The sequence below is a fragment of the Pinus tabuliformis genome, chromosome 2_2 (genome assembly GCF_031772625.1).
Source record: "Pinus tabuliformis cultivar Carrire ecotype Pingquan chromosome 2_2, CPIR1, whole genome shotgun sequence".
NCBI lineage: Eukaryota > Viridiplantae > Streptophyta > Pinopsida > Pinales > Pinaceae > Pinus > Pinus tabuliformis.
In genome coordinates, this window is record NC_142300.1 from 275,667,261 (window position 1) to 275,739,349 (window position 72,089).

Consider the following 72,089-nt stretch of genomic DNA (forward strand, 5'->3'; position numbering starts at 1 on the left):
GGAGCAGTACTGACATAGGCCAGCGAGGGAGAATTGGATAATCCTATAGTGTTCACAAGTAGGAAGCTATCTAAAGCTGAGAAGAATTATTTAATGATAGAGTGAAAAGGTCTAGCTATGGTATACACACTCCAAAAGTTCAGGCACTACTTTCTAGGCAGACACTTTAAGATGTATACAGACCATTTTTCATTTAAGTACTTGATGAACAAGCTATGTTCGGGGGGAAAATATGCAGATGGTTGTTGCTATTTCAAGAATATGATTTTGAGGTTATTGTGAAACCAAGACGATTGAATGTCGGGTTAGATCATCTGTCGCGCATTGAAACAGGAGAGGAGCCTACCAATTTGGAGGAAGGACTACCTAACACACAACTCTTTGCGGTGCACATCACAGATAGTCACTTTGAAGATATTATACACTTCCTAACGATAGGAACAACTCCAGAAGGATATACTAGCCAAAAAAAAGAAGGAATTGGTGGTGCATGTGGTAGAGTTTTCTGTCATTGCAGGGAACTTGTATAAAATGGGATCATATGAAATATTATGACATTATGTGCCAGAATTTGAACGAAACAAAATCCTCGCTTAGGCTCATGGAGGAGTTGTGGGAGGACATTATGAGGGAAAAGCAACAACGTAGAATATTCTATGCACTGGGTTGTGGTGGCTGACACTACAAAAGAATTTAAAAGCGTATTGTAGGGCATGTGTTTCATGCCAAAGGATTGGCAGACCATCGGGGAGGGATGAGCTGCCTCTTAACCCACAAATATCATTACAACCATTCGAGAAGTGGGTGATTGAATTTGTAGGACCAATTCAGCCTCCAGGAAATAAGACGGGTGCATGGTACATCATCACCGTGACTGAGTATTTAACCAGATGGGCGGAGGCGCAGCCTCTGAAGGACTGTACAAGTGCAACAATAGAAAAATTCGTCTTTGAGTATGTGCTAACGAGGTTTGGTTGTCCGAAAATTCTGATGAGCGATCACGGTATGCATTTTCTTAATGAAACGATCAACACATTGATGGAGGAATTTTAGTTTTACCATCAAAAGAGTATGCTATATCACCTGCAAGCTAATGGAATGTGGAACCATTTAATAAGATATTGGATAGTGCGCTGACGAAGTTTTGCAATGCACAAAGAAATGATTGGGATATGCACGTACACACGGTGCTATGGGCTTACAGAACAACTTGTAAGAAGCTGACTGGACAAATGCCTTTCAGGCTGGTTTATGGCGTTGAAGCTGTGATGCCAATGGAATACATTGTACCTAGTCTACGCATAGTGACATTCACAGGAATGGCGGATCATGGAGCCCTGGAGGTAAGGCTCACACAGCTGACAGAACTGGAAGAAGATAGGTTTTTGGTTGGATTCCATCATCAATTTAAAAAGGAGAACAAAAAGGCATGGCACGATCGGCATTTCAAACTATGCACCTTCAAGGTAAATGATTTAGTGTTATTATATGACAACAAGTTTGATAAATTTCCAGGAAAATTTTGGATACATTAGCTAGGGCCCTATGTCATTAAGGAGATTACCAATGGTGGAGCAGTTCAGTTGGTGAAGTTGAATGGAGAGCCATTTCCAGGGAAGGTGAATGGTATCCGATTGAAGCCATACACCAAGGATCCAACCAGGTGACTATATGGTGGAAGCATAGTCTTAATGCTCCAGGCAGCTAAAAGGAGGTGTAAGACTATAAACTACACTGCCCAGGCTATAGAGTTGCGCGGTTGTGGAATTGCCCGAAATGGAGGATTGTCATACTGTGAGCAAAAGCATGAAGGGAGCTACGCTATTGAAAGAGAGACCATGCAGGGTAGCCAAAAAGTGATCGTTATGGTCACTATTCATGATTTGATAGTGGGAAAATTACTAAATGGAGCGGGGGGACAACAATTAAGTCGGAATTTAAGAGTAATATCTTTGAAAATCTACTACAACTTTAACATTTAGGAACAGATTTTGGGGGCAATGGTCAGATTTAAATTCAAAATTTCCTGTAAATTACAGATGGCTGCCCAACGAAAAACACTTGTCATTTTGAGAATTGAGGTGTTAATCTATCAGGCGCACATGAACCTTGACTATTTCGAGGCTTTAGTAGCGAGTTTAGTGTTTGAGAAATTGTCGAAGGAAACTCAGGAGCTCTTAACTGGAATCATGTCGGCACCCATGGAGACTGCAAGTGTTGCAAAAGTGATGGAAGCTTAGGGAGCTACCCTGGAGGTATCAAGTGTAGAGGTACCTATAGAAGTACCCAAATCATCGAGGTCACCCAGGCTGAGGCCTACGCCGACCAGAGAGGGTCCAAAACCAAATAAGGGTAAGAAGAAAGTGGCATAGCCGGTGTGCACATTGCCTAGAAAACACCCGCAAAAAGAAAAGCCCACTACATAGGAGAATGGCAAGGTAGTAAACCTAGAACCTAACGAGGACATAGAAGACGTTGATATGTGCATGGAAGATGTTGATATGGGGGAAGAAGACATTGATGTTGAGGGGGCAAATCCTATCTCCAAGCTGCCAGCATACGTCCCTCCATGTCGAGGCAAGGTGAAGGTCCCAAAGGACCTCGATGAGAGCGAAATCACACTTTTCACATTGTTGCTGCCAGACAAAATCACATTTGACGGTCCGTTCCTGGCGTACGTCCCCATTTAAAGCTGGAGGATTGGGATTTGGTAGATACAGAGTGCTTTCCCCACTTGGCGACCGATACATTCATGCACAACATCTTCTATAAAGACTCGAGTGTGACCGCGCTGGATCGAGGCAATGGATAAAAGGGGTGGACAAGGTAGGACTGTTGAACCTATTATGGGTGCCGCATTACAACCGCGTGCCCATAACTTTGATAGTGATCAAATAGTTGTTATGTTTGGTGCATGATGGGTGCCTGTGGTTAGGAGAACCAATACTGATCATTGACATGTTGATCCACAGGATCACTTTTCTCCCACATTCAGGCTTGAATCCAACCATGGCATTTGGCACAAAGATGAGTGAGCATGACCTCATCGAAAGAATGAAGGACAAGTTCAAGCTTGCCAAGAAACTGTGCAGCTACTCCATCTCCAACATAACTGACCCTGTGATTAAAGTATACACCCAGATCTTTGTAGGGAAAATAATGAGTAAGTGTCGTGCAGATGAAGTGTCGGCACCAGTTGTGTCTTTATCGGCCCAATGCGTAGAGGGCATACAATTTAACTGGGCATGCTACCTCTGCAGCGAGTTCCTCGTGAACTGCAGAGAAGCGCAAGACCAAAGTAAGTCTTTCCACTATGCATGGATGTTGTTGTCAATTGTACTGGTTGCATGGGATTTACCAGAGGATAGTCAGTTTCCTCCAATTGTAGCAGAGCTGCCAGAAGACACGAAGTTCACTTCGCTCTGGGCCACGAAGGACCCCAAAAGGGTCAAGGATAGTAAGATATTTTGGATCCTCATGGAATCAAACATCCATGCCACAATCAACCACAAGTCGTGTCTCTCAATGACTATCTTTGAGCAGTTGTTCGAATATATAGAGTTAAAGGCGAACTTTCACTGCGTTTCCATCAAAGTGCGGAAGGACCCTAGACAAAAATGGTATGATATTCCATACCTAGCGACAGATGATGCAATCACCATGGCCTTGGAGATTTGTCCAGTAGAGTGGCACATGGCCTCATACTTATCAACTGAGTCTAGTAAGTCTGTTGTGAAGCAAAAGAAGGAAGAAGATAGTTTAAAGATGGAGCAGTTGGCTGAAAGGAGGAAGGAAGCTGAGGACAAAGCCAAAGCAGAGCACACTGCAAAAAGGTAGGCAAAAGGGGAGGAGGAAGAGGAAGAGTGTGAATCCGATAGCAGTCAGAAGTCACCTTCTCCATAGACAGAGGAGGAGGATCAGTGCTCAAAACAGGGAGGATCAGACCTAGAGACTACTCCATTCCAAGTTAAGCACACAAGGGAGCAAGAGAAAGTTGGGCAGCGAAAGAAGTCCAAGGCTAGTAAATCATCCCTTGACCTAATCACCTTGACAGAGGGTGATTTGAATGACATCAGTGATACAATGAGGGACGCGACAAAGGAATTTCTATAACAGTTTGAGTAGGAGAAAAAACAGGCCTTGGTCACCATTCAAATGGGTTTGTGCGAGCTGCAGATCCAAGCCACTGAGGTATAGACTAGTGTAGGGTGGGGCAGCGTTACGTCAAGCAGTTTGGCGCCTAGAACTTCAGATGTAGCAGAGATGGTCCGCTCAATGGATCCCAGGCTGTTGCACTGCCATATGGAGCATTGACCGCAAAAATAGAGGCTAGCAGGGCCACTATCAGTGCTCTTAAGAAACTCGGGTTAAACTTGGTCACACTTCCAAGTGAAGCCCTTCACACCTTGCAAGATGGCGTGATCGCGGAACTACAAGCTTGGGAACAACACGCCTTGAATGTTATCAGCGAGCATAAGGTGAACAATGCCTAGATATTCGTAGAAAAGATGTTCGTGATTGATCTTCTTAAGAAGGTCATGGAAAAGAATGAGCGTACAACAACTATGGTGGCTAAGGCATACCAGACTGTTCCAGAGCTGAACATCCCAAAAGATGCACCAGCCGATGCAAGAATCTGGAAGCACATTGCAGGTGTGCATGACGCATGAACAAAGCTAGCTAAGGTTCAGTTTGAACTAAAACTTAAGATCACAGAACTTGAGTTGAGGGCCCAGCCTTTGACTCCACCGGAAGTCAGAGAGCAGCACGAGACCACTGTCAAAGATGTCATTGCTGTTGTCGATACTATAGTGAAGAATTTCATTGCACTCTTTGAACATTCACTCGAAGTAGTTACCAGTTTTTAAGAAGATCCCAACCTGCAAAGGATAGAAACTGAGGCATGAGATTTGTAGCAGAGGTACGACGAGGTTAAAGTGATGACGCACACTATCGCCATCACGCAGAGATTGTTGAAGCTACAGGAAGCAAAGGTACTCAAGGAACAGGTGGACACAACACAATGCAAGGAGGTAGTATTGAAGGCTAGGTTGGGGCCTTGGCTAGATGAAGCATATGTGTTCACGACCACCATTCAAGGAAAATTGGCTAGTCTGCATGGAACATAACAGAAACTACAAGCAAACAGTGCATGACTAGCAATAGAACAACTGATAGAGCAGATGAAGCAGGCGGCAATGCAGTGTACTGCCGAGGTTGAAGTCATACAAGTAGATATGGGAGGTCTTGGCGACAAGATCTCTGTGCCGTCCAAGTGACTCTGGGCAAGTCACTAGATTTGTGTTGGGGGCCTGTTCGGAACAGGTCCCCTAGGGTCAATTTTGGGGTTAAAAGCCCATGTTTTGGGGCTAAAGGCCCAAGTTTTGTACAAATAATGAAAAGTATTTGCATTTTTTGGTTGGGGAGTGCGAAGATGTAAAGAGTCAAAAAGGGTTTCCAACCTTAGTTTAGGTAACTTGTGTCGGCTTGATGAGATCGACCCTTGGTTCGCAGACCATGGGAATGTATAAAATGGAGAGACTTAGAAGATTCTAAGTAGTTCTTAGTAATTTTTTGGGAACTTGATTGATGTAATGGGTCTGTGAGAGCTAAGAGCGAAGATTCTTGGTGTAGGAAAGAGGCTCTACAACTGTGTGTGTAGAGGCCTAGGGTAGAAGTTTGTAGCTAAGTGTGAAAACCCCTGCAGCTATGTGCACATGGAAGTTAGAGTCTGTACTAAAGATCTAAAACATCAATAAAGAGAATTATTCTATAAATACATGTGTATGAGTTATTTTACTTATATTATGAATGTATGTAGTTATGTTATGTTGAATACTAGGTTTATGATTTAATGCTATATTGATGTGTGAATCTGTGTTTTACTTTGTCATATGAACGCAAGAAAGAATATTTGTTTACATGAAGATAATAATAATGCATGTTGAAGTTATCCAATAATTAAGCTAATTTGGATAGAGACTGAGGTAGGGGTAGTTACAGAGGTGCGTAAGTGTCTGAATTTCCTATTTAGGGTATGCGAAGGACGATCATAGACCTTCGCGAAGGTCTCAAAGCCAAATAAGAGAAGTATATCGATAAGCCCTAAAGGGATTATCATTCTATGTGAAGGAAGGGTTAAGGTATAAAACAACATCAGAACTATCTCACAGTGCAGAAACTTGGTTCCTGCGTTCCCCCATACTGCTTCAAGTGAGACTTTAGTCCGTTCTCCATAGATTGATGCCAAAAGGGCAAGTAGTGTAGGGATTTGCTTGGCTAATTAACATTGAACCTGGGTGAGGGCCCATCAAGCCAACACCTTTAGATTTTTATGTTATATGTATCATGCTAAATTGGATCAGCCTATGTAGATGATCATGGTTATGGCATTCAGGTATGAGTTAATATATTGTGATACTAATCTAGGCTGATGGTCCATATGTGATTGTTTTAGATGAATGAAAATTGTTTATGAGTTTATGATGTGAACATGTTAGCTAATTATTGTTATGGATATCATGACCTTATTAATGGTTGAGTTGATATGTTGTGAAGTTATATCGTAGCTTGATTGTGCTGAAAAGATAGCCCCTTGAGATACATTAAGGTATGAGTTTTCTTATGTCATATATTTGGTGCTTGACTATTTGATTATGTCGTCTATTTGGTGTTTGAGTGTTTGGTTTCTATTATGGCGTCTCATTAATTTATCTAACATTATACATTTATAGTTTGTTTGAATGTTTGATTAATTGCATGATATGAGTATGTGTTTGTAATATTGCATGAAGAAATGATGTTGTTTTAAGATGGTCATACTAACACATATGTCTTGAGATAGTTGATATGTACTTGAGTGTAAGTAGGTGATAGTTGTAGAATTATGTATTATGACTAATGGATGTGAATTGATTGTTGAGTATGATGTGGTTTTTAGGGTTGGTAAAGGTTGATTTCAAATTAATATACATGATGTCTTGATATTTGGAACGTGAGACTGACATGTGTGAGAAGTTGCAGGGAAACATGCTCGGTATTAGCGTGACTAGGTAACAGTTGATGTCTTTATTTAACTAATAGTTGGGTGATTTGATAGTACATAGTAAGCCTTGATTGCAACAAGGTAAAAAGGTAAAAGAAAGGAATTGGACAAGAATTCCTTTGGATATGTTTGGAAACCTTAATTCCAGATGAATGAGTGCTTTGCATACAGGAAGTCTCCTTAACCTTAATCTTGTCTAACATTATGTGGATATGTTCTAGATTCATGAACATGTACTTGATAGGTATATTAACTAGTCTCTAGTTACAGGCGGATCTGTCAAGGGAATTGGAGTCCCTTGAGAGATGTCATGAATGTGTTTCATTGCAAGCAACACGATTTGAACAACAAGGTAAGGTAACCAATGTAATTTTATGTTTATTTATGCACTAGAAGTTATGTGTTGATGGCTGTATGATGCAAGGGATTGAATGGAAAAGAGTCTGCCATGAAATCTCGAAGAAGGCTCAGGTTGAGATTTCCTTTGTAAGCACTAGGACCCATGGGGATTGAGTCATGGCATCTGTTGTTATTCTTTTCATTTTGGTATTTGTATGATTTGTTGTGCTTGATTGCAGTTTTGTTTGCGTCTTGTGCATGGCCATGCCACTTTGTTTGTGGTGTCATATTGTTGTTGGTTTTCCATGGTTTTTCTTCTTGTTCACTTCTCGATCTTGCCTTTTATTTCTTGAGGTTCTTAGAACTATCAGTTGGGAAAGGGGAAATTTAATGGAGCTCATGGAGAGCTGAATGAAATCCAACAGGGAATGTAAGACTTGAATGAAGTTGGTGCATGTGTAAGGGCAACTAAAGGTAAGAGTATGACATTCGGCTAAGTTGGTTGGGTCCATTGTTGTAAATGGATAGTGGAAGTACAATCATGAGAAAGTAATAAAGAAAGGTAAATTAAATAGATTTGAGGATTTAGATGCCTTAGCTATGTTGGGAATGATTGATCTCAATGTTATGCATGCTATGCATGGATAACGATAGTTCTCTTAACCTTGACCTTATGATATTTGGTAATTATGTTGTGATCATGTTTATGCTAATGTTTATATATATACATGTATATATGTATGTAATGGTATGTTGTTGTCTAACAGAATCATGATTGTTTTATGTTGATCTTTATATGTATATATATGTGTATGCATGCATACCATTGTATGACAACGTCATTAGGAATCATTCTTGTGGAGGAATGATTGCTTACGCAGGTGAATGGCATGAAGAGATTCTTGGCTTATGAGGAATCAAGTGGGAAGAGTAGTCATGAAAAATATACGAGGTCAACATCATGTGGATATGAATTTATATTGTATTATTGTATTATGCCTATGTTTATGTTATGATAGGTAATACTGAAGGATACATTAGAAAAATGAAAACAATGTGCTTTATGTCATGCTAAGATAAGCATGGATGGCAGAAAGACACTGGAAGCAAGTTTGCTTGGAAGAGACAGTGTGGTTTTGGATGTGTAGTGCTAATGTTGTATATGTTGTACATGTTTCATATGTGATGTTGTGCACATGTGGTGTTGTGTGCAAGTGGTGTTGTGTACATGTCATGTGTGTGCCACAATGTACGTGTGGTGTCATGTACATGTTGTGCATGTGGTGTTGTGTACGTGTGGTATTGTGTACACATTGTATAGGTGGTACAATGTACATGTAGCGTTGTGTACATGTTGTGCAAGTGGTGCTGTGTACATGTGATGTTGTGTACACGTTGTGCATGTGGTGTTGTGTATAGGTGGTATTGTGTACATGTTGTACGTATGGTATCAGTGTACATATGGTATAGTGCACATGTTGTACATGTTGTGTTGCGGGCATGTGGTACTATATATGTGCATTGTGTAATCGTATTACCATAACATATGTATTCATTGTGTTGCACTTTGTGTACGTAATTGTGTTAAGTTGTGCACTAGGTGTAGGTGTATGAATTGTGTTGTGGTATACACTAGATGTAGGAGTATGTATTATGTTGTGTTTTACACTAGATGTAGGTGTATGTGTTGTATATCAGGTGTAGGTGCATGTATTTCATGGTGTTGTATGTCATTTGTGGTTATGTGTGTGATTTACACTATGTGTATGTGTACATGGTTGAAGACAAGGCACTGGGCACTTGTCAGGTGTGGCAACAGACCCAAAGTGCATACAAAATAAGGACAAAGGTAGAAGCTAAGGATGGGTTAAAGGATAAGTATCAATATTATATTTCAGTTTTATTATGCATGTGATTTATGATTTTGATCTATGATGATTACATGTGATCTATGATTCTGGTTTATGATGGTTACATGTGATCTATGATTTTGATTATGATGGTTGCATTTTGAACTAACTAGATGTGATATGTTTATTCATGATGATTTGATCAAACAATTAGTTTGACTTGTTGTCACGGGAAGTAAACAGGATTGTAAGTGCATCTTATTGATGAGCTACCAATGAGGTATGTTTGAAGTTATTTCAATTTATTTTGAATCTAATGGAAATTATGTGCTTGGTACAAGAAGCCGTGAAATGCTCAGTTGGGTGGTTGAAACATACTACAAGAATTAGCAGCAACAGTGAAAGAAATTGGAAGAGGTAGCTGTATGCTGGTAAAGCACTTTAGGATCAGGGCCATTTGTGGGACACTGGTACCCAATAGTGTCCATTGATTTCCATGAGAATGATATGAATGATATTATGGTTTTCAGGTAGGTATATGCCTTGGTTGTTGACCTTCCTATGTGAGGAAGCATTTCCAAGGAATGGATCCCCGGGGATATGGGATGTCAGGGAACTTGGAGGGTGAGTGACCGCAAAGAAGGGGGTGATCGGATTGCCTGAGGGACTATGTAGCAGAGAAGGGAATGTCGATGATGGATTTGTTTTGGTCATTAGCATTGTTAGATGGAATCAGATGCACATTGAGAGTGCGCCCTAGAGAAATGAGCTGGTAATTGTTCACTGAGAGGACAAGTGGCGCAGGATTGTAGTGTTGGACATTGGATGCAACTTTGAATTTGGCAGTGGATTCTGGAATTCCTGGGAAGGAGGTGAATTCTGATACTACTTTGAGGGTGGAGATGTGATCCTTTGGATTCCCTTGTTGCTACTGCAGACATCGTATCCTTTTTTTTCTAGTTTAGAAAATGTGCATATGTGTATATGTGGTTATTGTAAATATCATAATGATCTATGTTATAAAGCTCTAATAAATGGTATGATTGTCATGTTTCAATAATGATCATTGTAAATACTGCAATGAGATGTGTTATAAAGCTCCATGGGTAGTATGTTTATTTTTAGCATTTTGTTGGTTTATAGGTGTCATTGAACACCGAGGATGGTGTTCCCCCAAGGGGGAGGTTTTTGTAACAATCCTGGTTAAAAGAACCATGTAAATATAAAAATATAAAAGACCACATTCATGGGACACATATTCCAAGCTAAATGATGGGAAAAACATCCTAGTGGGTGTTCAATTTGGTTTATTATGGATAAGGAAATTGGAAAAGACAATGGAAAAGGCTTTGGAAAGGTAAAATGGCATTTTTGGCACATTTATTTATGAAAATAATGGAAATTAGGAGAAAAGGAAGGTCAAAGGTCAAAGGTTTCACATGAGGAGGAAAATTAAGGAAAATAATGGAAATTGAATAAAATAGAGGCCTCATTAATAAAAAGGCTTCCAAGGATCAGTTGGGAATCCTTTTCTCAAGTTCTTCATTGGATCAAGAAAGGAAAAGAAGGCAAGAGGAATGAGGAGCAAGCAAGGAAGAGCAAGATCAAGCAGGTATAGCAAGATTCCTAGTAGGTATCAATTTGCATGTGTGGCTTCCTTGCTAGATTTGGCATGCATGGTATTGCATGTGGTTCTTTGCTTTTATGGAATGGGTTTTGCCAGGTGTGATAGTGTTTTTCAGCCTAGCCTTTCCATTTCTGAATAACCATGGTGTGATGGGGTTCTCATGTTTTGGTTGAGTTGGATTTATGGATGTATTTGAAGCTGAGTGAGGTGGATCTCTGAAAGAATGAACACATGGACTAGTGATCCCTGGAGCAGACTATGTATTACAATAAAGCCATAGGCCTAGTGACCCCTGAACCGAACTATGGGTTGCAGTAAATCCAGGTATTTTGTGCCTCGATGGGCCTAGGAATCCTTGACTGGTTAATGGCAAGATATATGTTAAAGCCTAGAGTTGGGTGCTCTCCATTAGGCCTAGTAATATCGAGAAGGGATATGCGGTAAAGCCTGGAGAGTGGGTCTCGGTTTAGGGCCTAGTGATCCAGTGTGGATTGCGCTAAAGCCTGAGAGACTATGAGATAGGAAAATTCCTCATGGTGTAGTTGGAGAAATTCGGTGGTATCCATGCTTGTTTTTTTCCTAGTGATCCAGGATGGATTACGGTAAAGCCTTGTTTCTATTGATGAGTGTGAGGTAGTTAGGCCTTAGATGCCCTAGTTGGTTCCTTTGGTTTGAGTCCCATGTTCATGGTTAGAATATGGCACGGGGGTGAATGGATGAAGAGAGATATGGCTCAACCATTCTATGGTCGGGTGCAATGTGGTAGTCACATCCCGAGTTGGATTTTTCATTCAATAGTAAGAGGTTCTCTCCTTGATATCTTATGTATAAATGTACTGTTTTATATGTGGAATTTATGGATTATGCATCCTTGATATTTCTGTTGTTATTATGTTGGTTATAAGAACGTATTATGACAGTGATGATGTATGAATTTCCTCATGTTTTGATTTGTAAATGAATGAACAATGTATCTATGACGTAATAGATGATAATGCAACTAATGATATAAGGGAACAATTCTTCTTAACGATTCTCAGATAAGTATGAGACCCCTATGTTGAGACATATTTTTTACTCTTGTAGATTACATATTTGTGATATGTTTGACGAAATTCCTGTCATGGCTAGTAGGGTCACTGTCATGATCTTGTTCAAGCAATTTTTTTTGTGTCATCATTTCCTTGTTACCTTTCTGTTATGAAGGTGTCATTTAATTCTTGGTAGTGACCTGGACTCTAGGATTGAAAAATTGGTTCAAATCTTGGGGACGCTAGCACAACACTGAGAAAAATAGTCCCTAGATGTTGGCATACCATGATGTGGGAGAATCCAGAGCCTTCTAGACTAGGTCATGCCCATATCATGGGAGCGTCTAGGGGTTAATTGGTATAAAAACTCAGTGGGACCTAGGGGCTAGTTGACGAAAAGGTTGGGATGATTTTTGGGTTTCCTGTAGCTGACGTGGAAGGTTTGTATGTTAGGCTTTCATCAACTCCAGTTCCTTAAGGTCACATAGGAGGTTGAATCCCATCATAGTTTCCTCTCATCGCATGTTTACCCCAGTTGGTTGGTTACTTGGGTAGATGTGGGAGGAGGTTGTTACAAATTTAGTTGTCGATAACATTTCTAACCATTTTAGCCAATGTATACTAGAGAATCATTTTAGCCAAGGTATACTAGAGAATCATATTCTTTATTAGGGATTATAATTAACTTATTTTAAGATGTTTTATGAACATGGATATTTTTATTTTTATTTTTTATTTTTTGTCTTTGAGGTTTCTGCGAGTTTCATGATTATGTAGATTATCTTCCGGATACATTGCATTAGGTTTCTTTTTGATTGATGTTTCGAACCAGTAATGGTGGTTCATCTTCAGGATCTTGAAGATGAACCACCATTGCTGGTTCGAAACGTCGATCAGAAAGAAACCTAATGCGATGTATCCAGAAGATAATCTACATAAGCATGGAATTTCCTGACATATTTACAAAAATGAGAAGATTCCCTTTTTTTTCTCTTGTTCTCTTAAAAGGAGAATGAATACTACCTCGATTTTTATGTAGTCCTCTATGTGGCTCTAAACCCCTTCGATACCACACCAATTTAGTCTTACAATTGTTTCCCTCAGTGACTCTCTATACAACTATTATCTTCAAGAACAAGTCATCCTTTCACAAGGAATCACTGAGCCCATTGACTACATACCTGTTTCATGTAAGATCTAATTCAAGAAATAACTATTCCAAGTAATGAATATACAAGTTCATGAATTTATCCCACAGGATTTATGACATACAATATAACCAATGCACAAACCATTGAGGTCGTATACCATGGACCTCACTGATCTGAGGATAATTAATTGAGGATCGTTGGCCACTAAAGTTGTGATATCTACTACAAATAATTAACTCATAACAAACAACATGGGAAAGTAATCATTCAATTGCACACATATAACACTACAATCCATCATGAATCAACATATAAATGGAAGATGAAATTTTCCTAGACAAATTCACTCAAGAAAGGCCTTCATTTTATAGAAGTGTGTTCCTAAAGGCATTGTCAGAATATACTCATAGCCAACATGTAAAATTAATCTAAGTACAAACAACACACAAATTACTTTACCATACAATAGATAATAACTCATGCATACTCTATGTAAACATAAAATTTCTGTAGGGGCTAATTACACATCCCATTACCTTAAGGTGAGATCAAAATTTTGAGTTATTTGTTGTGGAAGGAGCTTGAAATTTTTGTGGAAACATTGGCTTGTTTATAGGTCACAGATGCAATACAGTTTTTTGTAGGCCATAGGGTCTAGTCATAGGGTACTAATATTATTACTTTCTACATTTTTAGAGTAGATCGAGACCATTGAGAGGCCTAGCTAATAACCTATATTTTTGGCAAACATTTGAAGGCTAAACCTATTAAAGGTTAGAGTTGGACTGTTGCATGACTGTGAGTCAAGAAATAAGTGTAGTGAGTGACAGGAAAATTCCAAATTAATATCAATACTCTTACCATTTTTTAGTCTTAGTGACCAAGGGTTTCGATCTCCAAGTGACGGGTTTTGGATCTCCAAGTGGCGTGATCTGCTTCTCCAAGTGGATTTGGATCTCCAAGTCGCATCAAAGGTATTTTATTATCTGATCAAATTCCTACTGAGCTTGGCCTATCTGGTGCCCTTGTCTCCCTACTTCTGGTGCCTACTCTCAATTTTCTAAGCTTGATTTGTTTGGATATAGAGAAAGCAGGGTCTATTAGGTGTAAGGAATAAGTGATGGAAGCACTTCCTTGTTTGATTGGTGGGGTGCTTCGAATGGCAAGGCCCTCTCATATGGAGCAATGAATCGAGGTCCTTCATTGGAAAATGAGCAAGATCTTCCACTTTTTCCCTTTCCATAAGAGAAGTAATAGGGTTGGGCAGTTGGAAAAACTGGTCGCGCTAAACAACTAAATTAGAATGACGGAAGGAAGATATTGAAGCAAACAAGTGTCACGACTTTTTTTATAACATATATATAAATATATTGTATATATTATATATATGTGTGTGCTTTATATATGTTATTTAATAATATTTATATATATTCCTTTTTAAAAACATATATAAGATGTATATAATATATTTATATACAAAAAATAGATACAATATATCTATATACATTTTATATAAATATACTTATATACAAAAATTATATAAGAAAAATAGATATATAATAGTAGTCGCAATTTCAACAATAAATTTCATTCATCTCAATTGTGACAACAAACAGGTTCTTCAGAGTTGCAATGAAATACGTATTTTGATGCAAGTGAGATGCCCTAAAAATAATACGTTGCAATTATGAATCATGAAAAATATGTCATTGTAATTGCGATGAATGCAAACACCAAAACTAAAAAAATGACATTTTCCTTGACCTTTGCAACAATATAGGCCAGGTCATCAGACTATGTCGTCACAATTTAGTGTTATATGTAGTAGTGAATTGAATTTCATGAACCTAAAAAATTAGATGATTCCATTAAAAAGTTAAAACACTATTATGAAAAATCAAAATGTGGGCTAGACTTCGGCAGTGATTGGAAAGAAAAGAGAAATATTAAGGACAAAAAAAATGGTAGAAGAAAATTGTGGATAAGAAAGAAAGTATGAACACAACCAATGTAAGTCAATGATAACAAAAATTAAGTTCAAATGACAAAGGTCATGCACACCAGCCTGTGGGAGAGTAGTGTGGGTTTGAGACAAAGGATCCCCTGTGATGTTGGAATTGTGGAGAGAATCATCGTAAAAAATGTTTCCCACAATAGAAAAATGCAGGACCGCAAATATATAATGCACAAGAGGCTTGTACCATGGGAGATATAGTGCAAAGCACACCCAAAATATATACAAATGTGGACAATTGATAGGAATACCATGAAGAGTCCATAATTGAGATGGAAAGTAATATTTTCAATTAAATTATCTCTATTTTGATTGATTGTGGATCAAATTACAACTATATAAGTCACGATGTTGTGGAAAGATTCCAAATAGCCAAAGAATTGCATGCAGAATTATGGTAGGTTCAATTAGCAATAAGAACCAAAATAAGGGTGAGCCAATGGGTGAAATCTTGTGCATTTGAACTTAACGTTATGCCAAAAATAATAAACCTTGATTTTATTCCTTTGGATTCATATAATATAATGTTGGGAATGGATTGGTTGTATGCACACAGGACAAAAGTTCGCTGTTAGAAGAAGGCCATTGAATGAATGGATGAATCTAAGGAGAGGATAATGTTATAGGGGAAGCGAAAGGCTACTAAGATGAGGTTGATCAAATCCATGCAAGCTAAAGGAAGTCACTAAAAAGTTTTCCTTCTATTTGTTGTGCAAATTTCTAGCAATGCAAAAGCCAACATCGACATTGAGGAAGAGGAACGTGAGGTGTTGGAAAGATATCCAGTTTTGTAGCAGTATGAAGATGTGTTTCCAAGAAATGTTCCTAGCTTACCTCCTCATAGAGAGGTAGATTTCTCTATTGAGTTGATTCCTAGAGTATCACCAACATCCAAGGCACCATACATGATGAATACTCCTTAGTTAGTTGAATTAAAACTACAACTTAAAGCGATGCTTGACAAGGGCTATATAAGGCCGTGTGTGTCTCCATAGGGATCTCTAGTGTTGTTTGTGAAGAAAAATGATAGTACACTTAGACTCTGCATTGATTATAGGAAATTAAATAAAGTGACCACAAAGAACCAACATCCATTACCACAGATTGATGACTTATTTGGCCAACTGAGAGGAGAAAATTATTTTGCCCAGATTGATTTGAGGTCAATCTATCACCAAGTATGTATCAAGGACAAATATATCCATAAGACTGCATTTGGAACAAGATACAAACATTATGAGTTTTTGGTGGTACCTTTTGGGCTTACTAATGCCCCTACAACCTTCATGTGTTTATTGAATAGTGTGTTCTATCCTTACTTGGACAAATTTGTTATTGTCTTCATTGATGATATATTGGTATATTCAAAAATTGAAGAAGAACATGAAAAACACCTAGTTGTAATGATATAGTTGCTAAGGGATGATTCGAGTGGATATTGATGGCCACCCGCCTATTCTATCTAGACCCCCTAGTCAATTTCATCTCTTTCCTTAATTGTAGCATGATTTATTTTTTTTGGCAATTTTTTGGGTCCTGAACTTCCAGATCCGTTTTGAGGCCCTAAACGACATTTTTTTGGAAAAATAGTAATTGATTATTATTATTGCAATCGCATCAACAACTATATTCCTTAGAGAGATATTTCCAATGAGGTATCGTACACATCAAACATAGATAATATGACCAAGTTATGATCTTGCGAAGTTGGCTACTCAACTAACCCCAACGGGGCCCATAAACTCTTGGTGTTACATCTCCTCGGGTTAGGTTTTGGTTGTTTATGGTTTTCTCTTGTTGTTCAATAATAAAAATTCCCTTGAGCCTCATTGTAACTTAGTTTAGAGGCATGTATCTACCACATCTCTTCTAAGAGATAAGCTACCATCACTCGAGCTATCTTATTTCCATTTTGTTTGTAAGCATAGTTCAATATTTTTCTATTAGTGAATTGAAGTGTTTTTTTGCTACACATCTATGTTTATGATTATATCTGTAAGTTTTTGTGTTCATGTTTAAGCTCGAATCAGTGGTATCAAAGTGGTCTGCTCTTTCTCTATTTTTCTCTGCATGTCCCCAACGAGGTTAGGGTATAAGGAGTTAGGGCTCGATCTGGTTGAACCATTGCAGGATTAACCTCGCAAAACTCGACGACCTCCCATGGCGAAAGAAAAGAAAGACGAGGGGGTAGGATATCCTTTCAAAATGTTGCTCGAGGAAGCCCTCGAGTGATAAAGGGATTCGATGATGGATAACTTTGCCCAGATCCTTCGACGACTACCCACAGGTGATGCATATACATCCAGTAGCCACTCTGGAGGTGCCATCCCTTTTAAGGTACAAGTTATCTTTGATATTCCCATATTCAAAGGCCTAATAGATGCATATGCCGTAGATAAATGGTTAAATCTATTGGAAGGATATTTTTCAGTTCATGACTTTTCCAACAGGGAAAATATTATGTTTTCACTTCTCAAAACCACCCCACAAGTCAAGGACTGGTGGGAAACCTACTGTGAACAAAAGGACGAGAGTGAGCCCTTGTTGTTTTCAGCTGCACCCACTTGGAATTCTTTCCGAGAAGCCATCAAGGAATAGTATTACCCTACCGGGAGCTATGAAGATAAACACATAAAGTGGAACATGCTACGATAAGGAAGGGACCATGATGTGCCAGAGTTCAAAAATATGTTCCATACCCTTTGCACAAAGATGGCTATCAAGGATATTGAGTGTAATTTGGTGCTCAAGTACCGTGGGTGTCTATACAAGTACATCCAGGATGAGATGGAGTTCCTGGAAATTTCCTTGCTTTTCATGGCATATCGGTACGCTGTAAAGATTGAGAAAAAGTTTAAACAGAAGAAGTGGGACTCTGGATCTGAAAATCCAAAGCAAGGAAAAGTCATCCCCAAATAATAGAACAAGGGACCAAGCCAAGGCAGGGATACCCAGGACAGCTCACCGAAGCTGCAAGCAAATAACAACACCACGAAGATGAAGAAGGACACAGGAAAATGGTGTGAGTTCCATAAGAGCTCCACTCACAATAAAATTAATTTTTGGTCCAAGCAGTCACTGGTGGTTGAGCTGAAGGCTTTTGAATCAGATGTAGGTTTCTACTCTAAATTAGAACCTAATAAAGGGACTGACAAAGGGAAGTATATCATTGATGTGGATCCTAGTTCCACCGTGGCCACCACAAAGATCCAAAAAATTGAGCTTGGAGATCCAGAGGAGGGGGAACACCTCTTCCACTCATATATGTGGGTGAAGGGTTCTTCGTTGCAGTTCATTGTCGACAATGGAAGCCAAAAGAACCTCATTTCAGTAGAAGTCGTAAAGCGGCTGGGCCTAAAGACTACAAAACATTCATAGTCATACACCATCGGGTGGCTTCACCAAGGATGAGATCTTCACATTAGCCAGTAGTGTTGCCTTCCCTACAACATCAATCCCTTTACGAATGAGGTACTATGTGACGTTGCTCCTCTTGAATTTTCTAATGTATTATTAGGATAACCATACTTGTAGAAGTGACATGCTATATATGACTCTAGATATCACTCTGTGATTATTACTTTGGTTAATAACTTGTACAGGATACCAGAGGTAGCCCAACCTACCACCATCTCTTTGATAATTGCAAAGAAATGCAGTAAGATCATTTCTCAGACCAGGAATTTTTTTTGCTTATGATTCACTCCCAAGGCAAGAAAAAGGTTTTTTCCATGACTTCCAGGTAGGGCTCCTCTACACAACAACAACAGATGGACAAGGTCATGGAGGAGTACAAGGATATTTTCGCCTCACCCACAAGGGTACCTCTGCACTATCAGGTCAAGCACTTCATCGATCTGACCCTGGGTGGGCTGCTTCCCAATGGATCGATCTATCGATGCTTTGTTTTGTAGAACAATAATATCAAGAGGCAGATTCAAGAACTACTACAGAAAGGGCACATCAGGCCAAGCTCATCACCATGTGGGAGCCCGATTGTATTGGTATAGAGGAAGGATGTGACCTGGAGGCTCTGTATTGAATATCAAGTGTTGAACAAGATCATTGTCTGGAATAGGTACCCAATCCCATAGATTGATGACCTTCTGGACCAACTCAAGGGAACCAAATAATTAAGAAAGATTGACTTGAAGTTAGGTTATCACCAAGTTCCTATCGAACCCTCCGATGTGTGGAACACTACCTTCAAATCCAAGGAGGGCCTTTCAAATTGAAGAACGCCCCTGCAACCTTCATGAGAGTGATGGACGACATCTTGCGACCTTTCACCAATGCACTCATGGTGGTGTATTTAGATGACATCTTGATCTTCATCTAGAGTTGGGAAGAGCACGTCCACCATATTTGATAGGTCCTTCAAACCCATCGACAACACAAGTTGTGTGCTAACTTGGAGAAATTCACCTTTATCCTAACCCAGGTTCAATATCTGGGGTACATCATTGATGAGCAGGGTGTACATGTGGACCCATCCAAGATACAAGTCATTCGGGATTGGCCAGCCCCAACCACTATAACAGAGCTCCGCAACTTTTTGGGTCTTTCCAATTTCTAACGTAGGTTCATGTTTGGGTTCTCTCATATCACTTAGCCTTTAAGTCAAGTCACAAAGCGTGGAGCAAAAGAAAATTTCTTTTGGTCAAAAATCCAACAACGAGCGTTCTCCAAGTTGAAGAATCACGCTTGTTCTGCACTAGTGCTCACATTACCAGACATGAAACAACCATTTTATATTGAAACAGATGCCTATGACTATGCTATTGGTGTGATTCTTACTGAACATGGTAATCTAGTGGCTTACCACAGTGAGACACTTTCAGACACACTTCGAAAGTACCCCACTTATGACAAAGAAATGTATTCCATTGTGCAGGCCTGTCATCAATGGAAGCATTACATTTTGGGGAAGGAAACGGTCATCCACATAGAACACCAGCCTCTATAGTTCACACAAACACAAGGGAAGTTAAAGAATGATCGCCATCAGAAATGGTCCACCTATCTGCAACAGTTCCATTTGAACATTAAGTATAAGAAGGGTAGCACCAATATTGTTGCTAATTGCCTCAGTCGACCACTGTTCATGGCACTAATCATTGTGCTCAACTCCTATGGGCACGAGACATTGGGGTGACCACATATTTATAAGAGCCATCTAGAATTTGACAGCATATACCAGTCACTCCTCGAAGGGAAGAAAGTTCCAAATTTTCACCTTTAGGATGCATTGTTATGCCACTTGGGACACATATGTGTTCCTTCAAGTGAGTGTGCCAATATGGTTTGGTAGTCACACTATAGTTAGGTCGCTGGAAATTTTGGAGTAGAGAAAATAGTGGTGGTATTGTATAAGTATTTTTATTGGGTGAAACTTCATCGGGGTGTTGGGAAGTACATTAGATCCTGCACTGCCTATGCCATTTCCAAACCAACCATCAAGAAGTAAGGCATGTATACTCCTCTACCTACTCTTAGTTGGCCTTGGGAATCAGTCTCATGGATTATATGTTGGGCCTTTCTTCTACTAAGCATGACAATGATTTCATTTTCGTGGTCATCGACAGATTCTCTAAGATGGCCATCATGGTAGCCTGCAAGAAGAGTATCACAATAGAGGCCACTACTAAGCTCTTATTTGGGCGAGTGTGGGTACATTTTGGGATCCCACAATCCATTATCTCAAATCGGGACAACAGATTCCTAAGTGCATTTTGGTAAAGTGTCTGGTCGATGTTGGATACAAAACTTACTAAGTGCATGGATTTCCATCCTCAGACTGATGGCCAAACATAGGTTATCAATAGGATGATCGTACATATTTTACACATGTACAACTCGAAGCATCCATGCACATGGGATGAAATTATCCCCTATGTCCAACACAGCTACAACAGAGCTCTCCACAACTTAATAGGCCACAACCCCTTTAAGGTAGGGTTAGGATTCCAGCCATTATGCCCCATTGATGTGGCCATACCATTTGCAGCCACTCAGGTAGATTTGGCTCACATGCAGTCCAAATCTAAAAGGGATAACAAATTCATTGAGCATATTCAACACATCCATTAACATGTCAATGATATATTGGACAGAGTCGATGCTAAGTAAAAGCAATGCCATGATCAGCATTGAGTATCGCACAAGTTCTAGCTGGGCGACAAAGTTTGGCTTCATTTGCAAAAGGAGCACCTTACAAGACCCCACCGCAAGATTTTCCTGCTCTTGTATGGGCCATACACCATCATGAAGTTTGTCAATGACAATGCCTTCAATCTCAGCATCCTACCATTCCTTGGTTTGCACCTAGTGTTCAATGTAGATTGCCTTTGACCATACTTTCCACTATTGTTGGACACATCTGACATTGCAGAACAAATCACACCAACATAGCTCAACCCGGACTGCATGGAACAAGCCACAACTGATCAGATCATGGAAACACAGATCAAGAACATTCGGCAACAGAGGATAGAACTATATTGAGTTGTCAAAGCATGCCAACTCCTTCACCAGGGCAAGTGGTTCACCAGGGACCAGGATCAACAAAAATTTCCTCACCTCATGGAGGCTCTGCATGCAATGGGGACAATTTCTTCCTAAGAGGGGAGGAATGATACAGGTGGATATTGGTGGCCACCCACCTATTCCACCTAGAACCCCCAGTCAGTTTCATATGTTTCTAATTTTAGCACAATTTACTATTTTTGCTAGTTTTTCGAGTCCTGAACTTCCTAAGTTATTTTGAGGCCCTAAACAACGTCTTTTTGGCAAAATAGAAATCTATGACTACTATTACAATCACATCAATTGTTGTATTCCTCAGAGATATCTTTCCAATGAGGTATCATACACGTCAAATGACGATAATATGACCAAGTTACGACCCCGAGAAGTTGGTTGCCCAACTAACCCCAACAAGGCACATACACTCTTGGTGTTACATCTCCTCGGGTTAGGTTTTGGTTGTTTAGGGTTTTCTCATATTGTTTAATAATAAAAGACCCTTGAGCCTCATTGTAACTTAGTTTAGAGGCATGTAGCCACCACATCTCTTCTTAGAGATAAGCTACCATTACCCGAGCTATGTTATTTCCATTTTGTTTGTAAGCATAGTTCAATATTTTTCTATTAATGAAATGAAGTGTTTTTCTAATGCATATTTGTGTTTATGATTATATCTATAATTTTTTGCATTCTTGTTTAAGTTCGGATCAAGAGAACACAATCTTTCTACAAAGCTTAGCAAGCGTGAGTTCTTCCAATCACAAATACATTATTTGGGACACATCATCTCCAATGAGGGGATATTTGTTGATCCAGAAAATATAAAGACCATAATGAAGTGGCCAACACCAAAAAATTTGAATGATATTAGATCATTCATGGGGTTGGTAGGATACTATAGAAGGCTCATCAAAAAATTCTCCAAGATAGGCCAACCAATCACTTCGTTGTAGAATAAATGAAATAAATTTGAGTGGATAGCTAAATGTGCAAGAACATTTGAATAGTTGAAACAATTGCTCACTAATGCAAAAATGTTAAGAATTGAAAATATAGAAAAATATTTTATGGTTTTTATAGATGCCTACAAGGAGGGGCTCACTAGAGTCTTGATGCAGGAAGGTTAGGTAGTTTTCTATGAGTCACAGAAGTTAAACAAACGTGAGAAAAGCTATGTAAGTCATGATTTGGAGTTATATTCTATCATCCATGCATTGAAAATGTGGAGGTATTACCTCCTCAATAGAAGGTTTAGGCTGATGATAGATCACGGGGGTCTAAAATATTTGTTTTAACAACCTAAGTTGAATGTGAGACAAGCTATATGGTTGGCCATACTTAGTGAGTTTGAATTTGAAATCAAGTACATCAAGGGAAAATAAAACAAGGTTTTCGATGCACTCATTAGAAAGATCCAATTAAATCACATGGCAGCCATAATATCTTATGGATTAGACCTAGCAGAATGGGTCAAACATGGAGGAAAAGATGATGAGAAGTATTAGTAGATAAATAAAAGCTATAGTAAGATGGTGAGGATGGAAAGGATGAGGAATATCTCATAGATGATGTTCTAGTTAGATTCAAGAATTGAATCTATGTTCCAAACATTGATGATTTGAAGAGGCTCATAACGAGCGAGTTCCATACTAAACCATATTCCAACCACCTAGGATATCAAAAGACCCTCATGTCCATCAAAATGTTTTAATGTCGGCATAACCTGAAAAGGGAAGTAGCTAAATTTTTTGCTAAATGCATGGAGTGCCAGCAAGTGAAGGCTAAATGTAAACACCCATTGTGTTTATTTTATCCCATTCCCATTCCAGAATGGAAGTGGGAAGTGATCTCCATGGATTTCATTACCGATTTCCAAGAACCTCCAGACAAATTGATGCAATTATCGCAGTCATGAACAAGTTGAGAAAAGTGGCTCATTTTGTGGTGGTTAAATCGACCAATTTAGCCAGTGAGGTGGCTCAAATATTCCTAAATAATATTTTGAGATTGCAAGGAGTTCCCAAGAAAATAATTTCACATAGAGATGTCAAGTTCACTTAAAGGTTTTTAAAGGAACTATTTGTAGGATTGGAGACAAAATTGGCCTTCAGCATAGCTTATCATCCACAGACGGATCAGAACATGGAGAGGACAAATAGAATCCTTGAAGACATGTTGAGTATGTATGTGATGCACTAGCCAAAGAAGTGGGAAGAGTATATTCCACTTCTAGAGTTTGTATACAATAATGGATTCCAAGAATATCTAAAGATGAGCTCGTTTGAGGCACTTTATATAAGAAGTTGCAATAATTCTATCATCCATAGATGGATGGGAAAACAGAGAGGACAAATAGAATCCTTGAAGACATGTTGAGGATGTATGTGATGCACTAGCCAAAGAAGTGGGAAGAGTATATTCCACTTGTAGATTTTGGTTGATGGTGTTGGACCCACCCACACTCAGTGGATCAACCCGGTATGAAGTCCCAACTAGACCTAACACTATTTGGTGTGGGAGTCCCATCCGGTATGATGGTATGGTTGCCATTGTCTTAAAGATTTGCCTCAACTCTTGCTTTTCAGCACAAGTGAGTGGTCTTCTTTGCCTTCAAGAAGTGAGTTCCATGTGCCTGGTGAATGCTAGCGTACTTGTGTTAATGGATCTTTCATTGTAAGGGGAGAGGGTGAGAGTGAGTCCCAATTTGGTTGGGATAAAGTCCCAACTCAGCCAGGAACATGTAACACAACATGACGTGCATAGCTTCCAGAGGATTAGTCCACATGGATGCGACAGTCACAACACACAAGGTAAGATAACATGTACAACACTCAATGGATGAGTTTGAATGAGTGCAACGATTGTTACATCAAGATTTATGTGAAAGGTATGTTTGATGTCCATGGAGATAGCCACCAAGGGCGAGACAACATTAACAGCATATACAACACATTTCCATTAACAAATTATGTATTACAACAAGTGAAATAGTTAAAGTGTTCAACATAGGTTAAAGAAACATGAATTATAGGTGTTCAAGGTTAGTCTTACAACAGTTACAATATATGTGTGAAAACGTGCTGGCCTGTTAGCAGGCTTCTGAATTAAGAGAAAGTTCCAAGACACATTGTTACACCATACATCACTAACCCTGTGAGTGGGGTGTTGGAGCCACTACTTACTCCTCAAAGAAAATATTACAGACTCTCATGGCTATGTGGGAGGAGCTGAGGTGAAAAGTCCTTTCATGTACAAATGAGGGGGGTATTTATAGCCAAGGGTGAAACTGACCTTTTTGGTTATTTGACTACCCTCATGACTATTTGACTTCCATGAATTTTCAACTTTGCATGACTCTTTGTACAACAAGTGGGTCTCTTGGACTTCCACATTAAATTACATTGACTGAAAACATAGCCCATAGTAGAGATGTGGGTGACATGACTCATGACATGATAGTGCTGGTACATTCATGCCACTATTGTAGTGCATGTCGAGCTACAGTGATGCTAGGTGATGGATGTCTCCATGGTGTAGCACAGCTTCACCTCTGCATGGCAAACTGTGCAGAGTCTTTGATGGTATTTGGTTATCTTGATGATGCTTTGGCATGTTATTCCTTGCTTTCATGTTGGAAGGCTTTACATCCTCATCTTCTCGTGAAACGTGCATGTTCATCTGTCCATCCATCCGTCTGCGAACACATCTTTGCATGCTTACCCATTCGCGAGAACATATCTTCACATGCATCGTTCATTCGTCCATTGGTGAACCTTCTCTCCTGCATGTGCTCCCTTCGTTCATCCCTTTCATTTTCACACCATGTTTGTTAGTGTACCTGTGCTTGAAGTCACTCATGACGAGACAACATCAAATCGAAAAATCTCCTAGTATACCATGAAATATGATCATTTTGAATGCAGGTGACTGGGAGAGGCAATAAGGTTGCAAAGCGGGGTAATGGCTCTAGGCACTACTAATGAAAACTACGCAAGAGTCACTGAGTGATTAAGATGGGAAATCCAATTCGAGATTGACTGTCCACGAGGTCTAGCTTGGCTGGAAGGAAAAATTGCGCAAATTTTGGGAGGGAAAGTCCAGGATGTATGAAGGAAAGGTAGGTAGAATCTGTACAGTCTCTGGAACGAGTGGGAAGCAAGGGCTGGAAGGAAAAATTTGTGCCATTTTCTGGAGGAACAGGTCGGGCTGCAAGGAGGATCAGCAGGCAGAAATTGCATAGTTTTCGAGAGAATTGGCTGGGAGCCTAGCAATAAAAACTACACGACTCCTAGAGGGAACTAGCAGTTGGCTGCTAGGTCACTGGCAGTAGAAACTGCGTAATTCCCAAGGGGAATAGGAAGTCAACTACTGTGGTGCCTGGCAGTAGAAACTGCACAATTCCTGGAGGGTACTGGCAGTCTGCTGCTAGGAGCTACTAGCGAGGAAAACTACATTAAGGCTAACAGGCCATCCTACTAATCATCTCTATGCAATTTCTAAGCTGAGTAAACTCTTGTCCAGTAGAAGGCATGCTCATGAAAACTGCGCAATTTCTTGGATGAGCAGTGGGTCGACTGTCGGGAGGATTGACTAGGAATCTGCACAATTTTCTAAAGGAGGCAGAGACAGGAATTTGGTGTCTGTCTGGCTTTTCCACGTAATTTCCTCAGTCAGCAGAGCAGGGAAGGTCAGTAGCCGCTATGCAATTTTTTAGGGGAGTCAGTCTCGAGGTGGCTATTGGGTATGACTGTGTGGGTGGTAAACATGCAAGCTAATTGGATTGCTTGTGATCAATGCAGCTTGGAAAGACTTTCTTCGTGATTGTGCGTTGTTCTGGGTGAAATTCGATTGAGTTGATGGCAGGGTGATGGTCTGGATACCAGAGGGGATTCTAGTCATCAGAACTTCAACAAAGTTACTAAGTGTGTGAACAATCAAAAGATGCATAGTTGATCATGCAACACACACTCACATGACTCAATGATGAAACAACTCAAAAGATCTAGACACACATGTTCAACATGACTGACTGACGGTGCAAGTGACAAGTGCAACACTCGTGATTGATCATTGATAAAATGTGATGATGCGTGTGTAATAGTGAATGTGAATCCATGTGTGAGTGCGATAGATGCTCTCATAGTGAACACAACAAGTACACATGAAGTGAAGACCTTGAGCATAACCAAAACATGGTCGCAAGCATGACTTAGGCACCAACATGTAGAAACTTGATTGGAATGAGCAAGCAAGGCAGATGCAAAGACTCCCATGGGCTCATGGAGTGAACCTAAAGGTGAGAAATCATCAATTGAAACTCCCAAGGGAGGCTCCGAATTAGGTGAGGTCAAAATTTTAGAGGGTGGTTGTAGCATCTACAACACTTAGCGCCACATTGGTAGAACTCCAGCTTCTCTATTTTGGTTCATTGCTAGCATAGGGCCTTGGTCTTTTGGGGAGTATTGAGTCACTACGCAGGTTACTTCATCTTCCCCACTTACCCCGTGGACATACATGGTTCACCCTTTTCCAACTCAATCAAACACAATCAAAAGTTCAGCTTAGATCTCAGTGTTTCAAATCTGGGAAGGGTAGTTTAGCTTGCAGGTTGAATATTTTCAAAGTATAAGTTTTCATCTCTAGTGTTTCTCCATTACCAGTGGGCCTCGATAGTACCCCGGCAGAGTCATGTAGGAACACACAAATTGCTCCACTGCAAGTGATCTTGGTCAGTACCCCGGTGGATTTTCATGCTTCACCTCTCTGCGCAGGAGACCTTTCTCTTATTTTTCCTTTGTATTTTTCAAGAGGACTGTGCGTAGGAACTTATTTATTTTTTGGGGCAAAAGAGGGATCCTGACTTATTGAGAGAAGAAGAGGTTATTCCTTCAGAGAAGCATGTAAGACATTTGGCACATGTTTGCTCCTTTGGATTTTCCCGTTCTCCATTTCTAATAGTTGGATGAGCTTGAACACACAGAGCAGAAGGCCAAGGACAGAGGGGCTTCCTAGTATGGGCACAGGTTCATGGTTGGACCAAAATTCCCTTGCAAATGGCTCGTACTTTCCATCAAGACTTCATCGGCTGAAGGTTATAACCAAACACAGAGAAGACATACACAAGACTCGCTAAGTGCTATAGTGTCACAAGTTTCTTCAAATTTCAGCCACATACTCTATTAAAAATCCAAAATGTAGTAGTTGGAAGCACTTATTTCTGGAAACAAAAGTAGTAATATATCAAACAAAAAAATCAACGTGAACAAAAATAGTAACTAGAATCAAACAAAGTAAAAACAAAGATAATAAGAAAATAAAAAATGATGAAACAACAAGCAGCAAGAAGACTATGTACATGGCACGAGCACGACCCAACCTACTGAAATAATGCTTGAGATCTTGGCTGTTGATAGGAAGGTTGTCAGTCCTCCTGTCAAGTGATTCCAAATGATACGTGTGTGAGCCAAGCTTCTCATGGACTGTGTACAGACCAATCCACATGGACTGGAACTTTGTATGTTTTCCTTTGTCTTCATGGGGCTTATCCCATTTCAAAACTAAGTTACCAACATCGAAGTTAGCTTTCATTGCATACTTCTTATCGAACCATATTTTGATGCGGTTTTGGTGGAGTGTGAATTTTTATTTTTCTTTCATCCTTTCTTCTTGAAGCTTATGGAGGGAATCCATCCTACACTAAACTAGCTGGCAAGGCTTGCCTTGGGATTCTTGGAAAAGCTAAAGTGTAGGCAAGTAGATATTTGGTGGAAGGATGGCTTCTTTACCATAAACCAGGAACTACAGTGAGGTATTCAGAGAGGGCTTGGGTGTTACACAGTTAGCCCATAATGCATTCCTCAGGGAAGTATGCCAGTTGCTCTACTTAGAGAAAATAGTCTTCTTGATTATACAGATGAGATTTTTATTCGTGGATTCTGCTAGATGTTTCCTTGCAGGTAATAGTTAGATGAATGCTTTAACACAATACCATTATGTAATGCAAAGTGATAGAGTTTCAAAGATGAAAAATAAGTTGCATTATAAAAAACAAGTGATATCGGAACACTGAAGCATGAGATGATGTTCTGCTAGAGGAAGATGATGACCTCCTGGTCATTCACTTGTTTGAGTGGAACTGTTTCTATCCACCGTGTGAAGTAGTTAGTTGCTGTTAGGATGTAGTGGTGTTTCTTTGATGAATGAATGAAAATTTCCCTAATGATGTCCAGGCCCCACTGTTGGAATGGTTCGGTCATAGCAACAGGGTGCAGTGGGGCTACTGATCTTCGTGTTCTGTCGGTGCATAACTGACAGACCGTGCACTTGCGGGCATAAGCATGTGCATCCTTAAATAATGTGGGCCAGTAAAAACTGGCTTGCATAACTTTTTTTACAGTGGTGTTTCCTGCAAAGTGACCCCCGATGGGTCCGTCATGCAGATCTTGAAGTACCTTCTCTAATTCATGTGCCTACAGGCACCTGAGCAAAAATCCATTACTGTGCTTTCTTTAAAGCACTCTGTGCACTCACTGATACACCAAGGCTTTTAGGTGTAATTCCCTCTTTTGTGTAATGGAAAAGTGTGAGGGTATGGTGTCGTGCTCAAGGTAATTTCACACATCTGCATACCAAGAGGTTCCATCTTTAGTGGGTGTTGCTCACCTTATGTCATACATCTCAATTTCCTGCTCCCAACTGGCGAGCTCTTCTTCACTCTCTAGAGCATGTACTGCTTCAAAGGTAAGCCTGTAGAGGCCATATCCTTTGATCATGTGAACTGACTTGATTTGAAGATCATACTCTTGCAAGCTTGTCATCCAGTTCACATGTCATTCACCCAATTCTTGTTATACAAGCAATGTATGAACTGTTTAGTGGGGAAAAAAGACTATGCAGTGGTTCTTCAGCAAGTAGGTCCTAAAGTGTTTCATTGCCTTATAAACTACATAATCTTTCTTGTCAATGGCAGGGTAGTTGAGATCTAGTCCCTGCATGCTTGCACTCATGAAGGAGATGGGATGTTCATCATTAGCTTCGTCCTTTTGAGTGAGTACTGTAGCTAGTGAATTATCGGAAGCAAAGGTGTATAGCAGGAAATCTTTCTTGAAATCTGGGCTATAGAGCATAGGCGCTTCTGCAATGGCCTGCTTGATCTAGGAGAATGCATACTTTTCCTTCTTACCCCAGTTGTAAACTACATCTTTCTTGATCATGTCCTGCATGGGCTTAACTATCTGCGCATAATCTGAGATGAACTTTCGAAGGAAGTTTATCTTTCCCAAGAAGGATTGCATGGCTTTCTTGTTGACTGGGTAAGGGATCTGTGTAATGGTTTGGACCTAGTCTGGATCCACCTTGATCCCACTTTTGGCAATAATGTGTCTAAGGAGGTTCCCCTCCGACACTGTGAATACACTCTTTTTGGGATTCAAGGAAATATCATATCTCCGACATCGCTCAAATATTTTCTTCAAATGGCATATGTGGTCTTCTCATCTTCTTGAGAACATAGTCACATCATCGAGGTATACCACCACGCTCTGTCCAATGAGTACGTGAAAGGCGATGTCCATGGCATGATGAAATGTTGCATCTGTGTTTACAAGCCCAAACAACATTCATCTGTAAGTGAATGTACCCCACTTGGTATGGAAATTAGTTTTTAATCTGTCAGGTTCTACTACCAGAACCTAATTGTATTCTGAGAAACCGTCAAGAAGAGAGAACATATGTGCCCTAGATATTGTTTGCAAAATGTGCTCCATATATCGTGTAGGGTAGTTGTCTTTGTCTAAGGCACGGTTTACGTTCCAGAAATCGACACACAAGTGGATTTCTCCAAAATTCTTACATATAGGAACAAGGTTGGAGACCCATGTGGAATGGAGAACTTTATATATGATCTGTGCATCCAACAACTTAGTAATCTCTTTCTGTATGATGGGTTCAAGCGACGAATGTACTTTCCTCAACTTCTGTTGATATGGCTTGACCCCTTCTTTGATTGGGATGATATGTTGGATGATTTGCATGTCATAAATTTTCAAATCATCGTACATCCACGTGAACACATCTCGGTACTGTTTGAACAAGCGGACAAAGGCCTACTGCTCTTGCTATGTACAACATGTACCAAGATTGACAAACTTAAGATCTTGTTCCATTCCCAGGTTTATCAGTTCATGCCTCATGGTAGAATTATGGGTCTTGTTGTTCCTTGGCCCTTGAAAATGTTCTTGCAAGTCATAAAGCTTCTCCAATGTTGCCACACCTTTTGGGATGAGGTGGCCTTTCCTGTTACTAGCTTCTACTTGTAGAGAGTGCTCATGCTCGTCATCATCTATCACTGCATCTTTGAAGATGTCATCATTGGCTATGAAATGTAGTATATGTTGATCATCATTAAAAATGCGTAAGTTAGTAATGTTGTCTAGGATAGATGATTTGTACAAAATTTCAGTAGTAAATCTATCCCTAATGGGTGATATTCTCAAGGCTGCATTTTCAATTGCATTGGCAGTTGCATTATGCGTATGTGGGACAACAATGATATTAAATTCTTGGAAGTTTGAGATTAGTTGCCATACCTCTTTTTGGTAACTTTTGAGATGTGGTGATAAACAGTGAATGGTGTTACATACCTGCCATACCACTATCTCTGAATCACCTACCACTTTGAGCATGACCACATTGAGGATGATGGATTTCTGTAAACCCAACACGAGTGCTTCATACTCTGCTATGTTATTTTTTCACTCGAACTCCAAGCAACTTGAAGCCATGTGCTTCCTATTGTAAGGGTTGATCAAGACACACCCAGCTCTTGAGCCATCATGTGCCCTCGATATGTCAAAGTACATGGTCCACAACTCATTTGTACATGGACCGCTTGATGTGCTAGTACTACTTCTACTACTGTTGTTGCTACTACTGCTACTATTGGTACAACATGTTGTACAAGTTTCATTACCATCAGTTGGGCAAGGAATGAGTCCCTACTGTGCATTTGGTGGAGTTGGAGCTGTCCGTGTAGGATAACACCCCAATGTTGTCTCAAGGAGGAAGTTACCAAACATGAGTTCTGTGAAGGCCAATAGTTCATTCTCGCCATTGAGGGGAGTGACATTACGTTTCATGTACCTCTCATATTATACCTGGATTTGGTTTCATTTTCCCTTATACAGAAGCCACATGTGAGACCAGTCTGTAGAAAAATATCCATCTAGCTTGCTGGACCAGTCTCTACTAAGTAATAGACCATATGCTTCCTGTATGTCCACAATAACTATGTTGATGCATTGGTGGACTCGACTGGCATGAGATAGTTGGATTATCACATCTTGCAGTTCACCAATTGCTGGAACTAATGTTCAACCAAGTTGAATGATTCGCACAGATGTATCACTCCATTGAGCATTGATCTTCCTAGCGATGGAGAGTGTCATGACGTTGGTTGTTATGCAATAAACAACCAAGTAGTTGTGAAAATTTTAGTTGAAAACTTTGAATGAGAGTAGGAATGGGGGGAAAATTGAGTTTGCTTCTTCCATCTGGAGTGTATTGAGCATAGTAGAAAGTGATCCGGGAGGTTTTCTTGCTTCCTTGCTAGTAGAGGTTGCGCTGTCTGTTGCTGGTTTTCCGAATGCACATAGCAGGATATCTCACTAACTCTAGATCTTAGCTAACTCAAAAAAACTAATGTTTTCTCAAGTTTTCTTCATGTCATCAATAATGTTGTGGTCTCTAGGTGGTAGACTTACTAAGGTGTCCAGGGTAGAACGGGTTTTCGTGTTGTTCGGAAGAGTGTTTTGCAACTTGCTACTCATGGATGCACTTTTGTCTACCATTGTCTTCCCAGACCTACTTTGTGTTTTCTTCTTTGGGGTGGCCGGTGGATCGGCCTTCCTTATCAGTAGTCTAATCTTTTCTTGCATCTCCCAAAGTGTAAGGGGATACCCTTTACTCCTAAGATTGTAATGGTCAGTTTGATTTTGGGGCTGCTTCTCAATGTTCATCTTTGACATTGTTTGCGAGCACTAATACACATTCACCACATTCCCAGAGCTTGATGGCTCATCAAGTGAAACCTCTTCATGATCGTCAGTGTCTTCCAGCTGCTCCTACATATTGCCTCCCGCATCGAGTGTGTGACTGTAGAAAGCACTTGTGACTTGCTTCTAGTCCGAACAAGAGTTCTCGTGGGTGATTTTCTTCGTGGAAAGAACAAAACTTAGGATCTACACATTGTTTGAGCTGGAACATATGCTTCTGCGTAGTTTTTGAAGTGAACCAATTGGTTCTTGATAAACTGCTTGCTTGTCTCTATCTGGGTGGGTGACTTCTTGCAAATGTGTTTGTTTTATGTTGTTTGAGTTTGGACACTTCAGTGGTCAAGCTCTTGGCAAGGCGAGTGAGGGTTTCAATATCAGTTGCTTCCTTATCTCTACCGTTGCTTGCCACTGCTTGGGACTTCCTGCTTGCATCCTTGGAGTCCTTTGTTCATTCATCATCCTTGATGACTCAATTTTAGGAAGGTATTTCTCAATAGTGATAGCCTCCTTGCAATCTTTCAGAAGTGTTGGTTTCACAACTCGCTTGATGAACTACGTAATGCTGATTGGCAATGCAGACGTGTAGTAATCAACAATGATGGATTCATGAGGTTTAGTGTCTACTGCAAACTTGTTCAATATGCATGTAAACATTTGATTGAAATATTTCACTTTCTCTTTTCCCTCTATCTGAGGCTTCCCAACTCTTTGAGTAACATGTTTGGGGTCTTGTCATCAAAGAACTTCTCGAGGAACATGTGTTTGAATGAACCCCAATTCTATTTAGAGTTCGGTGGAAGGTTGTAATACCATGCGGTTGCGCGACCATCCAAGGTACATGGGAACAATCTACATGCTAAATCGTAATAACATACCTCAAGGGTCTGCAACTATAGGTAGAAGTTGTTGAAGTGGTATTCTACCTTCACCATGCTATTAGGGTTGAACTTGATGTTCATTCTTTTTGCTCACTTTGGCATCTTGTGTAGAACAGCTGGGAGAGCCAATGGTCCCTGAGTGATCCATTCAAGATTTGGGTCAGCCATCTCATCTTCTTCCTCTCTTCCAGAATCTGATGGTTCTAACTCTGAGTCCATTGGATTGTCTCTGACTCCACTTACTATGCTTCCTTCCCCTCTGCCTCCTATACCAGAATTCGATACCAGGATCAAAAAAGTTTCTTGTTCACCTTGCCACAAGACTGGAGGTTCCTCTCCATCTTCAATAGCTTCTTCTAGAACATCAAATGTGGAAAGGACTACTTCTTCCACCGATGATACAACAATTCCTGTGGGAGTGGCTTTTGGATTCCTATATGTGTGTGGAAGATGTTGTATGCCTAGGATCAGTCCCATTGCTTTTGTGAATTGGTGAGTGATGGGATGGACAAAGTGAGGTTGATGATACAGAATCTCGTGTTCAATCCTCGAAGGTGAGGAGTAACCAACTACAGAGTCATGTGTAGGTGAGAAGGAGTGTGAGTTACTACCTTGACCAGATGGTTGATGAATGAGTGTGAGGGGAATTTCATCCATATACAACTGGTTTCCCTCCTTCTAGTGCTAGAAATTTTGATGGTGCTGGACCTGCCAACATTAAGGGGATCACCCCAGTATGATGTCCCAACTAGAACTCACACCGTTTGGTGTGGGAGTCCCATCCGGTATGATGGCACGGTCGCCATTGTCTTAAAGATTTTCCTTAACTCTTGCTTGTCAGCATAGGAGAGTCATCTGCTTTGCCTTCGAGAAGTGAGGTTCATTTTCCTGGTGAATGCTAGTGTACTTGTGTCAATGGGTCTTTCACTATAAGGGGAGAGGGTGAGAGTGAGTACCAATTTGGTTGGGATAAAGTCCCAACTCAGCTAGTAACACATAACAATAGGAGGTGCGTAGCTTCTAGAGGAGTAGTACACACGGATGCGGCAATCACAACACACGAGGTAAGATAACATGTACAACACTCAATGGATAAGTCTGAATGAGTGCAATGGTTGTTACAACAAGCTTTATGTGAAAGGTCTATCTGATGTCTGGGGTGATAGCCACCATAGGTGAGACAATGTTAACAACATATACAACACATTTACATTAATAGATTATGTATTACAACAAGTGAAATAGTTCAAGTGTTCAACATAGGTTAAAGAAACATGCATTACAAGTGTTCAAGGTTAGTCTTAAAAAAATTGCAATACATGTGTGAAAACGTGCTGGCCTATTAGTAGGCTTCTAAATTAAGTGAAAGTTCTAAGACACATCGTTAAACCATACATCACTAACCCCGTGAGTCGAGTGTTGGAGCCACTACTTCTCAAAGAAAAGATTACAGATTCTCTTGGCTATGTGCAAGGAGTTGAGGTGAAAAGTCCTTTCATGTACAAATGAGGGGGGTATATATATCCAAGGGTGAAACTGACCCCTGTGGTTGTTCAACTACCCTCATGATTGTTTGAATTTCATGACTTTTCGACTTTGCATGACTCTTTGTACAACAAGTAGGTCTCTTGGACTTCCACATTACATTACATTGATTGACAACATAGCCCATAGTAGAGATGTGGGTGACATGACTCGACATGACAATGCTAGTACATTAGTGCTGCTGCTCGAGTGCATGTTGAGCTACAATGATGCTAGGTGATGGATGTCTGCATGGTGTAGTACAGATTCACCTCTACGTGGCAAAGTGCATGGAGTCTTTGATGGTCTTTGGTTTGCTCGATGATGCTTTGGCATGCTGGTCCTTGCTTGCATGTTGGAAGGCTTGACAGGCTCATTTGTTCACAAAAGGTGCATGTTCGTCCGTTTGTGAACACATATTTGCATGATTACCTGTTCATGAGCACATCTCTTTGCATGCATCGTTTTTTCATTTGTTGGTGAACCTGTCCTCCTGCATGTGATCCCTTCGTTCATCCCTTTCATTGTCACACCATGTTTGTTAATGTACATGTGCCTGTAGTCACTCATGATGGGACGTCATCAAATCGAAAAACCTCCTAGTCTACCATGAAATATGATCATTTTGGATGCAGGTGATCGGGAGAGGCAACAAGCTTGTGAAGTGGGATGATGGCTCTGGGCACTCTTGATGAAAACTATGCAAGAGTCACTAAGTGATGAAGATGGGCAATCTAAGTCGACAATCATTGTCCGCGAGGTTTGGCTTGGCTAGAAGGAAGAATTACGCAAATTTTGGGAGGGACAGTCGGGGTTGCATTAAGGCAAGGTAGGTAGAATTTGTGAAATTTCCAGAACGAACGAGCAGGAGGGGCTAGAAGGAAAAAATTGCGCAATTTTCTGGAGGAACAAGTCGAGCTGCAAGGAGAATCAACAAGAAGAAATTGCATAGTTTTTGGGAGGAACTGGACATAAGTCTGGAAGTCAAAATTTCACAATTCCCAGAGGGAATTGACAGTTGGCTATTGGGTCACTAGCAGTAGAAACTGCACAATTCCTAAGGGGAACAACCAGTCGGCTACTGGGGTGCTTGGCAACAGAAACTGCACAATTCCTGAAAGGAATTGACAGTTTGATGCTAGGCACTGCTGGCAAGGAGAAATGCATTGAGGCTGATAGGCCGGCCTATTGATCATCTTTGCGCAATTCCTGAGTTGAGTAGACTTTTGTCGAGCAGAAGGCCTGCTCATGAAAAATGCGCAGTTTCTTGGATGATCAGTCGGTTGATTTTCAGGAGGACTGATTGGGAAAATTGTGTAATTTTCTGAGGGAGACAGGGATGGGAACTTGGTGTTTGTTCAGCCTATCTACGCAATTTCCTCAGTTAGCAGAGAAGGCAAGGTTAATAGCCTCTGCACAATTTTTTAGGGGAGTTAGTCCCGAGGTGGCTACCAGGTTTGACTGCCCGGGTGGTCAGCATGCAAGCTGATTGGATTTCTTGCGATCAACATATCTTGGAAAGACTTGCTTGGTGCTTCTACATTGTTTTGGGTGATAGTCGATCGAGTTGATGGCGAGGTGATGGACTGCCTATTAGAGGGGATTCCAGTCATCATAACTTTAGCACAATGACTAAGTGTGTGAACTATCGAAATATGCATAGGTTATCATGCAACACACACTCACATGACTCGACGAGGAAACAACTCAAAACATTCAGACACACATGTTCAACATGACTGACTGATGGTGCAAGAGACAGGTGTGACACTCATGATTGATCGTTGATGGACCATGATGATGCTTTTGTGACAATGAATGCGACTCCATGTGTGAGTGCGACAGATTCTTTCATAGCGAACACAACAAGTACACATGAAGCGAAGACCTTCAGCATAACCAGAACATGGTTGCAAGCATGAATTAGACACCAACATGCAGAAATTTGAGTGGAATGAACAAGCAATGCAGATGCAAAGACTCCCATGGGCTCACAAAGTGAACTTGAAGGTGAGCAATCATCAAGCGATCCCAAGGGAGGCTCCAAACTTAGGTGCAGGCCAAAATTTTGGAGGGTGGTTGTAGCACCTACAACAAGTTTGTATACAATAATGGGTTCCAAGAATCTCTAAAGATGAGCTCATTTGAGGCACTTTATAGAAGGGTTTACAATACTTCTATCAGCTGGAGTGATCAAGTTAACAAGGTCCTTATTGGGCTTGATATGCTAAAAGAGATGGATCAACAAATTCATATCATCAAGAAAAATTTAAAGGTAGCACAAGACAGGAAGAAAAGCTATGCCGATAAACATAGGGTACATAAGGATTTCCAAGTTGTTGAACCTGTTTACTTGAGAGTTAGACCCAAAAGTTACATGAAAATTGGGTCATGTTCCAAGTTGGCACCATGGTTTTGAGGGCCTTTGAGATACTTGACGGAATAGGTCCAGTGGCCTATAGGCTGGATTTACCTCCATCAGCAAAATTTGATGATGTTTTCCATGTTTCTTTGCTTAAAATAAATGTACAAGACTCTAATCATGTGATTGATTGGTCTATGCTACATGTGGAACCATAGGAGGAGTTTCATCCAGAGCCACTACGCATCTTAGACTAGAGGAGACTCACGCTCTAGAACCAAGAAATAGATCAATTAAAAAAGCAGTGGAGACAATTTGGGTCTAAGGAATCCACTTGGGAAATTGTTGATTCAATGTGGGTATCATATCCTTTGTTGTTTGCTTATTGAAGCAAATGTATATAAATTTGTAAATATTGTACAAAGTTGTAGATATAAAGCTCTATAAAACAAAATGTTTAGTTTTAAGCATGTATTTTGTTTTGTATATGAACAAAGGACACCGAGGAAGGTGTTACCCCAAGGGGGAGTGGTTTCTGACAATGTTACACTAAAAAATGTCACCATGGCTATTTACAGTTAGTATGGCTCTATCAACAGTCATGCTATCCTCCTGGGCAAGTCTTATGCCTCTGCTCTCCATGTCAAACTCCAAAAAGAGAGAAAGTCTTTATAAATGTATTTATCTCTGGGTACGCAGGTTCTCTCAACCTTACCTACGGGTACGCACCCAATGTTCACAAAAGCTGCGTCCTTGTACACTCTGTATGTAAAGGGGCGGGTGCGTCCCCCTGTAAAGGTCAAAATGCGCAAGTTTCATCTTTAAAAAGTTACTTGTGGTCATTTCTAGAGCATTCTAGAAGGTTGTTCGACGTGTATTGAGCGCCTCCAGATGGTTCATGTACCCCTACCAAAGAGGAACTTATCCCATCAATGAGGGAGCTATCCCATCCAAAGAGGGGATTATCCCATTGATGGTGGACCTGATTAACTTCCTCTTGAGCACTATAAATACAGGCATTGGGCCAGAAGGAGGGGAGGTTGGAAGCTAAACATTTCTAAGGGTAGATGCTGCTGGAATTAGGACTCCCATTTAGAAGCTTGTGAGGAGAGATTGCCATCTTTGCTTTTTCTATTTGGAAGTGGGTGAGCTTTGTCAAAGTAAAGGAGAACTCTTGATGGACCCTGGGAGGGACTTGCACAACAACAAGGCTCAGGTTGTAATTGTTCCTTTTGTTTCCTATTAATGCAAATGAGTCCATTCTTCTCAATAACTTGTTATTTATGAGTTGTTTCATGTACTCCTTGGTCTATGTGTTAAATATGTTTTATTCTATGAGATTATCAAGTGCTATTTAATTGTTTGATTGTTAGTGGATGCAGGTTTCAAAGTGAAGGAGGAGCTCATCCGGATCAATGAAGCTGGACTGCTACAATAGCGTTGGATTACAGGTAGGATCTAAACACTTGATTTCTTATATAGTGAATGCATCTTTAGAGAAGGATTGCTCTTGTTTGTCTTGTTTGTCACTAGAGAGTCTTAGGCTCCTAGGGAGGTTGGTTTTGTCCGCACTATCGACTCTTTCCGCCTGACAAATTGGTGACTCCACTGGGGACTCCATTGATGTGAAAGTCTTTTCCTTTGTATGCAACTTTGATCTGAGAAAAGTCATGTATTTTCTGGTTTTTGGCTCTGTGACTTTGTTTTTGGGTGGGTTAGCTTAGGGTTAGTTTCAATTTAGTTTTTCTTGGTTTTTTCAGTAGGACGCACCCTCTGAGTATTGCACAGTGCGTCCCTGTACGCAATGTCGCTGTGTGCACAGAGCGGGCCCGCACCTGTCTTAACGGGTTGCCTGCGTCCCCTGCTAAAATTTAAGAAAATTCCATTTTTTGCATTTTTGCTCTTAGATTTTGCTTTTTCTTAGTTTTTACTACCCAGATCCATTAGTCTCTTGTCAAAGATCTTCACCTGAACTTGTTTCGATAGCATTGAGTGTTTTAGTGGATTTCATAGAAGTTTAAGCCCTAGGGTTTGATTTTTGAGTAGGTCTTGTAGCGACTTTGGCGGTAGAAGTTGTCAAGCCTTAGATCTCTCTGGTTTTGTCAGCATTATTAGAAGTCAGACCTGTCATAAAGTCTACCTGTGAGAGCAACTTACCTTTGAGTGGTCTCTTTGGCAAATTTCGAAGTACTTGTTGATTGAGTATTGAATTCCATTTTACAAAAAGAACAAAAAGATTTGAGTTTTGTTTTGACTGGTCTTTTGATTCTGCATTAGCTGGTCCTTGACTTGATTGTGGTCAAGTAAAACAACCTAGAATCATTCTTGTAGGCTTTTGTCTCGTTAGGTTTGCTTAGAGTAAATTTCTTTTTGATTTGCTTGTGAGTCAAGTTTTCATAGATTTTATAGCTTTTGAGATTGATTTTCGTTAAAATAGATTTATATGCTTTATTAAATAAGAGAAAATACAAAAACATCTCCTTTGAAAAGTTTTGTTTCAAGTAGCTTTGAGGCATTTTGAAAGAAAAAGAGTTTTTCGTGCACGTAAGGAGTGGTCATGTTTGTATGCTTGAAAAGATAAAGAGAATTGTTTCTTTGATTGTCTTTACTAAGAAAGTTGTTTTCTATAAAATTTACATTTCTCAACTCTCTTAGTTAGGAATTTCATTGAAAGAGAAAAGTCGCGTAAATCATCTTAGGTGCATCTTTGTAGTGGTTTGAGTCGAGTCTACACACCATTGGTTTCATTTCCGCTACCTTTTGTCTTTAAGAAAAACCATTAAATTAACGCTTAAAGTAAAATCAACGTAGTAACTTTTATTTACTAGGGCTCTGAAACACCAATTTAGATCAGGCTAGTGTCTTGGAGTAGGAGAGTAATTAACTCTCCAAGACAACAAAACCAAACAAGTAGCTTATCTTGTGATAGAATAAATCCAATTGTCTCATTTGTACTCTGGGAAAGCTCCTCTTAAAGGAGAAGCACGAGCTCGTGTCCGAACCAGTGAGGGGATCAATCCTCCCTCGTTGGGAACGACGCCAGACACGCACGTATTACAAACGGTAAACCTCGGATTAACCATTGTCGAGGAGCCAGGGGTCACTTGTCGGTAAACCTTGGATTATTGTCAAGGAACCGGGAAGGGGATTGAGCTTGATACTCTGCCCTTGCGTGCTGTCGGAGTGTAGACTGTTCCCCCAGGTGCATTTGTTGCGGTTGGTAACCTTAGTGACCATTATCTTTAGGATTCTACCGAGGTGACGGTGGAGGGAAGATCCCACTGTACCTGGAGCAGACGTCGGCTAGACTCACTTGGATTTTCTGGGGGGTTCACTTCACTCGAGACGGTTAAAGTGGAGGAACTTGTGCCGGTCTATTCATTAAGCAGGTTGCCGGGGTAACTGTTCCACTCGCCACTTCTGTACTGAATCTGGCGATGTTGGGTTTCATCTCCAACTAGTGTTTTCGGTCTGGAAGGCTACTGTTTGTGCTTGGTTTGATGCCCTAGATTCTTTAGGCGTGTGATTCAAATTTGTTTGGTTCTTTAGAGACTTTAGGTGGTTTGATTTGATATTTTACTTTGTTTTCGTGTGTAGTAGTTAAAAGTTTTTAGCTGTGGCGGAATTACCGAGACAGTCCCGTAGACTTCGGGGCCAGTCTCCTGAAGTTGTTTCTGTGGCCGAATTGTTGAGAAGATCCCGTAGACTTCGGGGTGAACCTCCTCGAGACGACCCCAGTAATCTAGAAGGTTTAAAGGTCCTTGTAACTCCTTCTAGTGGCAGTAGAGTAGGTTCACCTGAAGAAGGAGAATCTTCCTTGGTATTCCATTCAGATTACCAAGGCCTAGAGACAGGTTATAATCCCGAAGCTGTTACAGTTTCTGAGCTTGTTGGTAGTTTTTCGTCTGCTAGTGATACAGGCGAAGAACCTGAAATATCTGAACCTGTTACTCCGACTTCTAGTGTTCCAGATTCACCAAGAGTAGAACGAGTTATCACCGAAAATCTTCCTACTGGTCTGATTGCTATCGAAGAACTTGCTCCAGAGGAAGAAATAGGCGTCTCTAACCTTGAAGATCAACTTACTATTGATCTCAGGGAGCGTGAATCTATCTTTTACAGTCCTCCTAGAGGTACTACTTGGTACCTTTCGTTAACTAATTATTTAGACAACTCAGGGGTAGGTTTTTCTACACCTCGTACTCCTTTTCCACCTGGAGGTATTTATACTCCTGTAAATATGTTTGGTCAGTCATCCGTGTTTACTCAAACTCCTGAATCTTTCTTACACGGCGGTCCTTCTGTTCCTACTGGGTATCAATCACTTTCTGGTACTTTTGCGGGGGCATCTCCTCAACCCGTTGATCATGGGTTATTAGCTGGAAACAATGGTAATATACCATTGGGTGTAGGAGACATTTACATGATGTCAGGTTCAGTTCCCGTTTCCCAACCTCAAGGTGGCCAATTACCGCCTGGGGGGCAGCCTCAGTTAACGCCTGGGGGGCAACCTCAAGGTACACAAATCGTGTCTGGGGGGCAACCTCAAGGTCAGTATGTACCTATGGTACAATACATGCCTCAAGGTCAACCCCAGCCTCAATATGTACCCCAGGGTCAACCTCAGTATCAATATTTACCTCAAGGGTATCAACCTCAAGGGTATCAACCCCAAGGGTATCAACCTCAAGGGTATCAACCTCAAGGTCAAGGTCAACCCCAGTATCCGTATTTACCTCAAGGTTATCAACCTCAAGGTCAATACTCAAGTCAAGGTTATCAACCATCTCAAGGTCAGTCATATGTTCGAGGTATGGGAACAACACCTTTCAATTATCAATCCTATCCTCAATCCGGTTATGGATCTCAGTATCCTCAACCTGTTACGGGTCAATACCCCAGAATGTTAGTGTGGGATCCATCACAGAGTCAACAGGTGTTGCAACCAAGTTTACAGTTGGTACCTCAAGCTGGACAACCCGTAGTTTCTGGTCCACCCCAGCAACCGCAACCTGTCCAGTCAAATGTTCAAACTTCTGTAACTTCGGTAGTTACTCAGCCGCCAATTGCACCTAATACTCCATCTCAAACGGCTGCTGCAGCTACCGCTACATCTGCCGCACTTACTTCTGGAGTATCGACAGCTTCAGTTTCTACTGTCTCTGCAACCACTCCTCAGACATCTTTACCGTTGTCTGGATCTACGATTCAAACCACGGTCCAGATGCCTACAGGTCAGCCTGGTATAAGTACGGTTGTCACTACTCAACCTCAATTTGTTCAACAACTGTACCAGGGACAGTACCAACATGGGCAAGCTGTCCAACAGCCGGTTTACCAGTATCAACCGTATCCTGGGTACACTTATCAACAACCTCAACAACCCCAGTACGGTCCGGTTAATCCTGGTTTTCCAGGAGGATATAATATCCCTAATGCGACTCCTGTTCCTAGTTATCCTGGATATCCTCCTCCTGGGACTGGTCTTGTGACCCAGAGTTTTAGAGATCCTAACCGGCAGTTACCGTTTATCGCAACTTTGGATTTACCAGACTTGACGCGCCTAACGAACGATCCAATTCAATATCTTCCGTTCTGGTCGCCAATGCCAAATAAGTTGCCCAGTGATATACCCAAGTTCGAAGGTAAGTCTGGAGAGGATCCGTCCAATCATTTGATGACTTACCACCTCTGGTGTGCTTCAAATTCTATCTCGGATGATTCGATCCGCTTACGTCTTTTCCAGCGTACACTCATTGGTCTCGCGGCCAAGTGGTACATTGAGTTACCACGTGCCTCTTTTTACAATTTCAGCCAGTTAGCTACCTCGTTCTTAACTCACTTTCAGTTGCCGGTCAGATACGATAACGGCACGGAGTTATTAACTTCACTAAAACAATCGACGTCCATGTATATTTCTGATCACATTCATGAGTGGAGACGTCGAAGAAGACTAGTGAAAGTTTTTATCCCGAACCAAATCTTAGTTGAATGGTTTGTTAAATCATTATTACCGAAGATTACTGAAGATGTAGCTAAGGCCGGAGTAGTTACTGAGGAGCAAGTCATTGCTCAGGCGCAATACCTTGACTTAGTTTATACTCAGTCGGGTACGTTACACGAGAAGATTCCAGATCTTCCAAAATCGAATCAAATCGCTGCTGCTCCTTCGGGATCTCATTCTGCTGATGGTATGATTGGTATCGTGAATACAAAGAGTAAGAAGAAGTCTTCCAAGGCTTCAACTACTCCTATAATCACTTTGCCCGATTCCCCGACAGGAGAGTCTTCTCCTGAACTTTCCGCCGATATTCACGCTGTAGAGTCATCTACGGCCAAATCAAAAAACGGTGGAAAGAAGAAAGGAAAGAAGAAGGCTAAAGCAGACAAGGCTCCGAAGGAGAAAACAGAAAAGTCGGAAACCAATGACGAAAAGCGCAAACCTCGATATCCTTGTCTTATTTGTGAAGAGGATCATTTTACGAGAGATTGCCCTCATCGGGCCGAGGTTGTGAAAATAGTCAAAGGTTCTCCCACTCCTGCTGTGTTAAAAGATCCATTTCCAAAGCAGGAAAGTAAGATGATAGGTTCTTCCTCGACTGCCAGTGAAGAACCCATTTTGATGATGTCTCATGTGAGGATTGCGACTCGATCGCAAGATTATGGTAGTAAGGCTCCTGTTGATGGTAAGGAAGCAGAATCTTCTCATTCTATTCCATCAACCTCAGCTCCCGGTTCCGATCCACTACAGATCGAGAAACCTAACCCGGACCTAGTAATCAAACCGCCCGCCAAGGGTGTACTTCGAAGGTCTGCTTTCAATCCACATGCGAGAGCAGCCCAGAATTACAACATTGTTGAGGACTTAGCTGTTTCACCCTCAGCAATGTCGGCTTTAGAAGTGCTGCAATCATGCCCAGCACAACGAAAATTACTTTTTTCGGCTATCGGAGCTGTTGATGTTCAGGACCCGAACCTGATAATATTCGATCTAGAAAATAGTACACCGCGTCTACCCCATCAAATGGCTTTCCAAATTCTAGTGATAGTCAAAAACATGCCTATTCATCGGACTGTGATTGATGAGGGAGCTTCTACGTGTATTATGTCGATTCAATGTTGGAGATCGCTTGGTTCTCCTTCGTTGAACCAATCCCCGACCATCCTTAAGGCCTTTGATGGCCGTGGGTTCCGTCCGTTTGGTATTCTACAGGAATTGCCTATAGGGGTAGAAGGTAAAACCGTTAGTCTGGATGTGGAGGTGGTTGATGCCCCTCTAGACTACAACCTTCTTTTGGGTCGAAGTTGGTCATATGCTATGACAACGGTCGTTTCATCGGTCTTCAGAGTAATTAAGTTTCCACATAACGGTAAGATCGTGACGATTGATCAGCTGACATACTTTTCATCCGACCCAGCCTCTTCAGAGAGTATCCAGCATGTCGGTAAGACGGTAATCCCCTATAGGGACGTTGGCGTAGGTTTAGTTAAAGATTCCGGTTTACTGGGAACTTTTCCTTTCCCTCCAATCAACACAGACCCTTCATTTGCATCAATTCATATGATTACATCAGACAACATTATTTATGATGATCCTTGGATTGTCCCATTTGAATCTGAAATAGACTCATTCGGTGATGCTATGCCTTTGAGTCCATATGAAATTTCTTATGAAGTTGTCATGTCTTTTACCGACTCGCGTTCAACCGAGCTCGACCAAATGAATGTGGTCAGTGAAGAATCACTTTTCACATCAACCTTAGAACGGATAGCGTTTCCCGAAGTCGTGTCATCTGACGAGCAACTTCGCGAAATCCTAAGTGTAGACGATCTACCATGGGAAGATCTTCATCATAGATCTTCGTTTTTACCTAAGGATGATGCTTTTGAAAATGATTTTTCATCTATCTTTACCGCTGAATATGTCAAAGACGCTCAGAATCCAACGAAACATTCTGATTCAGAGTTGAATTTAGGGAATATTTCTCGTACTATTCCCATTGATATTTCAGTGAAGCCCGGAATTGAGGAAAGCATTCATATAGGTGCCTCATGTACAGAAGATGAAATCCAAACTTACAAGGCCCTATTCCAAGAATTCCGCGATGTGTTTGCCTGGTCTTACGAGGAAATGCCGGGAATCGATCCTGCCATTGTTTTTCATGAAATAAAGACCTACCCGGATGCTAAACCCACCCGGCAACGGTTGCGTCAAATTCACCCTTGAAAAGCGGCTACGATTAAAGCAGAAGTCGAGAAGCTGTTGAAAGCAGGTTTCATTTATCCAATCCCATTAACGGATTGGGTATCGAATATTGTTCCGGTCAACAAGAAACAAGGAACAATAAGAATCTGTATCGACTATAGGGATATAAATCGAGCTTGTCCAAAAGACAACTATCCTACGCCTTATATCGATCAAATTATTGATGATTGTGCCGGAAGTGAGATGTTTTCCTTCATGGATGGTTTTTCGGGCTATAATCAAATCAATATTCTACCTGCCGACAAACCAAAAACGGCATTCATTTGTCCATGGGGGACGTTTGCTTATTGCAAATTACCTTTTGGACTTAAGAATGCCGGGGCCACTTTTCAACGGGCGATGTCTTACGCATTTCATGACATCAAGCACATTGTGCAACCGTACCTCGATGATTTGCCTGCTCATTCTTTACATCGAGCTGATCACCTTGTCCACTTACGAGCAATCTTTATGAGGTGTAGGCATTATCGAATTCGGTTGAATCCCCACAAGTGTGTGTTCTGTATAGAGATGGGTCGATTGCTGGGATTTGTTGTTTCAAAATCCGGCATTCGCGTCGATCCCTCGAAGGTCGAAGCTATCATCAAATTGCCTCCTCCTTCGAGTTTGCGCCAACTCCAAAGTTTGCAAGGGAAAGCGAACTTTTTACGCCGATTCATTCCAAACTACGCCGAGGTCACTAAAGGTTTTACACGGTTGATGAAACAGAATGCTCAATTATTTTGGGATGAGATTGCCCAACAATCTTTTGATGCACTTAAACACGCGTTGACCCATGCACCGTTGTTGCATCCTCCCAACTACAATCAGGATTACTTCTTATACCTCGCAGCTTCGCATTCCACTATTGGAATGGTGTTAGTTCAAGAAGATGAATTCGGAGCGGAACATGTGATATATTATCTTAGTAGGACATTAAACCCCACTGAGCTAAAATATTCGCATGTGGAGAAATTGGCCCTGGCAGCTGTTCAAGCTGTCCAGCGTTTTCGTCACTACATTCTTCTCCGTAAAACTACAGTCATTTCGGATTGCAACCCTATGATTTATATTTTGACCAAACAACTGCTAGGGGGAAAGTACTCTAAATGGATCGTTATCCTGCAAGAGTTCGACTTGAAGTTTGAGAAGTCCAAGTCTAAGAAATCCTTAGTTTTTGCGGAATTGATGAGTGATTTCCCGCATGCTGACACAGAAACTGTGGCAGAGGAGTCCATTGCAGACGAATCTTTGTTTCTTATCAGTACTTTAGATCCGTGGTACGGGGATATAATCATCTATCTCCAAACCCAAACCTTTCGGCCTGAAGCTTCAAAGTCGGAACATCGAAAAATTCGGTTTCAATCCCAGCAATACAAGATTATCGGAGATACACTTTATCGTCGGGGGGCAGACTTAGTTTTTCGACGTTGTTTAACTCACGAAGAGGCTGAGAGGGTTTTGAATGATTGTCACTCTGGAGCATGTGGCGGTCATATGTCTGGGTATGCCACAGCTCAGAAGGTGTTGTGCGATGGCTATTTCTGGCCGTCCATATTTAAAGATTGTATCATTGTAGTCCAGAAGTGCCACAACTGTCTAGTGTTTGATCGCAAGATGCGCGCACCACCTGCTCCTCTCCACCCTATAATTGCCATTGGTCCATTCGCCAAATGGGGTATCGATTTTATTACTTGTAACCCTCACTCGGCTGGGGGGCATGCGTATATCATCCTCGCGGTTGATTATTTTACTAAATGGGCCGAGGCGATGCCTACATTCGACGCAAGCGGCAAAACAGCTGCAGTTTTCGTATTCAATCATATTATAACTAGGTTTGGTGTCCCACAAGCAATCATTACTGACCATGGGAGCCATTTTCGAAACATCATGATGACCGAGCTTACAAGCCAGCTTGGTTTGCGCCACGATAGCTCTACTCCTTATTATCCGCAAGCCAACGGTTTGGTTGAGTCTATCAACAAAGTTCTGGTTATCATGATCCGACGAACCATTGGTATTCATCGGTCGAATTGGCACAACATGTTATTTTCAGCGCTATGGGCATACCGAACCTCAGTGAAAACTTCAACAGGGTTCACTCCTTTCCAGCTAGTTTATGGCTTGGAAGCTGTGTTACCCATTGAATGCGAAATCCCATCACTTCAAATGGCTGTCGAATTACTTCCAGCTACTTCCGAAGAGGAGAAGTGTTTATTATACTTAGCTAAATTAGATGAGACTCGACGTGATGCTGCATTGGCAATCGAGACTCACGCGAAGCGAATGAAAGCTCAGTATGATAGAAATGTGACCCCTCGAAGTTTTTCGGAGGGAGACCTAGTGCTATTATATGATCAAGCTAACGATAAGCTAGGTGCTGGAAAATTCGTTCCTATGTGGCATGGACCCTACATTGTAAAGCGAAAGCTAGCAAAAGGGGCTTATGAGCTCGTAGATTTTGATGGGGACTCTTTCGGTAAACCCAGAAATGGACTTTACCTAAAGAGGTATTATGCTTAAATGCTGGGTATGGAGAATTTTAGTTAGGTTAGGTTTTCTTTCTAGCTAGTATGTTTGTTAGTTTAGTCAGTGTGCTTAGCTTAGAAGGTGTGTTTTTCGTCGTTATTCTGGCTTATCTTGGTTTTACTCTTGATATTGCAGATGTCGACACCTCTCCAAACATACATTGGATTTGCTGATGGTGCTTGTCGTAGTATACGGAATATCTCTTCCGTAGCTTGGGTTATCTATTCGCCCTCTGACGAGTTAGTTTCTATGCATGGGGTAAGCCTCGGTCAAACGATGAACAACATTGCAGAATACAGTGCAGTGGTTGAATTATTATCTGAATCTATTTCATTTGGAATTCGACGTTTGATAGTGAGGTTAGATTCTGAACTTGTTGTATTACAGCTTAATAGAGTATATGCCATTAGAAATCATGTGTTATTAAGGTTGTTTTTGAGAGTGCGTCTCTTGGAACGTGAATTTGATTACATTGAATATCAGAATATTCCAAGGTCTTTAAATACATTAGCAGATGCAATTGCTTCTCGAATGTTGGACAGACATTTACGATAATCATGCAAGTAAATTTAAAAACATTTCATCACATATGTTAAAAAAGATAAGCCGGTAATAATGATATATATATAGATAGGAGTGTGTCAAAAAATATACATCGTCTTCGATCATAGGTTGAAAAACACCTTATGATTGACAAAAATGATAAGTACAAAAAGCCAAAAATGTCATATGTGTCTACAAAAGTGACTAGCCAATCACTGGTGGTGCTCTCTATACGAAACCACTGCCCGCGCTACCCTACACAAGAACCTCCTAAAAGGTCCTAGGACTGCGACCACATAGCGCTGAAGTTGAATGGGAATTTCATCTATGGTGGTCTCTGGTATATCCGCCGTCAGACACTCTAGATCCTGTTCTAGCTCGGCTAAGGTCTCTGCGCCCGCATCCTGTGGGGCTGGTGCTGGTACAGCTGGTACTCTCCTCTCAAAAGGCCGGAGGTTGGCTGGGCACTGTGGACCAACATCTGCATTTTGAAAATTTTTACTGTTAGTTTTGAGACGATATATATAAAAAAAAAACAAAAAAAATAGATAAATTTAAAACTTGTGAAAAATAAAGTACCTCTGTCATCCCATTGTTCTCCCTGTGGAAGAACCATGTCCGGATCACCTCGAAAATCTACTCCGGCATACGGAAAGTCCTGAATAGGAAAGACCTGGTCCTCTAACTAGTGAAAATAACCATCAGGGAATCGAACAACTGTCGCGCCCTCGTCAGGATGTCGGGCCATCACCGTAACCCATCGTATCAGCTTTGGCTCCCGAGGACCCATGATATCAACAGTGAGTTGCTGAGGGATCAGCATCGGAACTCTCTCTAAGGCAAAGCTCACAACTAGAGGCCCATATCCAAAGGTCTTTAGTTGTCCGTTCTTTGCCCTAGTCAGTTGGCCCTTCATATTGGCCGACACAACATCGCACCAGTTGAAGATGGTGCCTCGGAAACAGTCAATCGCCATCCGCATTTGGGACCCGGTGGCAATATGTAAAGCGGCTACACCGCAAATTCTGGTAACCGTGAAAGCTATAACCTTGAGTTCACGCCGAGAGATGTATTTGATTTCTACGCCTTTCGCATGGTTTTGATTGGGTATGCACCAGTCTGCCCGGAGACTAGCAAGGGATTGGCCACCCGGCCTAGTCCCGGCTAGATTGAGTTGCTCGCCCCTATTTGGCAAGCCAGTGAGAAAGTATATGTCAGAGGGATCTATCTCGAGCTGGTGCCCTCCGAAGTAAAAGCATTGCTCATGAATGTTCCATCTCTCAACCAACCTCTCCAAGAATCTCACCTGAGCCCTCATGCCAGGTATGGCCCAGTATTTATATAGTCCGCATGCTTTTAGGGCATCAATGGAAGGTTGGTGATTAATTGCGGCTAAATCAACGTCCTCGTGCTCTCTTTCTCTCCAATCCAACATGGTGAGTGCCCTACACACCAAGAAATAAAGGTTAGAATTAATTTGGGAAATTTCAAATGGTTATTTTTGGGGTTTGGGGTTTCAAATTCCGCCCTTCGCGGGGGACGCACCCCGCGTTTAGGACACAGAGCGTCGGGACGCAGCTGGCCTGAAGGTGGGCTGTGTACCTCGACCTTTTTCCTGTGTAGGAAAAGGTCGGGGGACGCAGGTCACCCTTAGGGCACCTGCGTACCCCGCAGAGAGGTTTTTAAAACCTAAAACCCCCCAAAAACCAAAACTAAAACCTAAAACAAAATTTTGATCGGATGAAATTGAAGAGGAGGATGTTGTGAAATACCTGGAAGAGACGGCGTTCGATTCTGACGGTCGGATTCTCCGCAATGACCACGGGAAGTTTCTTGCCAAAAGCCCTTTTCTCAACCTCAACAGTAAAATGGTAAAAATGACATGGTAAAAAGTCTTTTTATAGGTTTTTTGGATGAATGAATGCTAGGTTTGTTTATTTTTCACCATGGAAGGATATTTTTCAATGTATTTTTGCCTATCTTAAACAGGTATGAGTAATGTGTCGTTTTTGTGCAGGACAAAGGGATTTTGAGGGAAATTGTCATTTTTCACGAACCAAAATATCAGAGTCATCTTTTAAGCCCTTTTCTGACTCCTAAAATATGAAAAGATTGCTGAGTGTTTCTTTTACACTCGTTAAAACGGAATTAAAAGACGGTCCCCTTATAGCTCTTTTCTGACCGTAAAATCAGGAAAAGATTGTCGGGTTTTTGTCGTTTCAAACTCGATACTGGAAATAAAACGACGTGTCCTTGATCGCTTTTTACTTTTCAGGTCAGTGGCACTAATTATGAAAGTACTCCTTGGTCGCAAGATCAAGCGGTTCCCCCAGGTATTATTTTATACTTTTTCGGGCTTGAGGGACACAAATCTATGAAAAAGTTCAACTTGGAGTCTTCTTAAGTTTTTCAGACTCTCTAAAATTGAAAAACGCCGAGTTTCTCCTGGAAGGAATTGACAGTCTGCTGCTAGGCACTGCTGGCAAGGAGAAATGCATTGAGGCTGATAGGCCGGCCTATTGATCATCTTTGTGCAATTCCTGAGCTGAGTAGACTTTTGTCGAGCAGAAGGCCTGCTCATGAAAAATGCGCAGTTTCTTGGATGATCAGTCGGTTGATTTTCAGGAGGACTGATTGGGAAAATTGTGTAATTTTCTGAGGGAGATAGGGATGGGAACTTGGTGTTTGTTCAGCCTATCTACGCAATTTCCTCAGTCAGCAGAGAAGGCAAGGTTAATAGCCTCTGCACAATTTTTTAGGGGAGTTAGTCCCGAGGTGGCTACCAGGTTTGACTGCCCGGGTGGTCAGCATGCAAGCTGATTGGATTTCTTGCGATCAACATATCTTGGAAAGACTTGCTTGGTGCTTCTACACTGTTTTGGGTGATAGTCGATCGAGTTGATGGCGAGGTGATGGACTGCCTATTAGAGGGGATTCCAGTCATCATAACTTTAGCACAATGACTAAGTGTGTGAACTATCGAAATATGCATAGGTTATCATGCAACACACACTCACATGACTCGACGAGGAAACAACTCAAAACATTCAGACACACATGTTCAACATGACTGACTGATGGTGCAAGAGACAAGTGTGACACTCATGATTGATCGTTGATGGACCATGATGATGCTTTTGTGACAATGAATGCGACTCCATGTGTGAGTGCGACAGATTCTTTCATAGCGAACACAACAAGTACACATGAAGCGAAGACCTTCAGCATAACCAGAACATGGTTGCAAGCATGAATTAGACACCAACATGTAGAAATTTGAGTGGAATGAACAAGCAATGCAGATGCAAAGACTCCCATGGGCTCACAAAGTGAACCTGAAGGTGAGCAATCATCAAGCGATCCCAAGGGAGGCTCCGAAATTAGGTGCAGGCCAAAATTTTGGAGGGTGGTTGTAGCACCTACAACAAGTTTGTATACAATAATGGGTTCCAAGAATCTCTAAAGATGAGCTCATTTGAGGCACTTTATAGAAGGGTTTACAATACTTCTATCAGCTGGAGTGATCAAATTAACAAGGTCCTTATTGGGCTTGATATGCTAAAAGAGATGGATCAACAAATTCATATCATCAAGAAAAATTTAAAGGTAGAACAAGACAGGAAGAAAAGCTATGCCGATAAACATAGGGTACATAAGGATTTCCAAGTTGTTGAACATGTTTACTTGAGAGTTAGACCCAAAAGTTACATGAAAATTGGGTCATGTTCCAAGTTGGCACCATGGTTTTGAGGGCCTTTGAGATACTTGATGGAATAGGTCCAGTGGCCTATAGGCTGGATTTACCTCCATCAGTAAAATTTGATGATGTTTTCCATGTTTCTTTGCTTAAAATAAATGTACAATACTCTAATCATGTGATTGATTGGTCTATGCTACATGTGGAACCATAGGAGGAGTTTCATCCAGAGCCACTACGCATCTTAGACTAGAGGAGACTCACGCTCTGGAACCAAGAAATAGATCAATTAAAAAAGCAGTGGAGACAATTTGGGTCTAAGGAATCCACTTGGGAAATTGTTGATTCAATGTGGGTATCATATCCTTTGTTGTTTGCTTATTGAAGCAAATGTATATAAATTTGTAAATATTGTACAAAGTTGTAGATATAAAGCTCTATAAAAAAAAATGTTTAGTTTTAAGCATGTATTTTGTTTTGTATATGAACAAAGGACACCGAGGAAGGTGTTACCCCAAGGGGGAGTGGTTTCTGACAATGTTACACTAAAAAATGTCACCATGGCTATTTACAGTTAGTATGGCTCTATCAACAGTCATGCTATCCTCCTAGGCAAGTCTTATGCCTCTGCTCTCCATGTCAAACTCCAAAAAGAGAGAAAGTCTTTATAAATGTATTTATCTCTGGGTACGCAGGTTCTCTCAACCTTACCTGCGGGTACGCACCCAATGTTCACAAAATCTGCGTCCTTGTACGCTTTGTATGTAAAGGGGCAGGTGCGTCCCCCTGTAAAGGTCAAAATGCGCAAGTTTCATCTTTAAAAAGTTACTTGTGGTCATTTCTAGAGCATTCTAGAAGGTTGTTCGACGTGTATTGAGCACCTCCAAATGGTTCATGTACCCCTACCAAAGAGGAACTTATCCCATCAATGAGGGAGCTATCCCATCCAAAGAGGGGATTATCCCATTGATGGTGGACCTGATTAACTTCCTCTTGAGCACTATAAATACAGGCATTGGGCCAGAAGGAGGGGAGGTTGGAAGCTAAACATTTCTAAGGGTAGATGCTGCTGGAATTAGGACTCCCATTTAGAAGCTTGTGAGGAGAGATTGCCATCTTTGCTTGTTCTATTTGGAAGTGGGTGAGCTTTGTCAAAGTAAAGGAGAACTCTTGATGGACCCTGGGAGGGACTTGCACAACACCAAGGCTCAGGTTGTAATTGTTCCTTTTGTTTCCTATTAATGCAAATGAGTCCATTCTTCTCAATAACTTGTTATTTATGAGTTGTTTCATGTACTCCTTGGTCTATGTGTTAAATATGTTTTATTCTATGAGATTATCAAGTGCTATTTAATTGTTTGATTGTTAGTGGATGCAGGTTTCAAAGTGAAGGAGGAGCTCATCCGGATCAGTGAAGCTGGACTGCTACAACAACGTTGGATTACAGGTAGGATCTAAACACTTGATTTCTTATATAGTGAATGCATATTTAGAGAAGGATTTCTCTTGTTTGTCTTGTTTGTCACTAGAGATTCTTAGGCTCCTAGGGAGGTTGGTTGTGTCCGCACTATCGACTCTTTCCGCCTGACAGACAACCCTAGTTATTTTCCACTTATGTGTGCAATGTAAATATGGAAAAAGAAAAAAGAAAAAATGGGTTGATTTAGGGGACACAAAATCCAAAGTTGAGGAGGTTACTTGCTTAGGATAGTTAAGTTTTACTTACAACAAGAAATCTGAATTGTTCCATAACAACCATTGAATGTTGGTTGGTTTTCTTTAAATGGACTGGTTTTATGAATTAATTGTGTTGAACAAGAAGGATAAGAGTCATGATGGGAAAATTTTACAAGGAAGAAAGGACAAAAATTTATGAAGGATGGGTTGCATGGGTAGTTAGGGACAAAGGAAGTTAGCCTAGAAGAAGAAAATGGCATAGAGAAGGTAGAGGAGTATATGAGACGAAAGGGGATCATAGGCAAGGAGCTTAGAAAGCTAGTAAGTGCATTCGAACTATTGCGTATGTCGGGAGATAGACGAAACTTTTTTGGAATCTGGTGTTGGTGGGGATATTTCATGCACACCATTTTTGTTGAAAAGAGAGATGGGTCTCTGTGTTTTTCTATTGGAGCAAAAATATGAATACCTGAGGTGTCGATAATAGAGAAAGCAACCAAAAATTTTACAGTAAAGGAGAAATAATTGGGATATTAGTTTTAGTTGGTAGAAAGCACAACAGAATCACTCTCAGGTGAGGAACAATGTCCTCTTGATTCCCTGTTAGCCAGAGGGAGGAGATGGTTTTCTCTAGAGTCCCTTGATGGCTAGGGTGGAGGATTTCTCTTTGGATTCATTAAAGTAGGTTTTATAAAAGATTTTTCTTCTTGTGGTTGTTTTTACAGTGGGCTTTGGATTCCTAAGGTTGGTGGAACCACTTTGTTATAACCTAAAGAGTAGAGATATAAATATCTGGACTCCCTTGAAATTCTAGGGTGGAGAGTAAATATCTAGATTCCATAGAATTTACTAGCAGTTGATTAGCTAAAGGGTGGAGGTAACAAACCTCTAGACTCCCTATACAGTTTGTTGACTACATAAAATAGTTGGTGAGTGGAGGTGGGTGTTGACAAGGTTAATCCTCTCTGTGGACAGAGAAGATCCCTCTAGCCAAATGAGTGGGTCTAGCAACTGAAGTAACAATCAACTAGACATCTTCCTAGGCTATAATTGAAAAGTAGAACGAAAGAGAGGAGCTACCTCGTTCTAATGCTATTCCAATTTCCTTTTTTGAGGGCCTCGAACCGCTTGTGTCACGGACTTGTTCCTACTTCTCTCAGCGCTTATGTACCTGCACAAGTGATCAAGGGACAAAAAATCATGCCAAAACCAACAAAAAATACAATGATAACCTACTTAACTGATCAAGGAATGTCAAGCTAATAAATACATGAACATATATATTTTTGGGAAGGTGAACTAGCAGTTGTATATTATTAGGAAATAAAGGGAAGCTTACAACCAAAGTCTTGATGTTGAAAGGCTCTCCTTGAGTGGTAATCCAAGTCCAAGCCAAGAAACTCTCCAAACACTCCTTATCCAATTCTAATGAATAGCCTTAGGCACCATCACAGCATAAGGGTGCAAATACACATAGACCAACCCATCCTCTAACCTGACCAACCAACCATTTGGGAATGGGAGAGGATGAATATATAGGTTGGGAAAGGGAGTTAGGACCTCTCCAAAGATAGGATTAGGCCCTCATCTCAAGGAGGTAGATCATAGAGATAAGACCATGAGGCCAAGTTGGGAGAATTCGACCTCATCTATGCCAAACAACCTCCAGCTCGCCACTTTAGAAGCTTCTAGATCATGAAGCTTCTCATCCTCTTTGGGAAAATTTCCTTTTTGGTATCATCATGGGTATCAAAGGGAATAGAGTGATGCCATCATGGTTCAAGCATGATGCAACAAGCGAACATCGTGGTTTTTAACCTCATAAGAGCGATGAGTCTCAAAATTAGGGTTTTAGAGCTACTTCTTCAGGGAAAGCTCAAGGCATTTTCCAATCAATGTTCTAGGGAGGATATGAATTTCATATCTGAATAAGTACACTGTATGATCATCATGTTTCAAGCACTTTGGGGTATGTCACAGGGAATTTTAGGAGGTGTGACAAAATATTGTGTAACAGATGCCTCTTAAAGTATGAAGGCAGAATGAGGAGTGATGGCTAAGATTATTTACAAGATTTTTCAAGGACGAGGACACACACTATCAGGAGACCTGAAAATCAAGGATGCATATACATATACATATCTAAGATCAAGACATGAATCTACAACATGGGTGCAACCATCCGAATGATGAAGACTATATGAAAAGATCTATGGTATGGGCACAACCATCCAGCTAACGGCGATAATCATAAATATAAAATCCACGTACGGTCACAACCATCCTTATAGCAGAAACATGTGTACAATCGTGAATAACACATGACTCCACATAGCCAGAGTCATATCACACAAAAATCAGGGTCTTGTGCTCCATCCCAACCCAATCAAAGTATGGATTCTAACATGTGAATGAATGTGTCGTAGTCGAACATGCTAGAAAACCACCTGATTACCGACCAATGATGTGGACCATTAATAGGTACGAGATAAACCACAAATAATGACAATGGCTCTCAAGGTACAACAATAAAATCCGTGAATGTGATAATGAAGATGAATTCAAACACTTGTTGAATCATTCGATCAAAGGCCAATGACGAAAACCTGTCATCGGATGTGAAGAACTTGCCATTAAGGCATGAAAGCTCCAAGGTATTGAAAGGGAGTTTCTAAGTCATCCTCCTAGATAATGAGCTGAAGTTGAGAGGAAGTGACCCATCGAAGGAGGGTCATAATGATTCCCCCATCATTGACATGAAACAAGGAATAAAGTGGAATAATTCTCAAGACTGTAACAATGACTCAAACATTGTATAGGTAAATAACTACAAATTGGACTTCTCTTGAACATATTGGCGACACGACTTCGGAGTGTGGCAGCATTAGACTCAACATAGGACCAATAGTCATAATGATGAGGTAGAGTAGTCAATTGAGAGGCAAAATGGATCACCCAAACATGGAAGGACAAGTGACTAAGTGAGGATATCCCAAACCCGACATAAGAAACAAATGAGTGTCATGTTCAAGAGCAACATGCTACCAATACAAAGGATGTTTCATCTTCATTTTTCCCTTGCTATTTCTAGCGAGTACCTCTCTATTCCTACACAATATTGAAGATGATACCATATGCTTGTCATATAAGTTCACCCTTCGGATGAATCCATCCTTGTAAGTTTTACGAGTCTTAGGAAGGAGAAATTCGGGCTCGTCATGTTGACAAGTCTTTCGTCATTTAATTTTTAACGAGTTCGACGAAAGAGTAATTGGGTGTCTTTTTCATGTTTATAGAGTTTGAAAAATAGATGAAAAAGGAAACTCCATCAGGTCCCTTTTCGTAATTTGTCTCTCGAACCCGAAAAGGTATAAAAAAATATTCAAGAGAACCTCTTGACCATTTTGACCAAGGTGTACATTTCTTGTAAATAATCAATCTCAACCCAAAAAATGGGTAAATGTATACTAAGATGATGTCAATTCATTTAATTTAACGAGTTCAAAAAGAAAAGTAATCTACAATATTTTCAAATTTTTGGAGTCTAAAAAGAGCTGGAATATGACTCCTCCCAGAGGAATGAGTGGTGAAAAAGGATAGCAACTGGTTCCGATGATGATGGAACTACTCAAAACATGTACTAGTCAAAAGGCTGGCTAATAAGACCACTCATCACAGATGTTCCTCAGGCAAAGGTAAAACCACCAAGTGAAAGCGTATGATCGACCAAAGAGATGGTGACGATGGAAATGAAAAAAACAAGGCTCATCTGGAAAAATAGGTTGAAAAAAGGCAGTCACGAGATGTAAACTGGGAATGGTTTCATTTTTACACAAGCTTGAAACATGGGAAAAAACTATGCTTGGATTTGGTTTCATTTTTATACAAGCTTGAAACGAAGATAAGCTATGCTTGGGTTTGGATTCATTTTTACAAAATATTGAAAAAAAGATAAACTATGCTTGAGATAAGTTTGCATGCCCCCAGCATAATGACTCGATTCGAGGTACATGCCCCCCAAGCTTCATTTTGTTCACCTAAGTAGACCACTGGTTACTAACAGGTGGATGGAATGAAGGTTCACTTACAAGATAAAGTGAAAGAATCGACTGGGATTTTATGAGATCTAATCAAATACTCGAATTGGAAGGGGATATGTTTCATTTTTTAATGAGCTTGACACAATTAAAAGAACTTTTCTCATGGTCCTTGTTTCATTTTTTAACGAGCTTGACACAAGACAAGGAAGTTTTCTCCATCCCTTGTTTCAGTTTTTAACGAGCTTGACACAAGACAAGGAACTATGCTCCATAGTGCTTGTTTCGTTTTAATTAAGGAGCTTGACACAAGACAAGAACCATGTTCATGACACCTTGTTTCATTTTTTAACGAGCTTGACACAAGACAAGGAATTATGCTCTAGATCCATTTGATCACAAACCAAATGAAGCCATTGATTCCAAGAGGTTCTCATCAGATGGGAGAACAACACTCTGGAAGGCATACATGTCCAGGGATCCAAAGGAAAAATCAAGCTCTAATTCCCCTAGTACATGATGTACTACATCACTGACGAGATCATCAGTAAATGTTAGCATGGAATAGGTGACCACATAATTAAACTATGGCGGGGGTGATACTGCTTACACATAAGAACCATTTAGGGATGATGGTTGAGTGGGAGATGATTCAGGACCAATGAATGTAAGTTGATCAATGATCACAATGCTTCCTTCATGTGGGAAACATATAGCTCAAAAGAGAGAAGAAACAAGAGCTCCCATGACGTAAACATAGTCACCACCAAGGAGTAGATTAAAATATAAAGGGCCTTGGACAACCATCATATCTATATAGACAGTCTTTCCTCTCAAATTAATATGAAACTTAGGAAGGATCCCTAAAGGTTGATTGGTTCCTCTTTTAAAAGCTAACATATTCTGGGTGATGGGGACAAGCTGAGGAGAACCTAAATCTTTCTAAGTAGTTGAGGACAGGATACTAATAGATGTGCCCTCATATATGATTGTGCTGGGTACGACCATATGGTAAGCATGTATTATAATCTAGAAAGGCACATAAGACAGAAGGTGATATCTTTCCAGTCGACTCCAATCAAAAGAGGGGACAAAATTACTTGGGGGGGGGGGTGTCATAGGAATGTGAGAGTTTTTCCCTTGCTCTATGAGAAAAACAGAAATGCTCGCATGCACCTCAGGAACAGGAGGATTTAGCTCCAGTTCATTTGAAACTAAAGAAACCAGAAGAACCTGAGGAATATCAGGTTCACTCTCTAGCAGAAACGTACAGTAAACTAAATGTGGGGTCAAGTCCACTGGTTTCTCAATCAATGGTTGGTCGATAACGAACTCATGAGACTCACTTTTAGAGAGAGTGGGATTGACCAAAGATGACTTTTGGTCAAACATTGGATCAACTAGCGAAGGATCAGGGGAAAGCTTTCGATACCCAATCAGAAGATGAGGTTGAGAAGCTGTAAGGTTTTCCAACTCTTTGGAAGCTTCATCCATAAGAGGACAAAGGTGAATGGGATGATTACCTTCACACAACTAAACAGGGAAATTTGACTTTTCCTTTATTCGCATAGTATTTACTATTACTAGTTGAGGGTTTGTCACCAGCATGATCACCAAAGGTTGATTGCAAAGGTCAATGTGACATATGGACTACACTTCTAAGACCTTGGAAATACCAGGACAATTTTGAAGAAGGTGTTCACCCTTACATAATATGCAAGGGAATTTTACTTTCTGGGGATATTTGGAAGATTTTTCTTCATCAGTTGCATCCATAGTAATGACTTCTTGGTTTCCCCCTTGATTATTTTTCTTCATCCTCTTCTTCTTCTGCTTAGCTTCCTGGTTACTAGAATCTAGACTTTCACTAGGAAAAGAGAAAGAATGAGGTGAAGAAATAGGCGAAGAAGGGAAGGGGTCAACTTTAGGATCAACATGAAGTTGATGTTGTTCAGGTGGGTGAGAAATCGGTTGAAAAGTAGTTTGGACACTCGAAACCACTGAGGTCGAAAACAACCAAACTAGCATACCAATGGTCAATCCAACAAGGGACAACATTTCCATATAAGGAGCACCATTATTTCTGAAAAGGGGAAAAAGACTAGGATTCCCATCAGAAGGGTTTCTTTGACTGGTAGACTCAAGAAATGTTGCCATTAGTATCAACCTAAGATCTACTAAGGAGTATTTCCACAGGAAGGATATTGTTTTGCGGTCAATTAATTTTAGAATTTGAAACAAAAACTTTGCCTTTTCATGTTTCAAGAGTCAATAAAAGGACAAAAAGGTGACTCTAGTTGCTTTCGTTGGTTTAACTAGCTTGAAAGGACAAGTGCTCGATGATCTTTTCAAATTTAAGAAGTCAGAAAAGATCGAAATGACTACTCAAGATAGTCTAGGCAATAGGAGTACTAAGTAACTGTGAACTGCAATATACATCTCAGCAAATACATTTACCAAGGACTTGACGTACGTGTAGGCAATCTCCTCGAATGATGTGTTCAGTGTATCAAGTTTATAGGGCAGCAAACTTGGCTTCCTATGGATAAAGTTTTGCAAACCTATGAAGGTCTCCCTTTATATACACAATGGTATAGGGAGCATAAGTCGATGCTAGCATTGTCTGATGAAAACTAAAATAGCAGCTGCTAAGTTTTATAAACACTGGAACATGTCTCTAGCCTAGACGACTAAGTATGAAGAGTTAATGTTTCAAATTATCCTTATATTAATTGATAGATTTTAAATGTTTATCTTCAATTAGGTTTCGGTTTTAAGGCTCAAAACGATGTCACTTGAATATGATGTAATTATATGAGAAAAGGAAAACTTTCACTTCAATGAAAGCTAGACTAACCAAGGGAAGAAATTTCAATCAATAATGCATCAAACAAAATGCATCCTGCAAAATGCCTTCCACTAAATTTCACTGTTGTCTTCCAAATGAAAAATGTGAAAATGAAATCTAATCTTTCATTTCACTAAATGCAATGCAAAAAGTAAAAAATGATTTCCACTTTTCATTATCCTAAATGAAACTTTTTCAAAATAAAACTAGTTTTACTTTACAAAGATGCATTTATATGAATTATGCTTTTCTTTTCGTTTTGAATGGTTTGATGCACCTAATACAATTTTTAGCTCTCAATCATCAAAAAATGTGATCTATTCTCAATGATGAATCTCAAAAAATAACTTTTCAATGCAACTAATCTAATGCATTTTCACGAAAAGTAAATTTCGAAATACAAGCTAAAACAAATGCAAAATGATGTTTTCAATGATTTCCATAGAAAACAACATTCAATCAATCAGCAAAACAAGTATCTCAATGACACCAACAAGCAGCAAGTGATGACCAATTGACTAGGAACCCTAGAACCTAAACAATATTCACTTCAAATCCAATGAGACAAATTTTTCAAATTAATCAAGACAATCAATCAAAAACACCATAAACACTCTGGAAAATCAGTGATAGAGGACACAAAGACTGAAAATAAGAATAAAAACCCTATTTTCTCTTATACTCTGGGATCATCACACCTGTCATAGGAAAAACAACGATCATCATGACTGTGAGAGTTAAACCCACAATGGGTGAGAAAAATAAGAAAAAATAATAAATCTTCAAGACCAGACAAAAAACATTGTTCTCAAGCAATCACCAGCAAGTGAAAATAGTTACACAAAAGCAAACAAGATAGAAAACGGATGGTTGGTCAAACTCGTCACAAAAACAAGGTGAAGGATTGGATGGAAAGGATCATAGGCTCCTTAGTGGAGTTGCCATTTTTTTGACAAGGTTAATCATCTCTGCAGATAGAGACAATCCATCTATCCCAATGAGTGGGTCTAGCAACTGAAGTAACAATCAACTAGACATCTTCCTAGGTTATAATTGAGAAGTAGAATGAAAGAGATGACCTACCTCGTTTTTATGCTCTTCTGATTTCCTTTGTTGAGGGCCTCGAATTGCTTGTGTCATAGACTTGTTCATGCTTCTCTCAGTGCTTATGTACTTGCAAAAGTGATCAAGAAAAAACAAAGCATGCCAAAACCAATAGAAAATCCTATGAGAACCTACTTAACTGATCAAGGAATGTCAAGCTAATAAATACATGAACATATATATTTTTGGGAAGATGAACCAACAGTTGTATATTATTAGGATATAAAGGGAATCTTACAACCAAATCCTTGATGTTGAAAGGATCTCCTTGAGTGGTAATCCAAGTCCAAGCCAAGAAACTCTCCAAGCACTCCTTCTCCAATTCTAATGAATAGCCTTAGGCACAATATTAGCATAAGTGTGCAAATACACATAGACCAACCCAACCTCTAACCTAACCAACCAACCATTTAGGAATGGGAGAGGATGAATATATATGATGGGAAAGGGAGTTAGTACCTCTCCAAAGATAGGATTAGGCCCTCATCTCAAGGAGGTAGCTCGTAGAGATAATACCAAGAGGCCAAGTTAGGAGAATTTGATCTCATCTATGCCGAACAACCCCAAGCTCGCCGCTTTGGAAGCTTCTACATCAAGAAGCTTCTCATCCTCTTTGGGAAAATTGCCTTTTTTGGATCATCGTGGGTATGCAAGGGAAAAAAGCGATGCCATTGTGGGTCAAGCGTGATGAAACAAGTGACCATCACAGTTTTTAACCTCATAAGAGCGATGAGTCTCAACATTAGGGTTTTAGATCTATTTCTTTTGGGAAAGCTCAGGGCATTTCCAATCAATGTTCTAGGGAGGATATGACCTATATATCTGAAAAAGTACATTGTATGATGGTCATGTTTTGGGCACTTTAGTGTATGTCATAGGGAAATGCAGGAGGTGTGAAAAAATACTTTTAAATAGTGGGAGATCCTTTGGAACCCCTGTTTCAACTAGAAATTGGAGTTTAATCCCTTGAGAAAAAACCACCTCAGTCTCTGGAATCTGGGTTGGGGGTGACACTTACAAGTGAGGGTTGTAGCTTGCCTATGGTTGGGTGTAGAGTTGACTCAGTTTCTCAATTTAAATTCAAGATAAATATCATCATATGTAACATTTGCCATGAAATTTATGTTTAAACTAGTAGTTAATTTTGTATTGTTTGCATGAAAGGTGCCTGGTTTTCTTGTGATTAAAGGAATGAGGTTCTGATAAGTGGTTCCTTATGGTTTTGGTTATACACTAATTTTCTTCATGTAGGAAAGGATATATATATATATATATATATATATATACACAATGAAATGCAGTCGATGTGAGTAGGCACTAAGGAAGGTATAACAACCTATGTTGAATTTATTAAATATGGAATGTAATTATTGATATGAACAATGATGACTCAAGTACACTAAGGTCCTATAAAGGAAATTGTTTTTCAACCTTCTAGCACTAAATAAATTCATTAGATGAATGATAATTCTTAGGTGTATGGACCTCATTGCAATAAATGTGCAAATGCATGGAATTCTATACTAATGGGTGTATGCAAGAAGGAAAATACATATACATTATAGAAGTGTGTATTATGAGAAACATCGCTAAGTTGTTGATATTATGGGCTTAGTGCTTAGATTACTTAGTCACAATTACATGCACAATTAATCTGATATGTTAATAGTGAAAAGACTAAATTATACAATTGAAATTAGCCTTTGTAATATTAAACAGGCTTAATGCAGGAGTGTTTATCCTAAAGTTGTCCTTTGTACTGGGAGCTATGCCTTAAGTATGAAAAATAAAATGTGCATCTACATATTCATAGGCTAGAGGCCATGATCAACTGAAATGTTATCCACATAGTGCTTGCGATGTGGAGATCCTAACTTCAACATTGTATATCAAAATATGATGTATTGTAATACGATATATCATAATTTTCTATTATGTCATGACTTGGTGACCCAAATTTTGGATTTAAACCATGGATACATGACCAGGTGCATAACCCAATGGAAGGACCCAGTGGAACCATGTTGGAAAGGGGAGAAATCATCGAGGCTCTAGGTGAGTGACTATGAACCATGTCATTCCATATGCCCAAGCACTAGAACCAAGTGAGGGGCCTCATGACACGAAAATTAAGAGCGGCGAGACCATGGGCCCGTAACGAACGTTGGAGATCTATTACAAGATCAATGGCCATGATAAATAGTGACCCCCCTTGTGACATCAAAAAAGGGAAGGGGGGTGTTATTAGATGTGGACCATTTTATGATTCAAGTTGCGAGAAGCTATCAAATCGCAACCCTGGAACCATGAAGTGAAACCTGGATAAGAGGACCCCCTCTATGATCTTAGCAAGGGAGGGGGGCTGTGCTATTGCACATGAGTCATCAGATGAATTGGTAGCAGTGGAATATTGGATCCCCGCCTAGAACCATGCATGGAACCAAAAAAATTGCAACCTCCCCCCCCTAGAGTGACATTAGCGGGGGGGGGTGGGAAATGTTGAGCATGGATCATCGAATGATTCAAAATGTGGAGGACTATTTGATTCACACACCAGAATCATGAAGAAGATCTATGATAGTGATGCCCCCCCTTATGAAATCAATGAGGTGAGGGGGGGTGGCGCATTTGATTCCCTCCGTTGATTGAGTGGTTTTATATAGGTCATCAGATGGCAGAGGGATATGTGTGTGTGTGTGTGTGTGTGTGTGTGTGTGCACGCGCATAATTATTTACGTGGGTGTGACACATCGGTATATAGTCATATATTTAGATATATAGATGATACACCCACATGTAAAGTTGGGGACAAAAATAAAGATGAGGTATCAAGACATGCCATGTGGGCACCACATGGGTGCCCACGTGACAAGAAAAGAGAGGTGGTAGCTTTTGAGCTAACAAGGTTGCAGAAGACCCTAATTTGTAATCTTGGTGTCTGATTAGGGCTAAAATATATATCACCAGAGAGGTCTCATCATGAGGAGTATGATGATGACATCCAACTTGAGTTCTGGAAACTCAGAATAAAGTCAAAAAACAAAAAACCCAATTTCTCTAACCGTACTAGGGAAGTTGGTTTAGCATAGTACATACACTCCTAAGGGTAAGGGGTGTGTTTACATATGAGTAGCACGATGGAAATGAAATCCAAGAGGAGGTCCCTACAATACTAGTGATTCCCCCATTACTATTGTCATTGAAGCCCTTATTGTTATTTTTGTGACCCTATTGTCCCCATATTGTTATTATTGTGCCCCATAGAAGCCCACTATTGTTATTGTTGTGCCCTTATATTATTATTGTTATGTTGTCTTTGATTATATTGTGACCCCTTAGACTCCTATATATAGAAAGGAGGTTTTTTCATTTGTATCATCCAAGAATTGTTCATTTGTGTAATGTAAAGGAGGTTGCCCCCTCTTAGAGGCTGAATTCTAAGGCATTGATCTTTCTTTTCTATATTTTTGTGAACTGGTTTCATAACATTTGGTATTAGAGATTTGGATTCTAGGGTTTCACTGCTCCAAGCAGGACATCATGGCATTTTCGCTATAAAAAAATTTCTACGACATTTCAGAAGCTAAAAAAAACCCATTTGAGTCGAAATCATTCTAAACCTTGGGTCCAAATTTCAGATCTTGTCCCACTATATTTTTGGAGATATGATTTGAGGAAGTTAGGGATTGTGCAGACACCCAAATTACATTCCAAACAGGAAACCTTTGGAAAATCATCATAACTTTCTCTCTGAGCATTGAATTGAAATTTTCATAAGAATTTACAGAAAGAGGACAGACTTTAGTTTTCTGTGTATCTTTTTCAGATCCGAAGGTCAAAACAGTGACACGTGGCACATCGTACAAGTTCACTCTACTAAAAAATTATATAATCAGGTCATCTTGGAAGATTGGGTATAGCTCTTTCTTGGAGAATCCAATTTTGATCAGACTAGTGGCATTACAAAGAGGACTCAAAGGGTTACCACAGGAAGAAATTTCATACCTTGGAGATATGCAATTACAGAGATACAATAGATTCAATATCAAGATTCTACAAAGTGAAAAAAGGTGTGTAGTATTTTTAAAATTTTGCATAAGTTTGGGTTGAAAAATTAGTTTGAAGTTCAAAGGGCATAGTGAAGCATAATTATCATTAATTAATGCTGCAAAGAGAGAAAATGGAAATAGCTAGTAAGAAACCTACAAGCTCTAGCATGACTCATGAAGAAGAGGAAGAAATGCAACATGATATATCAAAATTAAGAGACCAAGTGCAACAAATTTCACTCTCACAAAAGGTAACAGAAGTTAAGATTGATGGCTTAAAGAAAGGCGTGGAAGCTAAGATGAATGACATGGAAGCTAATATGAATGGCATGAAAGTTAAGATGGATGGCTTTGAAGCTAAGATGGATGGCGTGGAAGCTAAGATGGATGGAATGGAAGCCAAGATGAATGGCATGGATGCTAAGATGGATGGTATAGAAGAAAAATTGAAAGGCGACATGGAATATTTGAAGATAGATTTGACTAAGTTGCTACAAGAAATGCTTACTAACGGTGAAAGGGTAGCAAAGGAAACTCATGATGAGAACAAAAGAAATGTTAATCATGATTTCATAGACTCTAACATTGGATTGAAGAACCACCATGTTCTACAGATCGATATGAGGAAGTTTGATGGAAAGGATCCCGTAACATGGATACTACAAATGGAGCAATATTTCGATCTCCATAATGTGAAAAACACACAAAAGGTATGCATTGCAACGTTATATTTGGAACCAAATCAGTTTGTATGGTATCGATGACTTTTCTCTTGTAAACATATTTTCACCTGGGAAATTTTTACAGAAGAAATGATGGCACATTATAAGGATACAAAAAGAAACACTTTTTTAAGACAATTGATAAATATAAAACAAAAAGGTTCAATGATGGAGCACATTGAGGACTTCGAAAAATTGAATATAAGGGTAAAAGATATTCGAGAGGAGCATAGGATTGATGTGTTCATAGGGACTTTAAAGGATAAAATCCAACATGAGGTTTGCCTTTGGGAACCTGATTCATTGGAGAAGGGATTTAGGTTGGCAAGAAAAATGGAAAGAAAATTATGGAAACAAGGAAGCCTACCACTCACAACTATAATGATGGAAGTGTTGTTTCCCCTAGCATTAAACAACCTACAAACTTGATAACCCAAAAATTGGAAGCAAAAAGAGCAAAAGGGCCTTGTTACAATTGTGATACAAAATACACTAAAGGTCATAAGTGTGTTCAAAAAAAAATATTTTACATAGATTGTGAAGAGAAGAAAAGGAACCAGAAACATCAAAAGAAGAGGATATACACCAGGAACAAACCCTATATAAAGAATAAATGAATCTGACCATATCTTGTAATGCATTGGGTGGAATTACCACTCGGACTATCAAGATAGAAGGAAAAATTAAGAAGAAAAAGGTAATAGTGATGATTGATTCTACACGTACCCATAATTTTATTCATTGTAAGAGATCCAAGGAATTGAATTTCTTTCTATATCCAGCTGTTGGGCTGTAGAATGGGTATAAGTTTACTCTTGATTACACTGTCTTTTTCCTTCTTTCTTTATGCATTTGTGCCTTGATATAGTAAGATGTCGATAAAACTTTGATGAGAAATGAATAAAATCGCTTTTGATACGGTTCGACTAAGAAAAGCTAACTTTCATTGTTTTTATGAAGAAATTGGCCAAAGGGAACAACTGTTGTTTAGAAGATTGAACAATCAATGTTAAACAGAGGGAAAGGAGCACGTCTTATGCGGACAAATCAAGAGGATCAGCGCAAGTTGAAATGTTTTCTGATAATAGCATTTAGTTGTGAATCCCTCAGGGTCTCCTGATCTTGAGGGATTGCATTTATCTCTTTTACTTCTTGATTATAAAAGGGAACTTCTCGTGCTTTCAAGGAGAGTAATTTCATATATACAAAGTGTAATTTTGAAGAAGATAGTGCGTTGTAATGACATTTGAATTCGATGATTAATACAGGAATTGAGTTGCTATTCCCTCGTGATATTCTAAAGTAGTTAAGTAGTATTCTCTAGCGGCTTGGGCCTAGTCACTGGTGGATTTCACTATTGTTCCCTGTGTTTTTACTTTTCCTTTACCTCAAGTTTAATTACTCTACTTTACAGTTTTACAGATGATTTAATTTCATTGGTGTGGAATTCATGTATGTATTTCATTACTTCTTAATTTTGCCAATCAATTTCATTTACCTATGTTGTGGACTGAATTAATCATTAGAAGAGGGTTATTTCTAGTTCATTAAAAGATAGAAGTGTTATTGATTGAATTGAATGCTTTATTCTGCCGCAGTAGTTTAGAATCAGCTAGAAGAGCTCTATTATTGCTACAGGCATTGAGTTGATGCAATTGTAATTAGAATCTCTTGATTAAGATTGAGTCTTGTTTCTGATTAAGGTTGAATTTTGATGCTTAGATAAAATATTTTTCCTGAAGTTACAAGCTTGAGATTTATGATTTAATCCGTTTACTCTTGTATTGAATTTAATACATTATCTCAATTCATTACTCTCCATAGATATAACATTTTCACATATTGTGTACACTCTTGGAATAGAAAGACGTACCCAGGTTGATGATTAATGTGAGGCAATTAGGAGTTTTTAAAGACACCTTATATCACCCAACATTTTGGCATCATTGTCAGGGAGAGTGTTGCCATTTCACAGAAGAGTAATGAATGTTTGATAGTTGCCACTGGGAAAGAATTGGGTATTAAAAATGGAAAGTAAGAACCTGCGTACCCTAAGTAAAATGCTTGCTCCCTCGCCTGCTTTTCAACATAATTAGATAGGAATTGAAAGTAGAAATAGAAATTTGATGTTTATTTGCTGTGAAATAATTGGGTATTAAAAACAAAAGGTAAGAACCTGCGTATGAGTAAGTAAAGTGCTTGCTCCCTTGCTCGCTTTTCAGCAAAAATTGCTTAGAAATTCAAGTAGAAATGAATGTTTTTATTTTTGTATGAATGACTAAGAAGAAAAGAGCAGAAAAAGATATAATTCCTCCATCCAAATCCAAAAAATCCAAGGGACCAGTGACCCTTGGACGATCAACCTTCACTAATGAAATCATAAGAAAAGATGAGTCTTAGTAATCAGTAAGACCCCGAATCATTTTCACCAGAAATCCTACTGTAACCCTTCAGGCCACAGGATCACCATCTGCAGCTAATGTTGAGATTCACAGCAGAACTACAAGGTCTGAACAGAGTTTTCAAAATACTGAAAATTTGAAGTTTAGCCCTTTACAAGAAGGGAATTCTTGCAACCTCTGTGAAGGAGGAGGAGAAATAGGTAGTACTAAATTATTAGAACCCAACTCACCTCAAACAGTGGTTGAAAAGAGGACCCCTAGTGTTCCGGACCAAGGAAGTGATGTTAAAATCATTTTACAAGTCTCTTCTAGCCTTCCCAGGAACAAATCTCCAGCTCCAGAAATCCCTGAAGAGTATCGGCATATTTTTGACCAAATCGCCAATAATCAGCGACAACCTCAAACCTCTACACTACAATATCCTATCCTTGACATAGCTGCCAATGCTCTTATGAAAGCCATACTGATATAGAATATTCCTACCTTTCATGGGTTAACTTCAGAGGATCCCGATGCATTCCTTTTTCAATTCGATGTTTTATGTAGAGGTTATGATTACGCTACTAACCCCCAGAAACTGAAGTTGTTTCCTACTGCTATGAAGGGAGCAGTGCTACGTTGGTTTATGGGGCTTGGTGGCGGTACCATTAACGACTAGGAACAAATGAAAACAACCTTTTTGAAAAAATACCAAGATTTTTGCCGAAGTAGAGAACTGAAGAATGAAATCCTTCAAATGGTAGCTAAGACTAACAAGACTCTTGAAGAATATGTAGAATGTTTTCAATATAATCTGCAAATATCCCCTTATGCAAATATACCCCCTGAAGTTCTTAAAACCACAATGATTAAAGCTATGAAATACCAATGGGTAGAAACATTAAACTTAATGGGGAAAGGGGATATTTATCAAGAGGATTTTAACAATATTGTACAATTATGTATCAGGTGTTCCAGAGGTAGTACAAGACTGAAACCAACCAGGCATGATGCAATCACTAGAGATAATAGAACCTCAAAAGGGAGAATTACATGAGTTGAAATTTGTAATTTGGTTGAAGATTTCAAGACTAATATCTTGGGGACCCTGACAACACAATTGGATATCATGCAAGCCAAATAGAAGTAGGCCGAAGTAGAACAGAACCTGGCTATTTTCTGTCCACATTGTAGGAAGAAACACCATCATAGAGAATGTCCGCTAGATATGATAAAGACATGTGCCATTTGCACTAAGGATCATACTACGGAAAGTTGTCCATTGCTTCCTGGGTTAAAAGCTGTCTTCAAGGAAGCCGATGAGGAAGTGGAACTAGTATATCTAATGAACCTGTGCTATCAATGGCAAGCACAACTGACAAGTATGCCTATGGACCCTTCTTTGTTCTTTCCTTCCTCACAATATAATTCTTAGCATTATCTAAGGAAAACATGGCAGAACCAACCACCCTTCTCTAATTGGCCACCTAAAGCCTTTTCTATGCCATCATGGCCCAATCAATCAAATTGGTCAAATCCCTCTTATCCTCCACCATTCTAGAAAAGTAACCCTATCCCTTGCAATGGTCCCCTTATACCTTGAAAAATCAGAACCGGCAACCAAATTGGCAACGATCCACAAACTAGCCTACTGGAATAGTTCCTCCATCTCAACCAACCTTACCAGCACCTTACACATTGCAACAAAATACTCAATCTAATATACGGCCACAACTCCCAACCCAATTGAATCCAAATCCTAACAATAGGTCCATTTAGTCCATAAAAATGCTTGAGAGATTGGACCCTGAAGTTGAGATGAGAGAATGTAATGAACTTAAGTTAAGATCTGGATGCATAATTACCCCAGATGAGGATAAAAATCTACAACCTAAACAAAGAGACATATTTGGGTAAGCCTTTTACTGTAGATAACCAGCAAACAATGCAGGGAGACGATAGAGTCAGGCAGAAGGATCCCGAGAAAATCATAAATTCTTCTCCCCCATTCCCAGAAAGATTGATAATACCTTGACCTATTGAATATCCTGATTTTGATCTTCTCGTTGAACTTAAGAATATCTGTATAAGAATACCCCTCCTCCAGGCTATTCAAGACACTCCAATATATGCCAAAACTATTAAAGAATTGTGTATAAAGAAGTATGTGAGAAAAACAAAAATAACCCCAATTGTCCATGTTGTTGGGACTTTGTCTGATTTATTATTAGGCAAAGAGACACCTATAAAATATGAAGACCTGAGAAACCCCATTGTCACAGTCCAGATAAATGGCCACTCTTTTCCCAATGCTTTAGTCGATTTAGGGGAAGCCATTAACATTCTCACAACAACAACTTGCGAAATGCTTGGCATCACAGCCTTGGAACCAACAACTACCTTGCTGGAACTTGCCGACTGCTCAGTCATTAAGCCATAAGGAACATTAGCAGATGTGATGGTTTCTATAGACACTTGGGAATATCCAGCAGATTTTTTTATTATTAACCTTAGGAACCAGCTAGATGGACATCCCTTAATATTAGGAAGGCCTTGGCTAGCAACTGTTGATGCTTATATCAATTGTCAGACAGGCAGTATGACCATAACTCGAGGAAATTATGTAAAGAATCTAGTCTTATACCCTCCTGCTCAGCCAAGCCTAACCATTGTAAAAACTCGGAAACTAATTGTAACATATTTAACAGAGAATATTCGTTCACCATTGACTGTGGCAGATTCCCTTGAATTCAAAAAGCAAACAGAAGATGATGTCATTAATACTTTTATCAATCACCCTGCTACAATGTCTAATTTGGGATGTCACATGATTAAAGTAGACATTGACAATGAAATTGAA